At 46.4% G+C, this 60,948-nt stretch overlaps 2 protein-coding genes across 3 annotated transcripts; both read right to left on the reverse strand.

Annotated features, from left to right (window-relative positions):
* Positions 1-3,227: 3,227 nt before the first annotated feature.
* Positions 3,228-17,656, reverse strand: LOC118643661 (cytochrome P450 4F3). The gene is given in 11 exon segments (XM_036281972.1): positions 3,228-3,318; positions 3,320-3,379; positions 12,051-12,066; positions 12,069-12,132; positions 12,315-12,368; positions 12,463-12,607; positions 15,609-15,738; positions 15,928-15,994; positions 16,795-16,874; positions 16,877-17,061; positions 17,586-17,656. Coding segments are annotated over 11 exon segments (963 nt in total).
* A 26,714-nt stretch (positions 17,657-44,370) lies between these two features.
* LOC118643660 (cytochrome P450 4F3-like) lies at positions 44,371-60,538 on the reverse strand. 2 transcript variants are annotated; one of them, XM_036281970.1, is made up of 13 exons: positions 60,477-60,538; positions 59,766-59,990; positions 54,704-54,848; positions 53,050-53,103; positions 52,829-52,956; positions 49,766-49,887; positions 48,787-49,057; positions 48,365-48,431; positions 48,045-48,174; positions 45,277-45,410; positions 45,132-45,196; positions 44,886-44,968; positions 44,371-44,713 (listed from the first exon to the last, which is right to left on the reverse strand). In XM_036281970.1, the coding sequence occupies exons 2-13, from the start codon at positions 59,961-59,963 to the stop codon at positions 44,536-44,538; spliced, it is 1,575 nt and encodes a 524-aa protein (XP_036137863.1). In that variant the 5' UTR covers positions 59,964-59,990; positions 60,477-60,538; the 3' UTR covers positions 44,371-44,535. The 2 variants fall into 2 exon arrangements, with proteins under 2 accessions (XP_036137863.1, XP_036137864.1); XM_036281971.1 differs by having other exon boundaries at positions 59,766-60,146; positions 60,477-60,506.
* Between the last annotated feature and the right edge of the window lie 410 nt (positions 60,539-60,948).

Below are 60,948 nucleotides of genomic sequence, written 5' to 3' on the forward strand. Positions count from 1 at the left end.
AAACAGAATACAGAGCTCAGAAATAAAACAATGCCTATATTGTCAATTAACATATGACAAAAGAGGAAAGGACATACAATGGGGTAAAGACAATTTATTCAATAAATGGTGTTGGGTGAATTGCAGATACATGCAAAGAATGAAACTAGACCTCCTTCTTATACCATATACAAGAAAAAACTCAAAATGAATTAAAGACTGCCCTGGCTGGTTTGGCTCAGCAGTTAGAGCATCATCGCACCCCACCACCACCACCACCACCAAAGGGTCGGGGGTGCGATTCCCAGTCAAGGGCATGTACCTGGGTTGCATCAAACTAAAAATGTTTTGCACAGCAAAGCAAACCATCAACAAAATGAAAAGACAACTAAAAGGTTGGCTGAAGGAGGAACACACCTGGGTTCAAGCAAGAGAACTTTATGGGGAAGTTACCTGCCGGGCTGACTCCTAAGGCGGGGTCAGTGCCGGTATCTCTAACAGGCAGGATTATATAGGGGATTTATGAGTGAGGGGCTGGCAGCCCTTAGAGAGAGAGGACAATGTGATTTGGCTACTTGTGTAGTTATAACCGCAAGGAGACCGAGGGGGTTCTCCACTCCCAGGGTGATTCAACCTGGATATCTGAGGTAGTGATCTGGAACATCCTGTTTCTCAGAATTATTTTCATATATCAAGGGAGGAGGGAGTTGGAGACCCTGGTTGCAACCCAATCAACAACCCACTGAATGGAAGAAGATATTTGCTAATGATACATCTGATAAAGGGTTAATATACAAAATTTATAAAGAACTTATGCAACTCAACACACACACACACACGCACGCACACACGCACACACACACCAAACAATCCAATTTAAAAATAAGCAGATAAAAAAAAAAAAAAAATTTAAAAAAAGCCCTGGCCAGTTTGGCTCAGCGGTTAGAGCGTCGGCCTGCGGTCTGGAGAGACCCGGGTTCGGTTCCCGCTAAGGGCATGTACTTCGGTTGCAGTTTGTCCCCGGCCCTGGTTGGTCGTGCGGGTGGCAGCCACTCGATGTGTCCCTTCACGTCGATGTTTCTCTCTCTCTCTCCCTCCCACTCTATCTGTACAAAAAATGGAAAAATATCCTCGGGTGAGGATAAAAAAAAAAAAAAAAATTTAAAAATAAGCAGAAAACCTAAACAGACATTTCTCCAAAGAGGACATACAAATGACCAATAGACATGTGAAAAGATGCTCAACCTCACTAATCATCAGAGAAATTAAAACAACAATGAGATTATCACCTCACACCTGTCAGAATGGCTATCATCAATAAGTCAACAAACAACAATGCTGGTGAGGATGTGGAGAAAAGGGAACCATCATGCACTGTTGGTAAGAATACAGACTGGTAAGAATACAGATTGGTGCAGCCACTATGGAAAATTGTGGAGGTTCCTCAAAAAATTAAAAATGGAACTGCCTTATGAGCCAGTGATTCCACTTCTGGGTATATATCCAAAGAAACCCAAAACACTAATTCAAAAGAATATATGCACTCCTATGTTCAATGCAGCATTACTTACAATAGCCAAGATATGGAAGCCACACAAGGCCATCAATAGACTAGTGGATAAAAACATTGTGATACATACATACAATGAAATATTACTTGACCATAAAAAAGAATAAAATTTTACCATTTGCAACATCATGGATGAACCTAGAAGGTATTATGCTGAGTGAAATAAGTCAGACAAAGACAAATACCATATGATTTCACTTTTATGTGGAATCTAAATAACAAAATAAACAAACACACAAAATTGAAACAGACTCATAGAGCCCTGGCCGATTTGGCTCAGCGGTTGGAGCGTCGGCCTGCTGACCAGAGAGTCCCGGGTTCGGTTCCCACTAGGGGCACATACCAGAAAAAAAAAAAAAAGAAAAAAATAAAGAAACAGACTCATAGATGTAGAAAACAAACTGACAGTTGCCCAAGGGAGGGGGGTTAGGGGGTTGGATGAAGGGATTAAATACAAATAGGTAGTTATAGTCATAGGGATGTAATATACAGCATAGGGAATATATATTGTAATAACCATGTATGATGTCAGGTATGGGTACTTGAAATATCAGTGGGATCCCTTTGCAAAGTATACGATTGCCTAACCGATAGCCGTACATCTGAAACTAATACAAAATAATATTGAATGTCAATTGTAAGTAAAAAATAAAATAAACAGCCAGGCTTTCTGAGAGGAAGAGCAATAATGGCAACATTTATTGAGCATTTACTGGGTGCCAAGCACAGGTAGTCCACCCTGAGGTGCACACTGTGTCTCCTTTGCATAGTTGAGGAAACCAGGGCACAGTAAAGGGAATTGACTTGCCCAGGCCACACAGCAGAGCTGAGACTTAAACCCAAGCAGTCTGACTCAGGAACCCCTACTCTTGGGGGCGATTTTTGTTTCTAATGATCTGGCTTTTATTTTCAAGAGTCAAGGGGTGGCCCTCCCCCCACTCCACCCCAAGGAGAACTTGGAGGTGAAAGGTCAGGGCTAGGCCTGGGGCACTCCAAACACACTTGTGTGAGGGCCTGGTACACAGTGCGGGCTCAACCAGCATCTGCTGGACAGGCTGCCTGGGCAGCATCAACGGGCCCACAAAAGGAAAGAGAGGGGCTTCCTAAAGGCAGGTCAGGGGGTCACCTGAGAGACAGACTGGGAGGGGCAGATGGGGGGGGGGGGAAGGGAGGAGGGCTTTTGACAAGAGCAGGAAGGGAACTTGAGTCCTGGAGAGGATACCAGGTCTCCTCCCGTGTTCTGGGCTGGCCATGGATCTCTGCTTTGGGAGGCATCCACAGCTCGGAGGAATGAATCTGCCTCTATGGGTTCTCCTTCATGACTTAGAGCCTCAACTGTTCCCCTTAAGTCCATCTTTAACCCTGGTCCTCCTCCTGCTCAAATACCTCCCATGGCTCTCACCTCCCCCAAAGATAAAATCCATAATTGCTCTCTGGGAGAACCTTCCATCAGCGTGGGGCCCTGTGGTCAGCTGGAGAGACAGTCAGGGTCTAGGGCTCAGAGACACTAGGGTCCCTTCCAACCAGGTACTCCCAGCCCCCTGGATCTCAGCAGGCCTCAGGCGCCGCCTGATGGCTCCTGGGGAGGCTGTGGCAGAGGAAACAGCACTTTTATTCTTGGGAATCTACAAAGGCAGGTGTGTCGGGTCAGCGCGGACACAGGCCAGGCAGTGGAGGGTCATTGAGGGCCCGAGTTCAGCGGCTCCACCCGCAGCCAGAGTCCGCCCTCCGCGCGCGCGCGCAGGATCAGCTTCAGCTTCCTGCGGCTCCATTGTGAGCGCCAGGACCACCTTCATCTCCACCATGGCGAATGTCTGCCCAATGCAGTTCCTGTGGGCGAGAGGGAGTGAAGACTCAGACTTCGCCTGGGACCTAGCCCAGGACCGCCATCCACGCGCAGGGATGGAGAGCGGGGCATACCCTTGGCTCCAGCCTGGAACCCAGGAGGACGGGGCACTGAGTACATTGGGGTCCCTCCCTTGGGCCCACCCAACCACGTTCCCCAGACCCTTACCCAAACCTCCGGGGGAGGAAAGGGAAGGAGAGCCAAAACTCTGACCATCTTTAATTTTCCTCCTTCCCTGCCCTCACTATAAGGCCTGGGGTCTGAGTCCTGTTATAGACGGCTTTAGCCCCATAAAACTTAACTGGAGTTTGACCTTCACTGGGAATTCAAAAAGTAACATCCTTCCGAAAAAGGGAGGACAGAGACGGCCTCAAGGCCAGAGTGTCCTGCATGCTCTGTAAATAAACTGATAGGGAGAAACTGAAGCTCCCTTTACCCCATAAAACTGTAACTGTTAAGAATATATGTACTGCACCTGGTTAACCGCTGACATCCATCTCTGTCACAAGCTTGCTAGCTAGTATTTGTTTAACCCTGATCATAAAAGGGCTGAAAGTCTGCTGCTGGGGGCTACAGTTCTCCTCTGCGTAGGTTGGCTGCAGTCCCTGCGCAGGTATTAAAGCTCCTAATATTCAAAATTACTTTGTGTCTGAGTGAGGTTGATTCTCCTGGGTTACAACATTTGGAGGCCCCAGCGAGATCACTGCGAGGTCCCCCTCCCTTTGGGGTAGACCTCCTCGGACTAGGCGAAGGAAGCCTCCATATCCTTCGCCTCAAATTGGCTTTTGATTTGACTACGAGCTTTTCGGATCCGTCCCGGGATGTCTGGAGGTAAGGGAAACACCATCCCTTTCCATCTGTTTTCGGTTGTTCGTTTCCTCGAGGGCTGCATCGGGTGATTGTCAGGCAGGATGCTGCAGAACTGCCTCACCCTGGTGGGGACAGGACACTGTTTTCTGACTTTTGGCTTCTGTTTCAGATCCGCTTGCGGATTCGGTTGGTGAATGAATGTGAACGTTCACTGTCTGTTATTGTTTGTCCTTGTGTTGTTGTTGTTGTGTGCCGGCTACTTTTCTTTCCTACAGAATGGGGCAAGCCGACTCGAAGGACGCTCCAATGAATGCTGAGTAACTTCTCTGATTTCTTTAAGTGTTCTTGTGATTATGTGAACACAGTAGACCCAGGCTTCCTCAAGACCCTGTGTGAATTAGAATGGCCATCGTTTGGCATAGACTGGCCACCTGAGGGGTCACTTGAGCTCTCCCTATTGTTTGCTGTCAGAGCTATGACATATAAGGTCCCACACTCTGACCAACAAATATATATAGATGTGTGGATAGATATAGCCCATGACAAACTGCACTATCTAAGAAAGTGCCTAGCACCCTCAAATATAGAGGGGAAAGAAATGAAAGCCAAAATCGGGGGCGCACTATTATGCTAGCCGCCCCAAGACCAAAAGAGGAATTGCCTCCCGAGCAGCCCTCAAAGGGCTCGGAAAAACCCCCAAGAGTCCACCGCCAGAGCCACGCCCTAAGGACAGGCTCTATCCGGTGTTGCCAGAGGATCCTGAGGACCCAATCGAGGGGCTACTGGACCCTCCCCCTTATCCACAGGGACCTCCTGAAGCCCCTTGATCGGCTCCTCCCTCGAATTTAGATAGTCTCCCGCATACCCGCGGAGGAACCCCTTACAGTGAAAGGGAAGAAATCCCAGACTCCTGGGTTCCAATGTTGCCTCTCTGTGAGGTGCCCCCGCAGCCAGGGGCACCTCCAGGACAGCGTTATACCTATGTCCCTTTTTCAACAATTGGAAACACCAAAACCCCTCCTTTTCGGAGAAGCCCCAAGAGTTAATCTCCTTGATGGAGACTATTTTCCATACCCATCAACCAACACGGGACAATTGTCAACAGATTTTGCAGGCGTTATTTATGTCACAAGAGAGAGAGAGATTATGTAGGGAAGTGGTGAAAGGCCTTTTAGGGGAAGGGAAAGGGGACACCCGAGCGCACCGCCAAGAAAGAGGAACAACTCCCCACACTTCCCCCTAACTGGGATCCCAACTCCAACGCAGGGCAGGAAGCCTTACGCCATTATCGCCAGTCTCCTGCTTAGGGGTCTAAGGGCAGCAGCTAAGAAGCCCATAAACTTTAATAAGATACATGAGGTTTTACAGGGCAGGGATGAATCTCCGGCAGCCTTCCTAGAAAGACTTTTAGAAGCCTACCTGAACTATTCTCCCTTAGACCCAGAAGCCAATGAAAATAAACGTATTGTTAACATAGCTTTGTCTCCCAGTCGGCCCCAGACATCAGAAAGAAATTACAAAAGATAGAAGAATTTGAAGGAAAGAATCTTAGTGAGTTGTCAAAAATTGCTCTAAAGTCTTCCAGAACAGGGATGATCCCATAATGGGCCAGACAAAGCAGCTAACTAAAATTCTACTAGCCACCCAGGGTGGAAAAATAACTCCACAAGGTCGCTATACGAACGGACCCCAAGGAAACCAAAAAGAAAAGAAAGGAAGGCCTCCTCTTAACAAGGACCAATGTGCCTATTGTAGGGAAAAGGGACATTGGAAGAATGAGTGCCCCAAGGGGATCATGAAGAAGGAGAGAGAACAGGCTAGTAACTCCCCTGGCATCCTCTTCGAGGACCAAGAATGAAGAGGCCGAGGCTCCTACAAACTTGGCCATCAGGAGCCTACGGTAACTTTGACAATTGGGGGCCAACCGATCGATTTTCTAGTCAACACAGGGGCCACTTACTTGGTACTTAAAAAGCCCCATGGACCCCTTTTTTCTGAACGAACCTCCATTGTAGGAGCTCTCGGGAAGCCCAAATCCTATCCCTGGACACAGGCACAAATCACTGACCTAGGTAAGGGGACTATAACACACTCCTTCCTAGTCATGCCAGACTGTCCCTACCCTCTCCTTGGAAGGAACCTGCTTCAGAAGCTACAGGCTACTATATCCTTTGCAAATGGAGAATCCACCCTAACTATAGGGGAGACACCACAGACAATTGTGGTGTCAGTTCCCATATCAGAGGAATACATACTATATGAAGGGGACCCTGAGAGAAACAAATAACCAGAACCTATTAAGGAAATTGCAGGATGAAATTGCAGGTATATGGGCCGAGACTGACCACCCAGGCTTAGCTGCACACCAACCACAAATAATTGTTCAACTCTTGAGTGCAGCTACCCCCATATGGATCCGGCAATATCCGATTCCCCAAAAGGCTAAGGTTGGGATTGCTAAGCATATCAGAAGACTATTAATAGAGGCAGGTATTCTCCAGTCCTGCCAGTCAGCCTGGAACACGCCCTTGTTACCTGTGAACAAGCCAGGGACAGGAGATTACCACCCTGTCCAGGACTTACGTGAGGTAAATGTTCAGATAGAAACCATACATCCTACTGTGCCTAATCCTTATACCCTTTTGAGCCTCATATCACCCTCCAGGACCTTCTACATGGTCCTGGACCTGAAAGATGCCTTCTTCTCCCTGCCTTTATCACCTTTGAGCCAACCCATCTTCGCCTTTGAATGGACGGATCCTGAGGGGGGATTTTTCTGGACAGTTGACATGGACCCACCTGCCACAAGGATTTAAGAACTCCCCAACGCTGTTTGATGAAGCTCTCAGCAGAGACCTCCTCAGCTTCCGAAAAAGCCATCCACAGGTAACCCTTCTATATATGTAGATGACCTTCTTCTCGCAGCCTCTTCCTTGCAGGAATGCCTAGAAGCAACACGAGCCATCCTAGAGGAGCTGCAGAAACTGGGTTACCAAGTGTCAGCCAAAAAGGCTCAACTATGCACACAGGAGACAACCTACCTAGGATACTAACTAAAGGAAGGTACGAGGTCCCTCTTGAACAGCAGGATTGAAGCCATCCTCCGGATCCCGACTCCAGTCACCAAGAGACAGGTGCAGGAATTCCTAGGGCCTATTGGATATTGCCAACTATGTATTTTAGGCTTTGTGGAAATAGCAAAACCACTATATTCCAGCACTGGGGGAAGGGGCACTGAACTTATCTGGACTGAGACAGATCAAAAGGCATTTGAGGAATTCAAAAGGGCCCTAACCTCCGCTCCAGCCCTAGCTTTACCAGACATTACCCAGCCTTTCCAGCTCTTTGTAGCTGAAACAAGGGGAATTGCAAAAGGAGTCCTAACCCAAACCCTAGGGCCATGGAAAAGGCCAGTGGCCTATTTCTCTAAGAGACTTGATCCTGTCGCTTCTGCCTGGCCAAACTCTATGAGAGCCATTGCAGCCACAGCGCTCTTAGTCAAAGAAGCTCAGAAGTTAACTTTAGGACAGGACCTGCAGACTATGGGGGCCACACACAGAAGCCCTCTGAAGGGGCCCGCCGGACCGGTGGATCTCAAACACGAGGATCACTCAGTATCAGGTTCTACTCCTAAACCCACCACACATAACTTTCTCCAAGACCTCAGTCCTGAACCCAGCCACCCTCATGCCAGATGATGACCCCGAGGAGCCACTGCACGACTGTTCTGAGAGCCCAGACACCCTTACGGGGTCCAGACGGGACCTCACTGACATCCCGCTCCTTGAGGCTGAATTTGAACTATTCACAGACGGCAGCAGCTATCTGAAAGAAGGGGCCAGACCAGTGGGGGCAGCAATCACCACTCGGACAGACATTATTTGGGCACAGGCCCTACCATGAGGAACTTCTGCCCAACGGGCTGAACTGATTGCCCTGACACAAGCTTTAAGATGGGCAAGAGGAAAGACAGCAAACATCTATACTGACAACCGCTACGCTTTTGCAACGGCTCATATTCATGGTTCCCTCTACCAAAAGAGGGGTCTCCTTACCTCCTCTGGCAAGGAAATCAAAAATAAGGAAGAAATCCTAGCCCTATTAGAAGCCATCTGGCTCCCAAAGAGGGTAGCAATCATGCATTGCAAAGGACACCAGAAAGGGAACGACCCCATCACAAAGGGAAACTCCCTAGCTGACCAAGCAGCAAGAGACATAGCCACAAGACCAGTAGGGCCCCTGGACATACTTCCTCTGCCACCACAAAGGGAACTACCAAAACAACCCAACTATACTCCAGAAGAGGTTGAATTAGAGAATAGGCTAATTGTACAAAAGGGCCCCACGGCTGGCTACAACTACAAGACCAACGCCTGCTGCTACCGAAGGCACTTGGATTAGACCTACTGCGCTCCCTGCACGGGAGCACCCATCTTGGAACTTCAAAATTAATGACCCTCCTAAATAGACATTTCTACATTCCAGACTTAAAACTGATGGCTCATTCGGCTGTTGCTAGATGCTTGGCCTGCGCCAAAGTAAACGCAGGCCCACCCGAACCCCCAGCCTCGGGAACCCGTGAACACGGACGAGAACCTGGAGAACATTGGGAATTAGACTTCACTGACATGGCACCACGAAAATTTAACTACAAATATTTACTTGTTTTTATTGATACTTATTCGGGATGAACTGAAGCATTCCCCATAAAAGAGGAATCTGCTCATATCGTCATCAGACATCTACTCTCTGGGATCATCTCTCAATTTGGCCTTTTCTTAGCATTGGGGTCCGACAATGGTCTGGCATAAATTGCCAAAATATCTCAATTACTAGCAAAAACCTTAGGAATAGATTGGAAATTACATTGTATTTACAGGCCTCAGAGCTCAGGACAAGTAGAAAGGATCAACAGGACTCTAAATGAAACTTTAACTAAGCTACACTTAGAGACAGGCGAGAATTGGGTGACTCTCTTGCTCTTTGCACTATTGTGTACCCACTGCTCACCTTATCTAAAGAAACTCACCCCATTTGAAATTATATTCAGGCGACCCCCGCCCATTTTACCTAAGCTTAGTTCTGAACAGCTTGCTGAATTTCATAACCCAGATCTCTTAAAGTCCTTACAGTCTATTCAACTCCTTCGAGACGAGACGAGACAGCTCCTTCAACGACCTGAAGGACAATCTCTGCCATCCCCGACTCAGAAGTACAACCCAGGGGACTGGGTTTAGCTAAAGAGGCACCACCCTGAGAACCTTGAAGCCTGGTGGGACGGACCATACTTAGTCATTCTATCTATTCCAACTGCTGTAAAGGTTTCAGGGAAAAGGTATTGGATTCACCATACTCAGGTTAAACAAGTTACCCCTGACCAAGGTTCTGAAAAATGGATGACAGTATGGCAGGAGGACCCCCTAAAATTAAAATTAATCAGGCCTTCTGTTTCCTCCTCTTCCACTACCCTTTCCTAACAAGCTCCCAGGGTAACCCATTCAGTAAGTCCAAATGGGTAATCATGAGAACTATAGATGAAACTGTCATCTCCTCCAATGAGACATACAAGGAGCATCCTACCCTCTCCTTTGACCTAGCTTGCCTGTTTGGAAATGACATCTGAATAAGCCTAGAAATAAAGAATAGAGTAGGACTATTCCTATCTGGCCTAGGCACGGCCGGAACAATGTGTAGCCCCCTCTACATTGCGCAACTCCCCTGGAAAACGCCACATTATGCTTGTCCCGAATCCCCTCCCCCTAAGTCTGTCCTATGAAACAGCGGCCGACTATTACTGCAGATCCTGGGTATGTGAAACTTTAGCTTTAGGCTGGAGTCCGGGGAGAAGAAAAAACCCTCTAATACGCCTCCACAGGCATACCACTCCCAGATCTGGAAGATGTAACAATCCTGAAAAATGTAACCCGACCACCATAACTATTCTAAGTCGCTTCGACTCTAGCTGGATTGCAGGAACAACTTGGGGACGAAGGCTTTATTTATCAGGTGAAGACCTTGGGACTTTGTTCACCATTCAGAAAATTTATCAGCGGCTGACGATCTCTGCCAAACCTATAGGCCCAAATCCAGTTCTCAACTTCAACCTTCAAAAACCCACAACCCCCACCCCAAATCAAGATACCTCTAACTCTCTTACTATATGACCCAGCCTTCCCAAACAGGCTCCAAGACCTCCACCCAGACCCGAGGCTCCCGACAGCTCTATATTTAGGACTCTAGACTCAGTTTTCTCCCTAGTGAACAAAACATCTCCAAATACCACAGCTGACTGTGGCTTTGTCTCTGTTCCACTCCCCCATATTATGTGGGGATCGCTGCTAACATTGCTTTTGGAGACTCTTCAGATCAACGCAGGAATCTCTCTCTCTGGGCAAAGACCAACCTGAACCTAACCCAGGCCATCTGTGGACCCCATCTTCGACTCACCCTCGGAGACCTTCAGGGCCCTGGAACCTGCATTACCGTGAGTCCGGACCTTGTCGATCCTCACCCTACCAAAACAACTGTCCTACTCCGATTGTCCTCAACTGAGACAATGACGACAACCCTCCCTGGGTCATAATAACACCTGAAGGGACTTGCTTTGCATGCACCTCTGGACTTACACGCTGCTTAACAACCTCATTAAACCTTCCAGAAATTTGCATCTTAACCTATATCATCCCACAGGTCTACTTATATGCAGGACCTTCAGGGACTGAACATTTCCTGGCCCCTGAGGAACATTCTTGATTACATAAGATGAGCCCCCGTTTTTTTCCCCTCTTAGCAGGGTTTGCTATTGCTGGTTCTGCTGCAACTAGTGCGCAGCACTCATCACCAGGCAGACGGATATTAAGTGGCTCTCTGCCCCATTCACTAAGGACATCCAGCTTCTCCAAGACCAGGTAGAAGAACTAGAAAAGGCCTTAGATTCCCTTGCTGAGGTAGCACTTCAGAACCGAAGGGGACTAAATCTTCTCTTCCTCCAGCAAGGTGGCTTATGTGCAGCACTAGGAAAAGCTTGCTGTTTTTATGCCAATAGATCAGGAGTCATCACAGAGAGTATTCAGGTTCTTAGAAAGCGCTTCGCAAAACGGGCAAAAAATGAAGAGGCCCTATTAACTGGTTCAAAGGCCTCTAATAATTGGTCCTCTGGCTCACTACTCTTCTCTCTGCTCTAGCAGGCCCCTTCATACTCCTATTTCTAGGACTGACATGTGGACTTATAATTATAAACAAATTAATAGCTTTCATAAGAGAGCGGGTCCAATCTGTCAAATTATTAGTCCTAGCCTCTCATTACCAAAGGTTACCAGTAGATGAACAACAGAAATCAAAGATTTGATCTGTACATAAGACCAGTGGGGGATTTTATAGATGGCATTAGCCCCATTAAAATTAACTGGAGATTGACCTTCACTGGGAATTCAAAAAGTAACATCCTTCAGAAAAAGGAAGGACAAAGATGACCTCCAGGCCAGAGTGTCCTGCATGCTCTGCAAATAAAATGATAGGAAGAAACTGCAGCTTGCTTAAAACCCCATAAAACTGTAACTGTTAAGAATATATGTACTGCACCTTGCTAACCGCTGACATCCATCTCTGTCACAAGCTTGCTAGCTAGTATTTGTTTAACCCTGATCATAAAAGGGCTGAAAGTCTGCTGCTGGGGGCTACAGTTCTCCTCTGCGTAGGTTGGCTGCAGTCCCTGTGCAGGTAATAAAGCTCCTAATATTCCAAATTTCTTTGTGTCTGAGTGAGGTTGACTCTCCTGGGTTACAACAAGTCCTAGATCCCTGCCCTCTTCACCCTGTTCCTGCCTCAGATACATGCTGCCCTTACCTAGGCCCTGCAGAGAGGGAATAAAAGCCAGAGGTGACTTCTTCTTGACGTTTTCTGGGTTGAAGCAGAATGGGTCATAGACCTGGGGGTGAGGCCAAGACAGGGCTGCTAAGGATGGGGGTGTCTCCCAGGACAGCCCACCTTGGAGTGGTAGATATGTGTCAAATGATGGGCAATGAGATCTGATTTACTAGGTCAGAACCCTGTTCCCACTCCTAGATCCCCCAAGGGGTAGACAAGGATGAGGGAAGGGGGAGGCAGTACCTCAGGGTCTGGCCACACCAATGGGTTGTGATGGATCCCAAAAATACTGATAATGTAGGTAACACCTGTGAGAGAAGAGGGGCCAGTCAGGAAGGGGTCCTTGCTGCCTGATGGCCCCTCTTTCTGCCCTGGATGACTCCTCCCCCATCATTGCCAGAACCTTTGGGATGACCTGGCCATCAGGGAGCATAACGTCCCGGGTACAGCAGCGGGAGATGATCGTGACTGGGGGGTGCAAGCCCAGACTCTCCTTGATGCACATGGTCAGGAAGGGCAACTGGGCCAGGTCGTCCCTAAGGAACCCCCACAACAGTTATCCAGGGAGCAAATCCAAAGACCACCCCTCCAATTCCATGAGATCTTTTCTCTATATAACAAAATAAATTCCAGATGGATCAAATATCTCCAAACTCATTAAGTTGTGTTCATTAAACTTTTTGTATGTCAATAATACCTCAATAAAGTGGTTTAAAAGAAAAAGAAATCAACATCACAGAAGTACTAGAGAAAATTTAGTTGGGTATTTTTAGAAGATTTTCTGAGCAAAACACAACACAAGAACAACCATAAAATGGTTCACAAATTTGCATAAAAAAGAAAATATTCCTTATAGCAAAAGAGCAAAATCAAAAGGTAAAGGAGTAAGAAAGAAAAAAAATAGATCTAATATTTTACTTTACTTTTGTTTATCACGGTACTAGATTTGTAGCTAATGCAATTAGACAAGAGGGGGAAGGAGAGTATAGGTAAAGTAATTTGAAATTTAGGGGTAAATGTGCCATTAGATAGTGATTTCATACTTAGAAAACACAAGAGAATCCACTGGAAAACTTGTATAAATATTGAAGACCCAGTAAGGAGGCTAAATTCTTTTTCTTTTCTTTCTTTCTTTTTTTGACAATGGTTTAGTTTTTATTTTATATTCATAAGCTTAACTCTGCAATCCAACTAGACTTGGAAAGAGTAAAGAAAATATGGAACTCAATGAACTGCGGCAAAAGCATGAATATTATAGAACATTCCAAGCAGATGGGGCTGAAGGGGTGGCTCTTTTGAGCTACAGAAGGAATGGTCTGGTAGTTCAGGTAAAACACAAGTCAAATTTATGAGAGTTGTCCACAGTCAGCAATGGTGACCTTTTTGCTGGTCTTGCCATTCCTGGACCCAAAGCGCTCCATGGTTGTCACAACATCATGCCGTCTTTCACCTGGCTGAAGACCCCGTGCTTGCCATCCCACCACTCTGTCTTGGAGTGCAGATGAAACTGGGAACCATTTGTGTTGGGTCCAGCATTTGCCATGGACAAGATGCCAGGACCCATGTGCTTCAGGATGAAATTCTCATCATCAAATTTCTCTCCATAGATGGACTTGCCGCCAGTGCCATTATGGCGTGTGAAGTCCCAACCTAGCACATAAATTCTGGAATAATTCTGTGAAAGGAGGAACCTTTATAACTAAATCGTTTCTCCCCAATGCTCAGAACACAAAAGTTTTCTGCCATCTTTGGAACTTTGTCCGCAAACAGCTTGAAGGTGACGCGGCGCAAGGGATGGCCATCGACGGCGATGTCAAAGTACATGATGGTGCTCGCTATTGCTAGGCTTGAGCGGTTCCAGTACGACGGTGTCTGAACGCTTAAATTCTTTTTCTTCAATCCCTTTCTTTTTATGTGGTGATTTAAATTTTTTTTTAATCCTCATCTAAGGATATTCTTCCATTTATCTTTAGAAAGAGTGGGAGGGGGAGAGAGAGAGAAACATTGACGTGAGAGGGACGCATCGACTGGTTGCCTCCCGCATGACCCTGACCAGGGCTAGGGTTGAACTGCAACCGAAGTACATGCCCTTGACCTGAATCAAACCTGTGACTCTTTGGTCCGAGGGCCAATGTTCTAACTTCTGAGCCAAACCAGTCAGAGCATGATTTAAATTTTTAATAGCTGATTCAAAATTGGAAAACTGCAAAACATCACCCCTGAAAAGACACACAGGAAATCATTAATGGAAGTTAGTCCTAGGGTGAGGATTCAGAAGGAAGTTTATTTTTATTATAAACTCTTTTGTACTCTTTAACTAAGTACATAATTATGTTTGAAGTCTTGGTTGAAAAAGCATAAACATTTTTCTTCCCCTCACAGGACTGCTGAGCTGAGCAAAGGCTTGGAGTAGAGAACATTACCTCCAAAATGCCTGTCCAGCCTAATGCCTCCTCACCAACCCCCAGCACCTGGCCTGGCTAAGGCCTCAGAATCTCTTCCCTCTGCTCCCATTCCACAGCTTGTCCCCTCCAGTATGTCCCCACACCAGCCCTAGAAAGATCTCTCTAGCACCCAGATCTGACCTGTTCTCCTCTCTCTCTCTCCCCTTGCCTCCCTCCCTCTCTTTCTTCCTCTTTCCCTCTCCTTTCTCTTGCCTTCCTTCCTGCTCCATTCTCCATCTCCCTCTGCCCTTCTCCTCCCACACCTTCACTTTGCCCAGGCTGTCTCTTTTTACCTATTTGTACCCCAAATCCATGCAAATATCTACTGATCAGCATTCAGGGTCTCAGCTGACACACTCTTTTCACCCTCAGCCTTGCCCATCTTACTGTCAACCTCAGCCCTGCCCATGAAGACAGGGAGTATCCTGAGCTGGGACTACCCCCCACCAGGCTGGGAACTCTGGAAGGCTAAGGCTTGCTCTGGGTTGTTCCTGGGTGTCCAGGACACAGAATGGAGCTGGGAAGAATTAGAGATGGCACAAAATTGGAGATGGGAGGGCAGTGTGGCAAAGTTTGTTGAATAGGGACTGGATGGATGAAGATTCAGGTGTTCCAGGACAAGAGCAGAGTGACTTTATTCCTTGGGTGTCCCCTGGGAATCCTGGACTGAACAATATGCAAGGAATTAGGAGGCAGGAGATGAGAAAATATTCAGGTAATGAAGATATTTTTTAAAATATGATTGCAGAGAGAAAAGGAAGGGATTGAGGGGGAAGTTCAGATACTGAGTATGTGCTGAGTGGCATCATCTGCCCTTACACATTGTCACTAATTCTCTCAGCAGCCCAGATCTTTCAGTCCCAAAATCCTGTAACCTTTTTTTTTCTGATATCCAGGCTGGATACTTGAAAGCAAGACTCCCCAAATCACATCAGCTCTGGGGGCCACTAGGATACTAGATCCTGCCTCTGGGCTCTGCTTCCATTCCCACTAAATGGGATGACAAAATGACAGAATCAACAAAAAGATCTTCCCTCTTCCCCACATCGGGAGCAGAGCCAACGAGACGGGCTCAGGAAGAGACCTCACTCACCATTCAATCTCTACAGGTTCCTGGTCCCTCAGGAGCTGTTGCACCTCCTGCCGGCAGCGTTCCTGGTATTCTGGGTGCTTTGCGAGGTTGTACAGGACCCAGGAGAGGCCGCTGGCTGTGGTGTCATGGCCTGAGAGGCAGTCAGACAGGCTTGGGTCTCTGGCTGCTTCAGCACCAGAGGGTGGGCAGCACTCTTATGTTAAGGTCCTTTGGGAGGGTGGGGAAGATTGGGTGGGATGGAGTGGTCCAGAGCCACCCACTAAGTCCATGGGATAGGTAGACCCCTCCCTCCTCTGTAGTCCCACACTGAGACTCTCACCCTCCAACATGAAGGTGTCAGCTTCAGCTCGAATGTCCTCATCTGGTAATTTCTTCCCATCTTCATCCTGAAGAGAAAGCAAAAGTCCCCAAATCACACCAGCTCTGAGGGCCCCTGCAACAATTTCCAAAGCTCCATCATCCATGCAGGAATCTAAGCCCGCATTGTACTCCTAGGCCTCCTTTTCTCTTCAGCACCAGAGGCCTCGGTCCACAGGCCTCATGGCTTCCTGGTAACAAGGGATTTCTGATGTTAAAAGTTACTGAAAACCTGGATTACAGATTATTGAATTGCCTTGGGAGTTAGAAATTGAGCATTGCTCCAGAACCAGTGAGTCACAGTCTAGGATGGTAAATCCAGAGATTCTATCTTCCCTGGAGATCTCTCTCTCCCCTCCCCCCTCCCCCCCCCATAACAAAGAAAGGGCAGATGTGTCAGCTGTCCTATATAAGTTCCAAGATTCAAAATGTGCAGGTATCTCTCCTGTGATGCAAGCGTGACTGCACATACAGGTAAAAGCATCATGTAGCCCTCAGAAGGATTTGGGAATGGAGAACCAGAGCTGAAGTTCTACTCTGGCTACTATTACTGCTATGAGTAATAAATGGGCTACTCTAATCCATGGTTCTGGTATATATACAGCCATATCCATGGTAGACTAACTTATTAACTTGGAAGTAGAATAAAATCTTGGGCCCTTCACAGTTTCAGACTATACGGTCATCTCTAAAACGTATCCCTGACTCATCCCTTTCATCTTCAAGCACCCTCCATGGCTCCCCAGTGCCCTCTGCGTCAAATCCAAGTTCTTCAATCTGACATTTGAATCATTTGGATGTCTTCAATTCAGATGCCAAAGAAGCCCACCTTGGTCAGCAGGAGCACATCAATGAAGTCCAAAGTCTTGGTCTTAGCCTTGGCTTTGAGGAAGTCCGCAGCACCTGATCAGGAAGAGTGCAGCGCCGCTCCTGGATGACAGCATCTGTGAAGTTGTGCACCAGGTGGCAGGCCCTATGGAAGTGCTGTCCATCAGAGGTGAGTTAGTACAGGAAGTCCAAGTACCAGAAGAGCTGAAAGTGCCGTTTTGTCACGAGGGCACTGAGCTCCAAGATGGCAGCAATATATTCACTGGGACTCCTGCATGATGAGGGCAGGTAGAGAAGCAACAACTTAGCTCACTTGAACCCTGAGGTGGACCTCCCACCAGAAGCCAAGAGCTGCCTCCCATTAGGGAACTAAGTAGCCAGGAACAGATGGCCCTACAAATACATGGTAGGATGATCCAGGGCACATGCCTCTCCAGACTTCCTTCTCTCTCTAAGCTGCCTCCAAACCCCAGGCACCCAGAGCACAGCTTAGACATCATGCTTCTCTTCTCTCCTCCTACCAAGTATCTGCTCCTCTCCTTCCCAAAACTTTCTTCACAACTCAGACTTCATCCTCTCCTAATTGGTTAATGGGCCCAGCCCCCTCCCTAGTCTCCTTGCATCCAATGTCAACACCATCCAGTGTCTATACAACAGTTGGTCCTCTCTAGAGTCAAATGTCCAAGCTCAGTTTTGATCACAACCCTCATCTGCTCTGGTCGGTCCCCCCTCCACCTACTCCCTTGGGTCTATGGCACATGTTCCTAGGCTCTGAACAGACTCACTCCTGGCCAATTGCTGTCAAAACTGAAGACACATTTCTGCAGACTATCCAGGGTCATGAGGCTGATGTGTTCAAACATGTTCAGATAGCCCTGGCTGGTTTGGCTCAGCAGTTAGAGCATCGGCCTGCAGTCTGGAGAGACCCAGGTTCGGTTCCCTCTAAGGGCAAGTCCCTCGGTTGCAGTTTGTCCCCGGCCCTGGTTGGGTCGTGTGGGTGGCAACCACTCGATGTGTCCCTTTCACGTCGATCTTTCTTTCTCTTTCTCTCCCTCTCACTCTATCTGAACAAAATATCGAAAAATGTCCTTGGGTGAGGATAAAAAAACAAATAAAGAAACATGTTCAGATGGGTGCTGTCCTCTGAGGCCAGGCGCTGCCACTTGACCTGGACAGAGAAGGAGACAGAGCTGGGGCTTCACTGAGCCCTTTTCCAACCCCAACCACATGGACAGAGTCCCTCAGACCCTGCGTCTTGGTCCTCTGCCCCAGACACTCATCCCCAGGGAGGACCAGGCTTGAGGGGGAGTATAAGCTATTCATCTTAGGACATGAAGACCCCACGGCTGGGAGTCAGGAGACCTGGGTCCAAGATTCAGCTCTGCATCTTATACTTGGTGTGCCTTAATCAACTCATTGTCCTCCTCTGGGCTCCACCTATCAACTCTTTTTTTTTTTTTAAATCCTCACCCAAGGATATTTTTCCATTTTTGTCCAGAAAGAGTGGGAGGGAGAGAGAGAGCGAGAATCTTCAATGTTAGAGGGACACATCGAGTGGTTGCCTCCTGCACAACCCCTGTCAGGGGCAGGGATGAATTGTAGCCAAAGTACATGCCCTTGACCAGAATCGAACTCATGACTCATTGGTCTGTGGGCTGACACTCTAGCCTCTGAGCCAAACCTGCCAGGGCCACCTGTCAAATCTTGAGTAACAGTTAAGGTGACCTGCTTTGGTGTCAGTTAAATCAGGTTGGAATCCCATTTATTAGTTTCCTTGCTAGATGTGTGAAAGTGGGCAAGCTTCCTAACAGATATGAGACTCAATTTCATCATCTGTCAAGGGGAAAAAATAATCTACCTCTCAGAGGAATAAAAATTAAATTAGACAACATATGTAATGGAATTGGTGCATTATTTCTGGCATATAGTAAGTGCTTGATAAATGTAAGCTTTCATCATCCTTATTGTTATAAATTGATTAGGAAAATAGCCCTTGTGTTAGGAGAGGTAATCCTCCGTGGTCCCTGAGCACCCTCAGGGATGAGGTAATGTCTCCCCTAGACAAATATCAGGCTTGTTTCCAATTGCTATAAAAATGACAGAGTCCCTAAACTTAGTGCCCCCGCCCCATAATGCAATCTTTTTCTATCACTTGTTAACAAAATCAAAACGCACAAATCATGTACTTAATTGCATGTTTATATCTGGGATTCATTTGATCTATTTGATCCCAGATATAAACATTTGGCAGCAATAACTAGGACACTGGTGGTGCAGTTGTGTTGCTTTCATGAATGTAAAAACAATAATAGTGAGCCCTGGCTGGTTTGGCTCAGTGGTTAGAGCATCAGCCTGCGGTCCTGAGAGACCCAGGTTCGGTTCCCGCTAAGGGCACATACCTCGGTTGCAGTTTGTCCCCGGCCCTGGTTGGGTCATAGGGGTGGCAACCACTCGATGTGTCCCTTTCATGTTGATGTTTCTCTCTCTTCCTCTCTTTCCCTCCCACTCTATCTGAACAAACTATTGAAAATGTCCTCGGGTGAGGATTAAAAAAAACAAAAACAATAAAAGTGAAACAGTAGTACTATTTTAAGGAAAATGAAGTTAGGGTTGCAACCAAATAAAGGTGATTTCTGTATATAAAAAAAAGCAATAACTGAGAACCCTATGCCTGCCAAGGCTGGGCAATCAGAGTGGCAGTGACTAGATGAGGAACTGGGACAAACCAGGCAAATTAAAGTGAATCCTGCAACTTTTTCTGGAACTGTTGGGAATACGCTCACTTTTCCATGGGGGTTGAGCTTCTGGGATTCATCTTTACCAGCATGACAGTGAAGAGATCACAGAGGAAAACAGAACTAAAAAATGAAGACAGAGTCCTGAGGACATTGTTTGACACCTGAATCCAGCTATGCCTGAACACAACACTCGCGGACTTAACGGTCAATTGATTCCCTTTCTTTGATTAGACCACACAGGGTTGTTTCCACCACTAAGAACTGGAAGAAACCTCGGCAGTGGGAAGCCAGAGTGATCCAGAATGTTGGTGTCATAGCCAAGCTCTCTGTCAAATGCTGCCTTTCCCTTGCTCAGCTTGATCTATCTGGGGGGTGAGAAAGGTAGAGAGCAAGGGAAGAGATCCAGGCTGGGGTGGGCTTTCCTTGAGGAGATTCCTAGATGAGCTGCAATATAGGGTAGAAGAACTCATCCATCAGAGGTGAATATCATAGAAATAGTAAGCCCTAGCTGCTCTGGGCCTTGCGGGAGGAGAGAGGTGGCAGGTCTGGGATGTCAAGGCCTGGGATATTAGCAATGCCCACCGCATTGCTCTACCCTCTGCTTTAAAAACTTTCTACTCGCCCTGGCCGGTTTGGCTCAGCGGTTAGAGCGTCGGCCTGCAGTCCAGAGAGACCCGGGTTCAGTCCTCGCTAAGGGCACGTACCTCGGTTGCAGTTTGTCCCCGGCCTTGGTTGGTTGTGCGGGTGGCGGCTACTCGATGTGTCCCTTTCACGTTGATGTTTCTCTCTCTCTCTCTCTCTCTCTCTCTCTCTCTCTCTCTCTTCCTCTCTTTCCCTCCCACTCTATCTGAACAAAAAATGGGAAAATGTCCTCGGGTAAGGATAAAAAACAACTACTTTCTGCTCATTGTTCCAGACCCAGTTCCAGTAACTCTTCCTCCACGAGGCCTTCCATCCTCCATTTGGCCAATTCCTGACCACACCAGGTTGGGGATCCTTCTGTCCCAATTCATCTCCTCAAGATTGAGAGCTCCCCCAGGACGGAACCTTGGATTGAAGCCTACTGGGGCCCCAGTGGTGCCCAGGACACCAGGGCAGAAGGAAGACAGCATTAGAGGGAGGAAGCAGTGCGATGCAGGTTTGAATACATGAGAAAAGAGGAAGATGCTAAGAGGGCAGTGGGAAGAGGGCCAGGTCCTGCAGGGGCCACACAAAAGCTTGACAGGGAGAGGCAAGAAGCCTCAGATGTGTCATGGCACCCACCACCTCAAGCTCTGTGTGAGTACCTGAGGCATTGGTGAGAGCCTGGACCGTGTCAGGGTGACAGAAAATGTCGAGGGTTTGATGGGGCCTAGCCAGAATGTAAATCCCTGGGGATAGGTGGTCACCAGCTGAATTATCGTCCTCAAACCCTGCTCAGTGGGGGTGACCTGAAAGAAAGGCAGGGTCGTCACTCCCCAAAAGGAGACACAGCAGGTCCCCCTGCAGCATCTGCAATGGAACTGTCTGGATTTTGCATGGATGGAGAAAACCTGCTTCTTCCTTCTTCTTTCTTCTCAGGGCGGGTGGGTCCTGGAGGCCTCCCCGAGTCGTCCAGGTACACTCAGGGCACAGGGAGAGAGCATGTTCTCTGCCCACAAAGAGGCTTTGACTCAGAAAGATGGATTTTTCTCTTCCTGAAAGTGCTTCCAGGCCTGGGGCTGGGGACCACAGAAGGAGGTCCCCATGGAGAGGTTTGTGGCAGCAGCGCTTGTCCCTAGGTCTTGGTCACATAGACTTTCATGTCCTGGCTGTTCCACACGGCCTTCAGTTCCTCAAACAGTCTGCAGACCTGGGGCCTTCTAGCCCCAGCAGACCCCAAGAGACAGCTGTGAACTCTGCTCATCAATCGGGAGGGCAGCTCCCACCTATGAGTCCCTCCTGCTGACCAGGCTCCGTGTATAGTGTGTCCTGTCTATCTATCGTACCTACCTACCTACCTATCACCTATCTATCTTACCTTCCTATCATAGTTCATCCTGTCTGTCTATCTTCTTTTTTTTTTTATCCTCACCTAAGGACATTTTTCCATTTTTTATTCAGATAGAGTGGGAGGGAGAGGAAGAGAAAGAGAGAAACATCGACGTGAAAGGGACACATTGAGTGGCTGCCACCCATACAACCCAACTAGGGCCGGGGACAAACTGCAACCGAGGCACACGCCCTTAGCGGGAACCGAACCCGGGTGTCTCTGGACTACAGGCCAACACTCTAACTGTTGAGCCAACCTGGCCAGGGCTGTCTATCTATTTTCTATCTATCATAGTACATCAAGTCCATCAGTTTATCTGTCTATCTATCTGTCTATCTATCTGTCTATCTACCTATCTATCTATCATCTATCTATCTAATAGTAGATTCCGTCTATGTATCTATTGATCATCTGTCTGCCTACCTATGATATTTCATCCTGTCTATCTTTCTTTAACCTATGGACACACTCACCAATCATGCTATTTTACAAATAAAGAAACCGAGGCCATGTTCCCCCAAAGGGGAAGGAGGGCAGGTCACCTCCTGGTGAGGCATCCTCTTCAGTCCCTCAGGATGCCCTACCCTGACAGATATCCCAGGTGCTCCAGACAGCTGAATATAAGTTGTTTTCACCCTAGTGACCTACTGCCTCCCTGCTCCCCAAGGATCCTGAGGGGAGAATTCACAGCACTTGATGAGATTGGTCCAGAGAGGGAGAGTGACTCAGCTGAGGTCATGCAGCAAGAGGGAGTGGAGGAGAAAAAGTGACCAAGGCCAGTGCCCATGGCTGAGCCAACAGAGGGCGAGTTGGAACAGCTGTAACTTTCATCCCAAGACCCAGAACCTCAGGCAACATTCATGCTGAGCTTGGAGATGTCCCATTTTAAACTTTGCCATAATGAACAGTGAAATAACAGGAAGTTCTTCCCCAAACTGTAGTTCTCATCCCTGGTGGGAAAGGAAAGTTGTGCTCATCCCTCAGCTGGTGTGGGCGAAGGGAGGAGCTAGATATTCATCCCTTTGGCCTTGAGGGAGGTGATGACAAATTCACCACTTAGGGGCTCACTCAAGACATTTTTCCATTTATCCTCAGAGTGTGAGGGAGGGAGGTAGAGAGAGAGACAGAGAAAAAGAAAGGTTGAGGAGAAAGAGAAACATCAATGTGAGAGAGACACATCGATTGGTTTCCTCCCACACAACCCTGACCAGGGCTGGGGACCAAACTGCAACCGTGCCCTTGACTAGAATCGAACCCGCAACTCTGGTTCTCGGGCCGATGCTCTAACACCTGATCAAAACCAGCCAGGGCAGGGTTCAAACATTTATTAAGTGCCTGATATATGCCAGCCCCTGGGCTAGAAGCTGCAGATAGAGCGTCTGCTCCCCAGAGCTACCATCAAGTTGGAGAGCCAGATAATAAGTAGTTAGACAATTAGCTGTATAATTTAAAAGGAGCAGGACCACCCAGCCAGTGTGGCTCAGTGGATTGAGCATCCTCAATGGACTGAGAGGTTCTGGTTTGATTCCCGGTCAGGAATATGCCTGGGTTGTGGGCTCAATCCCCAGTAGGGGGCGTGCAGGAGGCAGCTGATCAATGTTTCTTACATCGATGTTTCTATCTCTCTTTCCCTTCCTTTCTCTCTAAAAAAAATCAATTAAAAAAAGTATTTAGAAATAAATAAAAGGAGCAGGGCCAAGTCAAAGGTCAAAGTCGGGTATGGGCGGGGAGCTGAAGAAGGCCTCTGAAAGGAGAAATGAGTGGCCAACTTTAACCAGGTTGTGCAACTGGCTTGTTGAGACATCTTAGAAGGGAAAATAAGATAAGAGGAAGGTATGCCAGGAAGATGAGGGGTTGAGGGGTTGTGCCCTTGTGGGTAGAAGTGAGCAGACAAGGAAATGGGCCAGACACAGGGAGCAAACCTTGAACAGCACCCCTGAGGTGGTCTCTAGGCTAGCTGTGGACACCAGGCATCCTAGGGGACACAGCTCTGTGCAACGCACCCTCGAGCCCCTCACAGGTGCTTCCCTGCTAATGTGGGAAACCGGGCAGGAAATGCACCCAAAGAGGCTGGGGAGAGGACAAGGACGTGGGAAAGGCTGAGATGGCAGAGTGGAGAAATGAGTGAGAAGAGAGTGGCTCCCCTTGACTCCCAACGCTTCTCTGCTGTCCTAGACCCCAGCCCAACCCCTGGGCCCCATTTCCAACCCCTTGGGGAGTCCATCCACCCTAATACCTAAGACTCATTTTGCTGCCCACACTCACCAGGCCCAAGTGACCAAAAAACCACTTTGGGAGCTGCAGGAAGCATCAGAGGCGGTGAGCATTGTCATAGAAGGTGTGGGCCCAGGCCAGGAAGCGAGCCAGGAGCCAGGAGGCCCCAACCAGCAGCAGGAGTAGTCACGGGGAGGCCGCCAGTGGCCCCAGTCCCTGCCAGGACAGGCTCAGCTGCAGCATCTTGCAAGGCAGACAGAGGGTGAGCTCCTGAGGCCAAAGACAGGGCTGGTAATGGTGAGCTCAGAGGCAGAGACCAGCTTACAAACAGAGGGAGAGGGCCAAGGGTGTGAGGCATAGGGACACAGAGGGGCAGGTGAGTGCTGGGGACAGGACAGGGAGGGCTCAAAGATTGGCAAATGGGGGCTCAGGAGGAGAGACCCAGGGAAATACAGAGGGAGAGGGAGAGAAAGAGACAGAGACAGAGACAGAAACAGAGAGTTAAATTACCCACTATTATCCTCTCAGCTCCCAAGCCAGCTTTACTCCCTGGAGCCACCCCTGCCTTGAGCAACACCTGTCCTCCCCTCTCTGACCCTGAGACCAGCACCTTCTGTCTGGAGCAGCTGGTCCCATACAACCCGTCTTTTCTCCTCCAGGGAAGTCTTTGCATCTGATTTCTGATCTAGGGGTTGGGAGGGGTTAGGCTAAACCAACCAATCCCCAAACATTGGCTTTGTAAGAACGAGGCAGAATGAGGCGGTGCAGGGTCTCCAGAAGTGCAGGTTTATTGGGAATTAGCCTGCCAGACTACCTCTAAGGAGAGAGTAGCAACCGGCTTGTACAGACTAGGGATTTTTAAACTCATGGCTCGGGTGGGGGGGGGAGGTGGTCGTTCAGCCGAGGAGACATGGTCATCTTTGATTGGTCGGGCCTGGGGTCTCCCCAGTTCTTGATTGGTTCGGGAGCTGGGGTCTCCTGGAACTTGTTTTTCTTGTCGAGTGACCATTTTCAGTTTTGGGTGGGTTAGGGTGATTCCATCATTGCGTTCTGCCTGACTGGAGTGATGGGTTTTGGTTTTCTGGAATGAGAGGCTTAGGGAAAGGTTAAACGATAAGAGTGATGGGTTTTGGTTTCTTGGAATGAGAGGTTTAGGGCAGTAAAATGGAACTTAAGAGCTAACAGAACCCAGTTCAGAGTCTGAGTCTGGTTTGTCTCGTTGGTCTACAACACCTCATGAGCCCATTTTTACAGAAAAGGAATCAGAGACTCACAGGAGTGAGGCAGCTTGCTCCAGCCTCACAGCAAATTAGGTCAATATGACAGTAAAGCTTGTTACATAGTAGGTGCTCATTAAATATCTGAGGATGAACGTGAGCTTTGTAGCCATTAGCTCTAAGACTTGGCGACTCAAAGTGTGGTCCTCAGACCTCCACCATCAGTATCACCTGAGAGCTTGCAGGGAATTCAGAATCTAGTGCCCTAGCCCAGAAATACTGACTGAGAACTGCATCCCCTCCGGGGAGGGGTGTACAGTCCTTCAAGTTCTAAGACATGTGGCTTTAAGGCCCCAAGTCTGGGTTCTGCAAAGGATACAGGGAAGGAGCACCTTCACCTCTCTGATTCACAGATGTGGGTTTTTTTGTTTTTTTTTTTTTTTTTTCAGTTATAAAATAAGGGGGGAAATCTAGACCACCCTGGGGTTGTTTATGAAGCCATATGTTTATTGAATATTTATTATGTGCTGGGCACTATTTTAGGCAGTGGGGATGCAGCAGTGTGCACAACAGACTTTGTCCCTGCTGTCAAAGGGCTCACATCTGTGGATAGATGGGTGATGATCAAATAAATTATCAGAAAGTATCAGACAGTGATCAGTGATGTGCCTGGGGGAGGGATTCTACCTTAGGCCAGGGTGAGCAGAAACCTGAAGAAAGAGGGAGGGCCTCCGGGGGTGGTCATGGAATGGGACACCCAGGCTGAACAAGAAGGCAATTGGCTCTTGTTACTTTGACACTGGGGCTGAGAGCATTAACCTCTGAAATCACACATTAGATCCTTAGGACGGCAAAGGTGAGTAGCAGAATCTGGCCCCCAAATTGAAGCTATAAGTGGGTGTTAAACTTTCAAGAGCCACAACCAAGAACTCAAAGTCCAGCAGGGCTCCGCAGCCATCAGGAGGGCAGAGTCTATTGGTCTGGAGCTCCCCAGATTCATGGATCAGGTGATAGAAAGGGAAAGGATGCCTCGGGTGGGGACTTGACTCTGAGCCTGATGGGGCTGGAGCTTCCAAATCACACAAGCCTGGTTTATGAAATGTTCCCAGCCAATATGGAGGTAGGGGAGTCACACATGGAAAGGTGGAGGCTGGTCCTTCTCCAGGGCCCTATTACCCCCACCTAGAACCAGACAGTGGGCAGGTGTGTGTCAGATCAGTGGTGGCAGTCCCTCTGAGCCTCAGTCTTCATATCTGCAAAATGGGCCTGATAAAACCTCAGCATTGCAAGCATTCTATCAGACCCAGGCAGAAAGAGAAGGGTCAAGTACATTCCAAAGTGACATGTGAGCCCTGGCCGGTTTAGCTCAGCAGTTAGAGCGTCGGCCTGCGGTCCGGAGAGACCCGGGTTCGGTTCCCGCTAAGGGCACGTACCTCGGTTGCAGTTTGTCCCCGGCCCTGGTTGGGTCGTGAGGGTGGCAATTACTCGATGTGTCCCTTTCATGTCGATGTTTCTCTCTCTCTCTCTCCCCCCCTCTCTCCCCACTCTATCTGAACAAAATATTAAAAAAAACACACACACAAAAAAAAACACAAAAAAACAAAGTGACATGTGAAGGAAATCTTTTGTGGCAACATGGGTATGTAAAGGACAAACACATGACCTTGCCCCCTGGATTTTAAGGGAATGGCAAGAACTATCTGCTAATAGATAACCACTGCATTGTATAGATAACCATTGCTTTGTGTACACCGAAACTGCTTGCTCCCTCAGGCATAGCAGCTAACTGCAAATATCTGCTTCTGTACGTGCTTGCTTGCTCGCACACCCTTAACCCAAATTCCTTAACAGTGGCTAAGACAACTATATAAGCCACCCACCCCTGAGCTCGGGGCTGCTCTCTCCTCTGCGTAGGATGGGACAGTCGCCGCGCGGCTAATAAACTCTCTTAATTTGAACCCAGTTTGGAGTCTGAGTCTGATCTGTCTCGTTGGTCTACAACAGGTAGATGTTTTACAGGATAGTGAGAAGCTAGGAAATTTTCTAAACAAAAGGAATAGGAAAACTGAGACAAGAAAATTAAACAAGGCCAAACAGTTTGGGAGCTTGCTGCCAGCTCGTAAATAAGACATTATCTTCCCCAAACTAAGGACACTTGAGAGCACATAGCCAAATATCTCTCCTCAGTAACGAATGCAGGAGAGGAGGGGACTCGATGTCCCTTCTCTCTCTGACCAGATAATGCATGGGGTAAATCACCCTGGGACAGCTAAGGCAGGAGGAGGGGAGAAAAGAAGGGAAAATGTTAAAGGCCTGTCTCACTAAACAAAAAAGTCGGCTGTTTTGGGAAAGCAAAACAAAAGGAGGGCAGTTTCATTTCACTCCCTAAACAGTGAAGCCAGCAGTCTCAGGGCTTGTCAAGATAAAATTACCAGGTGCTTCTTATAAATTCTGGGGAAACCATAACAAAGCAAAAGGGGAAATCTTGAGAGTTAATCTGGACAGGCTATCTAGCAGAGGAATTTAAAAATCTATAGACAGAGGGTATAGAACCCCTTGAACCCCCACCAGACTCTCTTTCCAAACTATTCGGGAAAGTCCATCAGAGCTGCAGCTCAAATGTATTTAGTAAATTTGTTTGCTTTGCTTCTTTAACAAATTTGCTTGCTTTAATCTTTTTTTTTTTTTTTTTTATCCTCACCTGAGGATATTTTTCCATTTTTTGTACAGATAGAGTGGGAGGGAGAGAGAGGAAGGGAGAGAGAGAGAAACATCGACATGAAAGCGACACATCGAGTGGTTGCCACCCTCACGACCAACTAGGGCCGGGGACAAACTGCAACCGAAGTACCTGCCCTTAGCGGGAACTGAACCCGGGTCTCTCCGGACCGCAGGCCGACGCTCTAACTGCTGAGCCAAACCGGCCAGGGCTTGCTTTAATCTTTTAATAAATTTGCTTTATCACAACACAATCATCTGGAGTCATTTATTTGAATTCATTCCTAGGAGAAGACAAGAACTGGGGAGGGCAGCCCTCCCCCTCTGACTCAGGGGGCTATCCCATAACACCTTTCCTGGTGTGTGTGGGTGCCTGTTGCTTTGGGTGCCTTGATGTGGATGATCTGAGTGAGATTGCTACCAGTTAACCGTTTGCTGCACGGTTGTCCTTGATTTTTTCCCACAGATCACGGTGAGTTCAGGCCTTAGGGGATTTTTTTTTTTTTTTTTTCTGTTCTGCCATCGGGGTTTAGGGGTTCGGCATAACAAAAATTAGCAAGATGTACTAGGCCTGTGCCAGGGGGGCAGAAACTTGAAAGTACTAAAACCAATGAGCGCCTGGGTTCCACGGCCAAGCTCCCACGCTCTAAAGATCAGAGGCAAATTCCTCCCTCCGGTTCCAGTCGTGGATGTCCTTACATGAGGAAGGTCCTTGCAGAGCAGTCTGGGGTTAAACCCTAAGATGTGCAGGGGCCTCATAGGAACTCCCATTTCACTTGTAATGAACTGTCTGGCTCATCTAGGGGACGCACATGGCAGGATTGGTCACCCAGCACCCTGAGCCCTTCCTGTTTTAGACCGCTGGGGGAGCAACTGAGGCGCGGAAGAAGGAGCAGATGGCCAGGGAAGTGATGGGCCCTGAATGCCTTTTCCACAAGCAGCACACTTTAACCCTCTCCATAAAATCATTAGCTTCTCTGCCTCTGGAGCATGGCCGGGAGAAAAATAAGCTGAAATCATCAGTCAGTTGTCAGTCTGCTGCACGTCTCTGCCCCTCGCGACTTCTGGCAGCTCTGTCTGCATCTGTATTTCCCTCGTAGGAAATGCAGAGACTGCTGTGCTTATGGGGTAGCAAGGGAGAGGATCAACTGGGGACCCCTCAGGTTTCAGAGATATCAAAAACCCAGAGGAAGGTCCTCCCTTAGGCTGCCTTTACAAAATTTGTCAGGAAAGACACTGGCTAAGACCTTAAGGCTTTTTGAAAAGGCTAATAGGCAGGGGCAGCTTGGAATGTTGACTTTGTCCTGCTAAGCCTTACCCAAATTTAGGGGGTGTCAGTAAATTACCTACTTAGTCATAGACAAAGAAAGTGTTACCCATTCTATTCAGGCATCTGTTATGCATGGCTCTGCAGGACCCACGAGACAGGGGGAGTAAAGAATGGTAGATTTTCAGACATTCCAGTGGACAGATATATTGGATAGCAAACTTTTTCAGAGAGTGAAAATATTGCAAGAACCCTAGAAGGGTCCCGCTGGCGGGACTAGAAATACTGCAATTCTTACTCCAACGAGGCCTTTGGCAGAAAAATGGGTCAGTAACTGGTAGCATTGCTGCCTAAAAAGAACAGTAGTGCACCTAGAAGGTATGAAACCCACCCCACTCCCACAATACAGGGAAGGAGAGGTTGGGGGCAAAAAAGATTTTAAGTCAAATGAGAATAGAGAAGAAAGGGGGCTCAGGAGCATGGAGTCGAGTCCGAGTCTAACCTAAGTGGGGTTAATTCCATTCCCAGGACACCCTGGTCATTGGTAAGGACCACCCCAAAGCACAGGGCACACATGTCCCTGGATAAATGCAGCCCTGAATGCATTCGAATTACACAGTAAGACTAGCTAATTCTGAAAACCTAGGTCTGAGAAGGGATGCCTTCTCCTGGAGATGTTAACACAGCAGATGGAATGGGGATGCCCATTCTCTCCTATGATCTCCTTTATTCTCTTTCAAATGGAAATCCAAAATTTGTCTCTGGGATACATCCTAAAGAACTGGGAAATATTTGACTCTCAGATCTTAAAAAGAAAAAGATTCATATTTTTAAAATCTTTTGACCAGTTTTTTTTAAATGTATTTTTATTGATTTTTTTTTAGAGAGAAAAAAATGAGAGAGATAGAAATATCGATGTGAGAGAGCATGTGCCCTGACTGAGAATCAAACCGCCTCCTACATGCCCCCCACTGGGGATTTGGCCCACAACCTGGGCATGTGCTCTGACTGGAATCGAACTAGTGACCTCCAGGTGCATGGGTCAACGCTCAACCACTGAGCCACACCAGCCGGGCAAAAGTGAATCTATTAAATGCTCCAAATTCTCCTAGAAGGCTAGTGCTGCAACAGCGCCCTTGTGCAGACTGCAAAAGCTTCAAGGGCGGGCACTCCTCCTGCCCTTGTAAAAGAAAGAATGTAGTACTTTTTTCTTTTCCAGCCTCCTTAAAGGTTGTCAAGGACACTAGATAATTAAACAGCTCACTTTTAAACACGCAAAAGGAATATAATATTCACCAGGAATCCAAATGGGTGATTTAAGATTAATTAATGTCCTTTAGCGTAATTAAGAAATAATAAATAGATATAACTAAAATAAAGGGTTTTTAATAAAGCTTTCAGTTATAATTGTATATAACTAAATATAGTTTTCCAAAGTCTCTGGTGACTTGGAACTTTGGAGTTTTGCTGGATTAAATGATGAAAATTACTAAATATCTGAATATTTTAAAATAACAATACTGAAATATTAATTGATCTGATTTTGCCTACTTTTGGGTTCTTATTGCAGAGAAGATTCAGAATGGGTTTGAATCTATTAATAAATATATCTTGTATTTTATCTAAAATATGTCTCTTGAAAATGTGAGTGTATTTGCCAGAAAAAAAACCAAAAACCTGTTTCTGGAAGTTATAAAACATATTTAATTACTTACTTGTCACTAAAAAAATCAAGGTTTCTAAGAGTTCAGAATTCTAATTAATTAGAAAATTGGGTGGTTTTGGTAATATAAAAAATTAAAAGTAGGTTGTTCTAAAGTTAATGATTTCTAAATGAATTTAAAAAACAAACTAAAAAGGGATAGGAAAGTCACAAAAGTTTTGTGCATCACAGAGGGACTGTACAAAGTTAAAGAAAGACTGTGTAGAAAAAAGAAACATATAGGTAAGCTAAATAATAAATTTAATTAGATTAATGAATCTAAATATTGAAAGTAAACTAGTACAGAATTTGTTTGGTCTTTTTCCAGGGAAACTTTTTTCCCTATATTTGCCTAAAAAGCAAAGGTTCTGTGTGTTATTATAATAATTATGTGTCATGTTAAGTTTTGTCATTTACAGACAGTTATTGTTTTATTGGGATACATTTGCAAATGTGTTATATCTTTGAAAAGGTTCATGAAAAGGACTCTGACTTACTCTAAATTACAGGTTTCAAAGCAGGTCATCTCGTTAAAGTAGATACAGATTTATAGAACTCTAAGGAATATCTGGATTTATAGAAATACTGGTGAATTACCAAGAGAATCAAAAATTGGTTATGGAAATAAATTAATTAAAAATTATTGTTTTGGGCTCTGGCCGGATTGGCTCAGTGATTAGAGCGTCGGCCTCTGTGGTCCAGAGAGACCTGGGTTTGGTTCCCGCTAAGGGCAAGTACCTAGGTTGCAGTTTGTCCCCAGCCCTGGTTGGGTAGTGTGGGTGGTGACCACTCGATGTGTCCCTTTCACGTTGATGTTTCTCTCTCTCTCTCTCTCTCTCTCTCTCTCTCTCTCTCTCTCTCTCTCTCTTTCTCTCTCTCTCCCCCTTCCTCCCACTCTATCTGAACAAAAAAATGGAAAAATGTTCTCGGGTGAGGATAATAAAAAAAAAAATGTTACGCCCTGGCCAGTTTGGCTCAGCGGTTAGAGCGTCGGCCTGCGGTCCGGAGAGACCCGGGTTCGGTTCCCGCTAAGGGCACTTACTTCGGTTGCAGTTTGTCCCAGGCCCTGGTTGGTCGTGCGGGTGGCAGCTACTCGATGTGTCCCTTCACGTCGATGTTTCTTTCTCTCTCTCCTTCCTCTCTCTCCCTCCCACTCTATCTGTACAAAAAATGGAAAAATATCCTCGGGTGAGGATTAAAAAATAAAAATAAATAAATAAATAAAAATAAAAAATAAAAATGTTACTAATTTTTAATCTTTTTGCTTTCCAGACATAAGAAAACATTTTTTAAGTATTTCGGTAAATTATACTTTCATAAGCAATATTGAGACATTTATATTTTTCTCCCTACCTAATCCCTCTGAAATTTGGAAACTCTCAATAAGTGAATATTATTAATCTCATGGTGCCCTGGCCCGTTTGGCTCAGCGATTAGAGCGTTGGCCCGCAGTCCAGAGAGACCTGGGTTCAGTTCCCGCTAGGGGCATGTGCCTCAGTTGCAGTTTGTCCCCTGCCCTGGTTGGGGTCATGTTCCTTTCTCATCGATGTTTTTCTCTTTCTCTCTTCCTCTCTCTCCCTCCCACTCTATCTGAACAAAAAAATGGAAAAAATGTCCTCAGGTGAGGATAAAAAATATCTATATATTAATCTCATGGCAATATGTTTATTTGCATAATACAAAAAAGAATCTAATTTCTTCATAACAGGACATAAAACCAGTTTCCAATTGTGGTTATATTAGCTAAGACTTGACTGGAGAGAGACATGCCCAGACTGTAGATATCACCAGATAGCTTTGAGGAATGAAGATTGACTTTAAAGCCAATAAAACTCCCTTGGAGAAATGACTTGGTAGATTGCTATTCACTCATGACAGTCTTTCCAGATAAGGAGCAAAGGTTACTTTCCTGGAAGATAGCAAAGAAAAAACCTCAAGACATGTTGGGGACCTCAAGAACTTGAGAAATCCACCCAAACCTATGGGTATTACAGGCAAAGCCAAATGGCAACTCTGTGGCTTGGCTTCTGTGCCCTGAAGGTCTGTCTTAAATTAATCTAAAGATTCCTTGTGAGCCTGGCCAGTTTGGCTCAGGGGTTGGGCATTGACCTATACCCCCAGTTCAATTCGTGGTCCGGGTACATGCCCAGGTTTTGGGCTTGACCCCCAGTAGGGGACAGGCAGGAGACAACCAATAGATGTTTTCTTCATTATCAATGTTTCTATCTCTCTCTCCCTCTCTTCCTGTCTCTGAAAAAAAAAATTTTTTTTTATCCTCACCTGAGGACATTTTTCCATTTTTTGTTCAGATAGAGTGGGAGGGAGGGAGGGAGGGAGGGAGAGAGAGAGAGAGAGAGAGAGAGAGAGACATCAACGTGAAAGGGACACATCGAGTGGCTGCCACCCACACAACCCAACCAGGGCCGGGGACAAACTGCAACCGAGGTACATGCCCTTAGCGGGAACCGAACCCGGGTCTCTCTGGACCACAGGCCAACGCTCTAACCGCTGAGCCAAACCGGCCAGGGCTCTGAAATAAATTTTTTTAAAAAGATTTTACCCGGCTCGTGTGGCTTAATGGATTGAGTGTCATCACATGGACTGAGAGGTCCTGGTTCGATTCCCGGTCAGGGCACATGCCTGGGTTGTGGGCTCTATCCCTAGTAGGGGGTGTGCAGGAGGCAGCTGGTCAATATTACTCTCTCATTGATGTTTCTAATTCTCTCTCTCTCCCCCTTACACTCTCTCTAAAAAAATCAATAAAAACATTATTTATTTATTTATTTATTTATTTATTTATTTTTATTCTCACCTGAGGACATTTTTTCTTTTTTTTTCTTTTTTCTTTTTTAATCCTCACCCGAGGACATTTTTTCCATTTTTTGTACAGACAGAGTGGGAGGGAGAGAGAGGAAGAGAGAGAGAGGGAAACATCGATGTGAAAGGGACACATCGAGTGGCTGCCACCCGCATGACCAACCAGGGCCGGGGACAAACTGCAACCGAGGTACATGTCCTTAGCGGGAACCGAACCCGGGTCTCTCCGGACCGCAGGCGGACGCTCTAACTGCTGAGCCAAACTGGCCAGGGCCATTTTTTCATTTTTTGTTCAGATAAAGTGGGAGGGAGAGAGAGAGAGAGAAACATCAATGTAAAAGGGACACATCGAGTGGTCGCCACCCACACAACCCAACCAGGGCTGGGGACAAACTGCAACCTAGGTACTTGCCCTTAGCGGGAACCAAACCCGGGTCTCTCTGGACCGCAGACCGACACTCTAACCGCTGAGCCCAACTGGCCAGGGCAATAAAAACATATTTAAAAAAAAAAAAAAAGATTCCTTGTGAGTGAAATTCCAGCAAAGCAAATTTAATTTATTTACTTTTAAATATGTTTTTATTGATTTTTTAGAGAGAGAGGAAGAAAGAGAGAGATAGAAACACTGACATGAGAGAGAAACATTAATTTGCTGCCTCCTGCACAGCCCCTACTGGGGATTGAGCCTACAACCCAGGCATATGCCCTGACCAGGAATCAAACTGGGACCTCAGTCCATAGGATGACGCTCAATCCACTGAGCCACACAAGCTGCACAGATTTCAAAGAGTCTATATGATCAATTGCTCTTCTTGTTGTGTTTATGCAAATAATCAGGTCAAATTAAAACTAGACTTAATAAAGTCTCTAATAATAATGATAATAGCCTGGCCAGTGTGGCTCAGTGGTTGAGTGTTGACCCATGCACTAAGAAGTTGCTGGTTCGATTCCTGATCGAGAGCACATGCCCAGGTTGTGGGTCAAATCCTCAATGGGGGGCACGCAGAAGGTGACCAATAAATGTTCTCTCTCATCGATATTTCTTTCTCTCTCTCCCTCTCCCTTCCTCTCTCTCTAAAACTCAATAAAGAAAAATATTAAAAAAACAACAACAATAATAGCCCTCGCTGGTTGTCTCAGCGATTGGAGTGTTGGCCCACAGACCAAAGAGTCACGGATTTGATTCCTGTCAAGGGCACATACCTGGGTTGCGGTTCATCCCCGGCTGTAGGGGTTGTGTGGGAGGCAACCAATTGATGTGTTTCTCTCACATCGCTGTTTCTCTCTCTCTCTCTCCCTCCCTCCCATTCTATCTGAAGATAAATTTTAAAATGTCCTTGGGTGAGGATTTATTTATTTTTATTTATTTATTTTTTCCTTTATTGATTATAAAGAGAGAGAAAGTGAGAGGGAGAGATAGAAACACCAATGAGAGAGAACATCGATTGGCTGCCTCCTGCATGTCCGTGGGGATCAGGCCCACAACCTGGGCATGTGTCCTGACTGGAAATCAAACCGGCAACCTCTTGGTTCATGGGTCGATGCTCAACCATTGAGCCACACCAGCTGGATCTTGGGTGAGAATTTAAAAAAAAGAAGAAGAATATTTTTTTAAAAAATGATAATAGCACTGGCCAGTTTGTTCAGCGGTTACAGGGTTGGCCTGTGGACCAAAGAGTTGCGGGTTCGATTCTGGTCAAGAGCACATACCTTGGCTGTGGTTCAGTCCCGGTCCTGATCAGGGTTGTGTGGGAGGCAACCAATCGATGTGTCTCTTTCTTGATGTTTCTCTCTCTCTCTCTCTCTCTCTCTCTCTCTCTCTCTCTCTCTCTCTCTCCCTCCCACTCTATCTGAAGATAAATGGAAAGATATCCTCAGGTAAGGATTTAAAAAAATTATAAAGATAATAACTTTAGGGAGAAAAATTGTGTTTCGGTGAAAGTTATAATGCCCAATTATAGATATTGGACTCTGGTGCAACTTATTGTCTTCAAAGTTTAAAGATTTTTTTTTTCCACCTGTAAACTGAACTGGTTCCTTAATTCTTCTAGTTGTCTTCAATCCTCTAAGCGAATGTTTCATTTTTTTTCTCCCATTCTCTTATTTGGAATTGTTGAGAACTACTAGTACAGAATTTATCTAAGCATCTGATGACATCACCAGAGATATTTAAAGTGCAGATAAAGAGGATCTGTCAGATTGTCACTGCTTGCTTTCATTCTAGCAGAAGAAACTTTCAGCCTTCTCAAATGACACTCTGACAGACTCAGAAACGAGTTTATAATTTGCTATGATCATTGGCCTTTAGTTTTTTCTCCTAATTTTATAGGCATACTCCTTTTTAAATATCTGATTACTTGTTTACACAATACAAGTCTCACTTTGAAAGCTCATCTGTATCACCATCTCCTGAAGTAAGACTCCATGTCAAAATGATGACACTTTGGGCCATGGCTGGTTATGCTCAGTGGTTAGAGCATCAGCCCGCAAGTTGCAGGTTCAATTCCCGGTCAAGGGCACATACCTGGGTTGCACGTTTGATCCCCAACCCTAGTTGGGATTGTGTGGGAGGCAACCAATCAATGTGTCTCTCTCACATCAACGTTTCTCTCTCTCTTTTTCTCTGTCTTTCCCTCCCTTCCACTCTATCTAAAAAATTCAATGGAGAAATATCCTCAGGTGAGGATTAACAAAAAAGAAAAATGACACTTCAGGAATGCCAGCCCATCCCTACTTTATTTTTTCTATGTTTTTTTTTTTTTATCCTCACCCGAGGGCATTTTTCCATTTTTTATTCAGATAGAGTGGGAGGGAGAGAGAGAGAGAAACATCGACGTGAAAGGGACACATCGAGTGGCTGCCACCCGCACAACCCAACCAGGGCCGGGGACAAACTGCAACCGAAGTACATGCCCTTAGCGGGAACCGAACCTGGGTTTCTCTGGACCACAGGCCAACGCTCTAACCACTGAGCCAAACCAGCCAGGGCAGCCCATTCCTACTTTAGAAGAATCAATCAATGGCTACTCTGTTCCAGTCTCAAATTCCATTCTCTTGTCTCCCTTATCTCAAACAGGAAGAGAGACTTCCAAACCCTGCTGTAGGTAGGGACCATGACCAATTGTCAGCAGGTAGCAGTTACTGAAGACAAACCATCTTTCTTTATTAACCCTAAAAGATTTTAGGGATGGAAGTCTCTGAGGTGGGAGATGTTACAGGGTAGTGAGAAGCTAGGAAAATTTCTAAGCAAAAAAAATGGGTAACTGGGACAAGAAAATTAAACAAGGCTAACCAGTTTGGGAGCTTGCAGCCAGCTTGCAAATAAGACATTATCTTCCCCAAACCAAGGACACTTGAGAGCAAATGGCTAAATACCTCTCCTCACTAAAAAATGCAGGAGAGGAGGGGGGATCTTTTTTTAAAAAATTTTTTCTTTATTGATTTTATTTTACTTTATTTTATTTCTTATCCTCGCCCGAGGACATTTTTTGATATTTTGTTCAGATAGAGTGGGAGGGAGAGAAAGAGAGAGAAACATCAACGTGAAAGGGACACATCGAGTGGCTGCCACCCACACAACCCAACCAGGGCCGGGGACAAACTGCAACAGAGGTACGTGCCCTTAGCGGGAACTGAACTGGGGTCTCTCAGGACCAAAGGCTGATGCTCTAACCGCTGAGCCAAACCGGCCAGGGTAGGAGGGGGGATCTTAATGCCCCTTCTCTCTCTGACCAGAGAATACATGCATAAATCACCCTGGAACAGCTAAGGCAAGAGGAGGGGAGAAAAGAAGGAGAAGTGTTAAAAGCCTGTCTCACTAGACAAGTCAGCTGTTTTGGGAAAGAAAAAAAGCAGCGTGCAGTTTTATTTCACTCCCTTAACAGTGAAGCCAGCAGTCTAGCTTGTCAAAATAAAATTATCAGGTGCCTATCATAAATTCTTAGAAAGCCATAACCAAAATGAAAGGGGGGAATCTTGAGTGTTAATCTGTATAGGATATCTAGCAGAGGAATTTAAAAATCTAGCCTCACGGGTTTGGCTCAGCGGTTAGAGAGTCGGCCTGCAGTCCAGAGAGACCTGGGTTTGGTTCCCACTAAGGGCACATACCTCGGTTGCAGTCCCTGGCCCTGGTTGGGGTCGTGTGGTGGCAGCCAGTGGATGTGTCTCTCTCACATTGATGTTTCTCTCTCTCTCTTCCTCCCTCTCTCTCGCTCTATCTGAAGATGAATGCAAAAATGTCCTCGAGTGAGGATAAAAACAAAAATCTATACACAGAGGGTATATAACCCCTTGAACCCCCTCCAGGCTCATCTGGTGGGAAAGCCCATCTGAGCCCCAGCTCAGATGTATTTAGTAGATTTGTTTGCCTTGCTTCTTGAATAAATTTGATTGCTTTAATTTTTTAATAAATTTGTTTTATCACTATGCAATCACTTGTTTGAATTCATTCATAGGAGAAGACAAGCACCGAGGAGGGGACTGTCCTCTCCCTCCAACTCAGGATGTTGTCTGATAACACCACTCTGGTGTCTGTGAGAGGTGCCTGAAACAGATGCATGGACCCTGAGGCATTATGCTAAGTGAAATAAGAAAGACAGAGACAGACAAGTACCATGTGTTCTGATTTATCTATGATGTCACTTATATATTATAAAATGTTATAATGGAATCTAAAAAACAAACAAACAGTAACTAAGATTGGTGGCTGTCAGAGGTGGGGAGTACAGTGTGGAAAAAATGAGTAAGGGGAGTCAAAAGGTACAAACTTCCAGATATAAAATAAATAAGTCCTGGGGATGTAATGTACAGCATGGTGACTATAGTTAATAATACTGTATTGCATATTTGAAAGTTGCTAAGACAGTAAATCTTAAAATTCCATGACTTGTGTGGTGATGGATATGAACTAGACTTACTGTGATCATTTCAAAATGTATACAAATATCTAATCATTATGTTGTATACCTGAAGCTAATAAACTATTCTATCCCTGATATCTCAATAAAAAAGTGAAAAGTGAGTAATGGTCCCATCTCCATATAAAACCTCTGTGTGTGCACGTGTTTGCATATACATTTAAAAAAATTCCAGAAAATTCTCATATCACCATGGAATTGGAGTCTTTTTTTTTTTTTTTTTTTTATCTTCACCCGGGGACATTTTTCCATTTTTTGTTCAGATAGAGTGGGAAGGACAGACAGGACGAGAGAGAGAGACAGGAGAGAGAGAGAGAGAGAGAGAGAGAGAGAGAAACATCGATGTGAAAGGGACACATCAAGTGGCTGCCTCCCACACAACCCAACCAGGGCTGGGGACAAACCACAACCGAGGCATGTGCCCTTAGCGGGAACCGAACCCGGGTCTCTCTGGACCACAGGCCAATGTTCTAACCGCTGAGCCAAACTGGCCAGGGCAGAATTGGAGTCTTTAGCTTTTTAAATAGCTATGCCTTTAATTCTTTCCCACCCACCTACACACACCTAGCTGGTATAAGTTTCATCACTAAAACAAAATTTTAAAAAGAAATAAGAATTTGGCACAGTGGGGAACATAGTTGGTACACAAAGCAGAGAGCAGTTCCTGTTTTGTGTCACCATGAAGACACACCTCCCAGAAACTGTCCTGAGATCCCTCCAGAACTAGTGTCTAGGCATCGGCTGGCTGAACTTTCACCTTTCCATTCCCCAAAGTGGAAAGGATTATGTTATTTTTTAATTTTTTTAATCCTCACCCGAGGACATTTTTCCATATTTTATTCAGATATAGTGGGAGGGAGAGAGAGAGAAACATCAACGTGAAAGGGACACAAGTGGTTGCCATTCGCATGACCCAACCAGGACCAGGGACAAACTGCAACCGAGGTACGTGCCCTTAGCGGGAACCGAACCCGGGTCTCTCTGGACAGCAGGCTGACGCTCTAACCGCTGAGCCAAACCGGCCAGGGCTGGAAAGGATTATGGATGAAAAGGGGCCACATACTAAACCTAAAAAGCTCAGGGGAGGCCTGCATGATGGGCCTTACAAACTCAGAGACTGAAAGAAATCACATAGGATGATCTGAACATAAAAATTCTTAACTAAAAGCAGGTCATAGCGGATAGTCACATCCTAGACCTGTAGCTTCCTTGACAAAGGTCAATCTTTACTTTAAATAAGCCTGTCTATTGTCTTTTTGCATCTAAGATAACACCTTTGAAATGTCAGAGTAATTTTTTCTAGACCCCTCAGGGCACAACCTCCCACCAGAGCAGGAGACCACAGAACCCCTCATTGTTATCTTGTTCCCCAAATACCATCTCAATGTGCGATAAATGTTAATTATTCTGTACCCACCAGTGTAAAAGAAGTATGTGTTTCTCTGTTTTACTTTTTATTCAATCCCAGAGATTTCCAGCTTTGCTTCCTCCCGCCCCCTTAATCTACCACCAATGGATTTCATATAACTCTCTTTACACTCCTGCCTTTGATTCTAATGCATAAAATAAGCTGTAAAACTGCCATTTTTCCAGAGCATTTTCTCAATCCATTGAGATTTTACTTCCTGGCAAATGTCATCAGTTGGGCTCAAATAAACTCATAAAAAGTCTCTACAGGCTTAGACATATATTGCATCAACAAGTTCTGAATTCGGCAAACCAAGTTCAAATCCCAGAGCTACCACTTGCTGTGAAACCTTGGGCAAATTGCTTGTCCTCTCTGAGCCTCATGTCCTCCTTGGTAAAATGAAGAGGTGGATGTATACCTCCCAGGCAGTTCACACCTCAACAACAAACTGTAATTGGACACCTACTCTGATGAACAAGACAGATGGTGTCTCTGGATTGTGGTGCTCATGTCTGATGGGGGAAGCCAGCAGTATATTAGACAAAGTTAGATATGGATGGTAATGAAGAAAATTAACAAACTGAGATGTGCTAGAAAGTGACCAAGGGTCTGGTCTGGTCTGGATGGGGCAATCCAGGAGGGTCGCCCAGAGGAGGTAACCTTTAAGCAGAAATCTGAATGACATAGAGGAGTGAGCAGTAAATAAAGATCACCACACCCCCAGCCCCAAAGCCACACCAGGACTGTAAAGACCCAGCACAGGGTGTAGCAATCAAATGGTTTAAAAAGTGTGTCATTTTTACTTCCTTCCTCAGACATACTGAAATAAACAGGTAAGCAGAGATAGTGAGGCAATTTTGGTCAGCATCTGAAAGAATCCGAAACCAGCTCTACTGGAAACAGGGTGGTGATAAAATCTGGCCTGGCACTCAAGCAGAAACTGTGTTTCACTTACCATAATAAAGACTAAGCATGCCCCAGCCAGTTTGGCTCAGCAGTTAGAGTTTTGGCCCGCGGTCCAGAGAGACCCAGATTCGGTTCCCGCTAAGGGCACATACTCTCACAAAAAAAAAAAAAAATTACATTTTAAAATGTCAGCATCACCTGACAGTCTCATATAGTGAGCCTGGAATGTTTCCATGGGTGATCTGATGTGCCTAGGGCTGAGACACCTTGAAAATCATGTCCTTTATAGGTTAAGATGTATCTCTGAAGCCAAGCTGACCAAATCACCCCACTCTATCACTCACTAACTGAGTGACCTTGAGCAAGTGAGTTAATCTCTTGGGTCTATAAGATTGGTGTGAGGATGAAATCAGTGTTTACTCGGGGAACTGAAGGGTCACCTTCTCCCTTCTCAGTAGTCTATTTCTATTAAGAGAATCAAACCTACAGTGTCTGAGGAGTCCTACATGTTCTAAGACAGGCTTGGAACCACATCCATATATTGCATGAATGTATATTTATCTATTGCTATAAAAGTGACATTTCATTAACAGTAACTCAGTGTATAATTGAGAATGACATCTTCAGCCACCAATGTGCATGAAGAGAATTCTTGCAAACTGAGACAAACTTTTAAATTATTTTCTAAGATAATGTGCTTTTTGAAAAATATAAAGAATGGCTTGAATATTAAACACTTAAGAATTGATTATTTTATGTCATGAAAAAATGATATGCCCTGGTCATGTGGCTCAGTTGGTTAAGCATTATCCATGCATCATAAGATTGCTGATTCAATCCTGGTCAGGGCACATGCCCAGGTTGCGGGTTCAGTCTCTGGTTGGGGTGCATATGGGAGGCAACTGATCAATGTTTCTCTCTCTCTCTCTCATAATATTAACAGTGATTATTTTGACATGTTTGGACTATTGCTATGGATATAATTTTTATTTCTTACTTTTTCTATTTGTATTTTCTTTCATGAAGATATATCATTATGGGAATAAGAAAAATATTTTAAATAAAAATTCCATAAAGGCAAAGGAAAACTGTGATATTTCAGCTTTGATTATATTAAATATCTGCTCATTCCATGTTGCAGTGTTATTTTATTTTACAGCCAGTAAGGTTGCGGGCTTCCAATCTGGGTCCCTGAAATGCTCTGACACCTTAGCAAGGCTACCCCCTATGCCAGAGAGGAGCAAGTCCTGGGGCGTCCACTGTCTCAGGTGCTGAAGAAAGCACGCGCCCCACCTCCCTCTGTCTTCCTCTCACTATTTCAGACCCGTGAGACCTCCATTTTCTGAAACATCTTGGCGAAAATAAAGTCCAGGTCTTACTTCTCTAGGGAAAAAAGAAAAGTGTTTTTTTGTTTTTTGTTTTCCCCCCAGTTCCTAGCTTCAGGCCAGCTTTGCATTAAAGACCCTTGTAATTTTTCAGATGTAATCACAGATATTTTAAATATACTGAATCTTCTAATAATAGAGTTCTTTAACAGCAAGTAGCCACATTTCCCAAAACTTAAATTTAACTTTTATGACTTTAAAACAATTCAAATTTTGGAATGTGATGCAAAAAGAAGAAAAAGGGAGGAAATTAATTCTCACTAAGGACTGAAACTTACCAGATAATGACTCTGTCATGTTGCATGTGCTTACTTATTCAATCTCCACACGGAGCAATGAAGTGGCAATTATTATATAGTAAAGGAGTAGAGGCTTAGAGAGAAATGATGTTCCCCATGCCAAACAGCTAGTAAATAGCAGACTGGGATTGTGACTTTGGGAGCACAACACCAGGGGGTGGTAGATCCAGGGTCATCTGACCCTGACTGCTTCTAGTTACCTGCTTTATCTTCTTTAAAGAGTCATCTTAACCTCATGATCCAAGATGGAGATCCACCTGCCCCATCAATGTTACAAGAAGCAGGAAGGAGAAAGGGGGACTGGGAAGAGACAGTGTTCCAGATTTCTCATAAGGAAGGTTTCCAGAATGACCGCATAACCTTTGACTTTTCCATATGGGATAGGACATAGCCATTTAACCAATCTAGCTTCAAGAAAAGCTTTCAAAATTAATCTGCATTTCATCCTGCCATCTGCCTAGCTAAAAACAGGGGATTCTAAGAGGGTAGAAGTGGATATCAGGATACACAATTAGCTGTCTCTGACACAGTCCACCCTGTTGACTATCAAAACATCCAATGTGTGTTTTTTTTCCTATACAAGGAACACACAACATTCCCAAGGGAGTCAACCCCACCCACCTGCTCCCTCCATTTGTCTCAAAGTCCAACATCTCTGGGTGATGTGCAGTCCTCTCCCTTTAGCCCTGATGTGGGCCTTTGTGGTCTAGAACCCTCTATACTTAAAGACAATTATCACCCTTAATACATCTAAGAGTGAATTAATAACTGGATTATGACCATTTAAAATCCCAATTGAGACTTTCTGCTTCCATTAATGGCAAGCTAGGTTATTTGCATTAAACTTTTAGCTGTTTAAAAACAACTCTTAATGTTGGATACTTTTCCAATTTCTTAAATGAATAAATGACATGAAAAGATGACAAAGAGTTATTAAGACACTACTCAATGAAAATAGAAACCTAGAGATAAAATGAACGTGAATTATACTTTTTGTTCTGAAAGCATTTCTCAAGTTAGGAAAGTGTGAAACTCTGTTTTGGTGACCTCCTGGTGGGGGAAGAAAATCAAACCCCAGGATTACATAAGCAGGGAGGATTGTAAGAACTCTCCTCACATAGTGGAGACTTCAAAAAGCTACACCTCTTAGGGTGAGAGCAAACTGAAATGAAAGAACCAGCAAGTGTGATTTCAGGTTGATTTTTTTTTTTTAATTTTCACCAGAGGGTATTTTACCATTTATCTTCAGATAGAGTGGGAGGGGGAGAGAGAGAGACAGAGAAAGAGAGAGAGAGAGACATTTACAGGTTGTCTCCTGACCAGGGCCAGGATGAACCACAACCGAGGTATAGAGACTTGACTGGAATCAAACCTGAGACTCTGGTCTGCAGGCCATTCGCAGAGCCAAACCAGTCAGGGCAGATTTCAGTTTGAATTAAACTGCCTAACCTGGGCATAGCAAGCCTTGGACTTCATTTAATATAATTCTTAACCAGCAGAGCTCCCAGGACTCCTCTTACAGAAATCTGCCTTCTCCAAATTCTACAAATATTATTTCAAATATGATAGTCATCATCCAGGAAAAGATAAGTAGTCACACAAGAACACTGATCCTATGTGTGAAAACCAACAGAAACAACAATGTAACAGATACAGTTATTGCAATGATCAGGCACAAACTATAAGGCAACCAGGCTTGTTATGTTTAAGTAAACATTGTAACATAGTAACCATAGAAACACTGGGAAAGATCCTGAGGTGAGAAAAGATTAGGCATATTAGGAGGTCAGAACTGAAGTCAGAGTGGCCAGAATTTAGTTTCACTATAGGTTCTCCTGTGCAACTCAGAGCCTCAAATCCATCCTTAAACCTGGTTCCTCTTCTGCTCAAACACCTCCCATGGTTCCCCATTACCCACACTATAAAGACCATGCTTGAGCTCTGGGGGAACCTGTGATTAGCGTGGGGGCCCTAAGGTCTGCTGGGGACACAAGACCCCCTCCACCCAGCCACATCCACTCCCTGGGTCCCCTTAGGCCCTAAGCGCTGACACTGAGACAGAGGTGACAACAGTTTCTTTTCCTGGGAACCTTCAAAGGAAGGTGTGTAGGGTCAGGGTGGATTCCAAGCCAGGCAGCGGAGGGTCACTGACGGCCTGCGCTGAGCGGCTCCACCCGCAGCCAGAGTCCGCCCTCCGCGCGCAGGATCAGCTCCGGCTTCCTGCGCGGCTCCACGGTGTCCGGCAGGACTCGGAAGCGCAGCAGCGTGAGCGCCAGGACCACCTTCATCTCCGCCATGGCGAATGTCTGCCCAATGCAGTTCCTGTGGGCAGGAGGGGGTGGAGGCTCGTACTAAGTCCAGGACCCTAATTTCCACCTGCCTGCGGGGATAAGGAAGGGGGCTAATTGCACTGGGAACCCCAAGTGGGCTAGTAATAGCCCCTGAGCAGCACCACCCATAAGCCATGCCCACCTCAGACACCCGCTGGCCTCACCTGGGCCCCACTGAGAAGGGAATAAACGCCAGAGGTGACCTCTTCTGAGGTGTTTCTGGATCAAAGCGGAAGGGATTGTATACCTGGAGGTGAAGAGAGGCAGGCCTGCTGGATGGGATTTCTCAGGACACCCAGACACCCCCAGAAAAGACATGTGGATACAATGGACGGGGAGTGTCTGATTTCCCGAGGTAAGATCCCTCCCCATCACCAGGTCCCAGGATGGAAAGGGGGGAGGAGCAGCACCTCAGGGTCCCGCCAGACTGACGGGTTGTGATGAACCCCAAAGATGCTGATGGCACAGATGTTTCCTATGGGGGAGGAAGGGGCAGTCAGGGCAAGGTTTCCGCTGATAAGACGACCACCCTTCTCTCCCTGTCATTGCCAGCACCTTTGGGGATGACCCTGCCATCAGGAAGCAAGACATCCTGAGTACAGCAGCGGGAGATGACCGTGACTGGGGGGTGCAAGCGCAGACTCTCCTTGATGCACATGGTCAGGAAGGGCAACTGGGCCAGGTCGTCCCTAAGGAACCCCCACAACAGTTATCCAGGGAGCAAATCCAGAAACATCCCCAGTCCTCCTTCTACCCCTGGAGGTCCTCTCCACACCTCATTCCTATAACAAAATAAATTCCAGATGAACCAAAAATTTGAGCATTAGAAAGTCAAAATCACAAAAGTTGCTAAAGAAAATGTAGGCTGGTGTTTTCAGAACCATTTCTGAGCAAAACACAACACTCACAGGGTATTCTTAAAAGCATTTGTATATTTGCATAAAAGTTTTTTAAATTATATAATTTCCTTAGAGCAAATTTTATATATATGATGGACTTAGAAGATTATTTGAATAAGTAAGACCCACTCCATACTCTAAGGTGGGATGACCTAATGTGAAAGTATCAGATATATTAACTGATATATCAGTTAATCAACATATTCAATGCAATCTGAGAAACATCTACTTGTAGTCTTCTTGGAACTTGATTGTTATTCAACTTGAAAGAATTAAAGTTCATTAAGATATAGGTCAATTTAAAAAAATAAAAGATCAAAGAAAGAAAAATCAATCTACCAGATATTAAAACCCATCACAAAAGCAGAGCAATAAAAAAACAGTGTGGTATTGTTGCAAGAACAAGAAAACACCCGTGGAACAGAATAGAGAGCTCGGAGACTACAAGAGAATAGGTGAAAGTTTAGCACCTGGTAAAGGAGGTCCCACAAGCCCCTGGGCGATGGATGGATAGTTTGGTAGAAGGTTCTCAGACAACCAATGATGTGGAAATAAAACAAACGAGATTCTTATCTACTCCCTATGCAAGGGGATGAGTGTATTAACTAACCTTATTGTACTCATTATGCAACATACACGTTTATCAAATCATCACATTGTATACCTTGAACTTACACAGTATTATGTTCACTATATCGCCATAAAGCTGGGAGAAAAACATTTCTCCATCTCACAGAACTGCTGTGCTGAGAAAAGCCTTGAAGTTGACAGCACTACCTCCAAAGTGTTTGTCCAGTCTAATATCTCTTTTCCGTCCTCCAGCCCTTGGCCCAGAATCTGACCCCAGCCCCCCAGGGCCCAGCTCATCCCCTCCAGTTTCCCCTGTAGTTGCAAAGAGATGTTTCTTATGCCCATATCTGACCTCTCTGCTGCTCAAACATCTCCCATGGCTTCCCATTGCCCTACATTAGTCATGGTTCTCCCTTCAAGAAAGAGCCTGCTTCCCTGGCCAGTTTGGCTCAGAGGTTGGAGCATCAGCCTGTGGACCAGAGAGTCCCGGGTTCGGTTCTCACAAGGGGCATGTACTAAAAATGAAAGAAGAAAGAAAGAAAGAAAGAAAGAAAGAAAGAAAGAAAGAAAGAAAGAAAGAAAGAAAGAAAGAAAGAAGCTGCTGTACAGCTGCAAGGAGAACAATCAGCTGACAGCTTCCAGCTGTAGGGTCTCTGGGCCCTGCTGCAGCATTCATGCCAAGGCTGCACTTACTCGGGCAGCCCCTAACCAATGACTGAGCACATGGCCACTGCCTGACCATTTCTGCCCAGTGTGAGACCCTAGTGGCAGCATCCCTGACCGTTTTTACCTTTTATCCAATATCCAAAGAATTTTATCCAAAGAATTGAAATGATACCCTTAGAATCTCTTAACATGGTTTCCAAAGCACTCCAAGGAGAGCTTTCATTTCCAGTTCAGCCTTATCTGGAGCCCCTCTCTTTCTTCAAACTGGAAATGTCACAAGCATCCGGCTACCTTTACTTCCTCCCAAACATGCCAGGCTCACTCCTGCATGCCTCTGTCCTGGCCTTTGCACAAGCTATTCCCTGGCCAGGAGCATTGTTCACTCAGTGTGGTGAATACATATTTACTGTTTCACTACCCAGTTTCACCTCCTTTCCTCTCAGCCCCAGCCTTGCCCAGGTAGGACTCAAATGGAACAAGACACTGAATTGGGAAAAGGCAGTGTGGACAGGTTTACTGAATGAGAAGATGGATGATTTCTTTACCTCTAAAGATTTCCTGGGAATCCCTGGAATATACTATTAGGTGGGAACAAGAGAAAAGAGCAAAAATTAGGGGAGTGAGGGTCTTTGGGGGAAAATTACAACTTCATGCAGAAATGCAAGGGAGGGGCCCTGGCTAGGTTGGCTCGGTGGTTGGAGCGTTGGCCTGTGGACCAGAGAGTCCCGAGTTTGGTTTCCGCTAGGGGCACGTACCAAAAAAAAAAAAAAAAAAAAAAAAATGCAAGAGAGGGAGGGGGGAGAAGTTGATTTACTGAAAGCCTGCTGGGCGGCATCCGTTTTACACATGTTGTTGCAATTCTCTAAGTAGCCTGTGGGGGAGACATTCACACACACACACACACACACACACCCAATTTACAGAGGAGAAACGTGGCATTCCCAAAAGGAAACTGATTTTATTAAAGTCACATAGCAAGTTAGTAGGGCAATAAATGTGAACACTCAGATTTTTCTGTCCTAAAAGCTGTCAAACTTTCCCTTGCTATCCAGACTGGATACCAAACCCTGCCTCTGGGCTCTGCTTCCATTCCCACTAAATGGGATGACAGAATGACAGAATCAACAAAAAGATCTTCACATCGGGAGCAGAGCCAAAGAGACCGCCTCAGGAAGAGACCTCACTCACCATTCAATCTCTACAGGTTCCCGGTCCCTCAGGAGCTGTTGCACCTCCTGCCGGCAGCGTTCCTGGTATTCTGGGTGCTTTGCGAGGTTGTACAGGACCCAGGAGAGGCCGCTGGCTGTGGTGTCATGGCCTGAGAGGCAGTCAGACAGGCTTGGGTGTCTGGGCTGCTTGAATACCAGAAGATGGGCAGTGCTCTTCTATTAAGACCCTTAGGGAGGGTAGGGAGGGTGGGGTGGAATGGGGTGGCCCAGGGCCTACCTGCCAAGTACCTGGGATGGAGAGACCTCACCACTTCTGTAATCCCACACTGGGACCCTTACCCTCAAACATAAAGGTATCAGCCTCAGCTCGGATGTCCTCATCTGACAGTTCCTTCCCATTTTCATCCTTGAGAAAGGGCAAGATAACTTGAATCACACCAGCTCTGAGGATGCCTGAGTCTAACCTGAAACAGTCCCTGAAGCTATATCATCCAAGCAGGATCTTTCCCTCCTCATCTCCAAAGCTCACCCCACATGCTTCCTCCATTGTCTCCTGTCTCCTGCCTCTCGCCTCCTGTTGACTCCTTCCAGACAGCCTTCTACACAGTCATGTCTACAGTTTATCTCTGACCCATTCCTCCATTCCTCAAGCACCCTCCATGGCTCCCCAGTGCTCTCTGCTTCAAGTTCAAGTTCTTTGATCTGATATTTGAAATTAATGTCCATTTTATCTCTTGAATTCAGATCCTGGAGAAGCCCACCTTGGCCAGAAGGAGCACATCAATGAAGTCCAAAGTCTTAGCTTTAGCCTTGGCTTTGAGGAAGTCATGGGAACCCTGGCTAATAAGGGTGCGACGCCGGTCTTGGATGATGCTGTCTGTGAAGTTGTGCACCAGGTCACAAGCCCTGCGGAAGCGCCACCCATCGGGGGTGAGGTAGTACAGGAAATCCATGCGCAAGAATATCTGCTGGGCTCGTTTTGTCACCAGGGCACTGAGCTCCAAGATGGCAGCAATATATTCGCTGGGATACCTGCAGGACCAAGCCAGTGAAAGCATCTCCTTAACACACATGAAATCCTTGGAGGCCCTCCCAGCCAGAACCCAAGACCATGTTCAATCCAGAAAAGGATGCCGTCCAAACATGCTTATATCTCTATGAGCTGCCTCATGTCCTAGACCCTAGGACAAAGCTTAGGAATCATGCTCATCTCCTCTCTCTCCTATGCAATATCTGCCCCTACCCATTCTGCCTCAATTTCTCTCAAATATGCCCGATTTTTTCCACCAAGCTCAGTCCTCTTCATGGTCTCCTTGCATCCTGTGTCTACACAACATCAACCATCTCTAGACTCAGATGTCTAAGCTCAGCTTTGACCACAACGCTCATCTGTACAAACACCTTCCATGGCTCCCTGAAAACCTCAGGATAAAATTCATAACTCTTTGCTTAGCTTTTGAATGTCACTAAGATCCAGCTCCTGCCAAGCCCTCCAACCTCATTAGCAGGATATCTCCTCACTGTTACACACCCTCTGCTCATTATAGCCTCCTGGCCTTTATCAAACACTTTTACCCACCTGAAAAAATTGCTCATTTTCTTTCCCCAACCTTATCCTTGAATGTCCAGCTCTGACCCACCTCCTACAGGAAGGCCGTTATGATTGTCCTGGTCAGCCCTCCCTCCATCTACTCCCTTGGGTCCATGGCTCATGTTCCCAGGCTCTGGGCAGAGACTCACTCCTGGCAATTGCTGTCAAAACTGAAGACACATTTCTGCAGACTGTCCAGGGTCATGAGACTGATGTGTTCAAACATGTCCAGACGGGTGCCGCCCTCTGAGGCCAGGCGCTGCCACTTGGCCTGGACAGAGAAGGAGACAGAGCTGGGGCTTCACTGAGCCCTTCCCCAACCCCAACCACTTGGATGGAGTCCCTCAGACCCTGCCTTTTGGTCCTCTGCCCCAGGCACTTATCCCCAGGGAGGACCAAGCTTGAGTGGAAATGACCCCATGTCTGGGAGTCAGGAGACTTGGGTTCAAGGTCATTGTCCTCCTCTGGGCTCCACCTGTCAAATCTTCAGTAAAGTTAAGATAACCTGTTTTGGCCCTGGCCGGTTTGGCTCAGCGGTTAGAGCGCCCACCTGCGGTCCGGAGAGACCCAGGTTCGGTTCCCGCTGAGGGCATGTGCCTTGGTTGCAGTTTGTCCCTGGCCCTGGTTGGTCGTGCGGGTGGCAGCCACTCGATGTGTCCCTTTCACGTCGATGTTTCTCTCTCTCTCTCTCTTCCTCTCTCTCCCTCCTACTCTATCTGAACAAAAAATGGAAAAATGTCCTCAGGTGAGAATAAAAAAAAAAAAAAAAAAATATAACCTGTTTTGGTATCAGACAAACCAGGTTAAAATTCTTTTTTTTTTTTTAATCCTCACCCGAGGACATTTTTCCATTTTTTGTTCAGATAGAGTAGGAGGGAGAGAGAGGAAGAGAGAGAGAGAGAGAAACATTGACATGAAAGGGACGCATCGAGTGGCTGCCTCTCGCATGACCCAACCAGGGCCAGGGACAAACTGCAACCGAGGTACATGCCCTCAGTGAGAACCGAACCTGGGTCTCTCTGGACCGCAGGCTGACGCTCTAACTGCTGAGCCAAATCGGCCAGGGCCAGGTTAAAATTCTTGATCACCACTCATAGCTCACTTACTAGTTAAGTGAACTCAGCCAAGCTCCCTAACCTCTCTGACTTTCTGCTTCATCATCTGTAAAATGTCCATAATAATCATCTCTACTTCATAGCGTTGTTAAAATTACATTATACAACATGTGCCATGGAATTGGCACATCATGTTTGGTATACAGTAAGTGCTAAGTAACTGTTAGCTATCGTCATCATCGTCATCATTATCATAGTGGTAGGTGACTTCAAAAATGTTCCCAGCCCTGGCCAGTTTGGCTCAGCAGTTAGAGCGTCAGCCCGTGGTCCAGAGAGACCCGGGTTCGGTTCTCACTAAGGGCATGTACATCGGCTGCAGTTTGTCCCCGGCCCTGGTTGGGTGGTGCAGGAGGCAGCCACTCGATGTGTCCCTTTCACGTCAATGTTTTCCTCTCTTTGTCTCTTCCTCTCTCTCTCTCCCACACTAGCTGAACAAAAAATGGAAAAATGTCCTTGGGTGAGGATAAAAAAAAAATTTTTTTTTCCCGTTTCTTTGTCTCTCCTATATGCTCTTTTTGATGAGACAGTGCAATTTTTCCATTAGGAGGCAGAACCTCTTTATCCACCTCTTGAATCTGAGCTGGATGTGGGACTTGCTTCAGCCAACAGAAAAAATGGAAATGATGGTGTGCTAATTCTAAAACCAGGCTTCAAGAGATACTACATGTTTCTGCTCCTTCTCTTGGAATGTACTCTCCACTATGCAAGTGAGGCCAGGCTAGCTTACCAGAAAAAAAGACAAATGCAGGAGTCCATTCGTATGATCAAAGCCATCCTAGACCAGCCAATAGCTAGTCAAGCCCCAAACATGTGACAGAGCTGAGCCTGAATCAGCAGAGCTGTCTACTGAGCCCAGCCCTGACCACAGACATTGTGTGATTCCAGCCAAGACAAGAACTACTCAACTGATCCATCACCTCATTAGCAACAACAAATACTAATTAATGCTTTCAAGTCCATGAGTTTTTGTTTTTTGTTTTTTTTAATATAATTTTTTTGTTTTATCCTTACCTGAGGACATTTTTCCATTTTTTGTTCAGATAGAGTGGGAGGGAGGGAGAGAGAGAGAGAGAGAGAGAGAGAGAGACATTGATGTGAAAGGGACACATTGAGTGGCTGCCACCCACACGACCCAACCAGGGCCAAGAACAAACTACAACCGAGGTACATGCCCTTAGCGGGAACTGAACCTGGATCTCTCTGGACCCCAGGCCGATGCTCTAACCACTGAGCCAAACGGGCCAGGGCCAAGTCCATGAGTTTTAAGGTGGTGACTTATGCAGAAAAAGTTACTATTGAGGCTTGAATTTAGAGGCTTCAGTGAGCAGACTAGAAATTAAAGCCTTCTGAGCACTAGTGCCAGGAACATGATTCCATTACATCACCTTGACCACCTTTAAAAAGGGATTATTGCCCTGGCCAGTTTGGCTCAGCAGTTAATGTTGGCCCGTGGACCAGTCACAGGTTTGATTCTGGCCAAGGGCATGTACCTTGGTTGTGGTTCAGTCCCTGGCTGTCTCTTTCACATCAATGTTTCTCTCTCTCTCTGCACCCCAGGCCAATGTTTCTTTCTCTCTTTCTCTCTCTCCCTCCCTCCCTTCTACTCTACCTGAAGATAAGTGAAAAAAAAAAATCCTCGGATGAGGATTAAAAAAAGGGGGGAGCAATTTGTTTTTAAAAATCCTCACCCAAGTACTTTTTTTTTTCTTCATTTATCTTCAGATAAAGAACAGGAGGGAGAGAGGGAGGAAGAGAGAGAGAGAAACATCGACGTGAGAGAGACACATCAACTGGCTGCCACCCACACAACCCCAACCGGGGCCAGGGACAAACTGCAACTGAGTTATGTGCCCTTAGCAGGAACCAAACCTGGATCTCTCTGGTCCGCGGGCCAACACTCTAACCGCTGAGCCACATCAGCCAGGGCAGGGGGGTGGATTATTACCTCAATTGTACAGATGAGGAAACTGAGGCTTTCAGATGGAATGCAATGGCCCCAAAGCCATCCAACAGAGCTAAGACGCCAAACCATATGTATCTGAAGCCAATCCTTATTTCCCAAGGCTCCTGCTGGGTCCCTGGGTTTAAGGAACTCACATGCATGATGTCTGTGCTCTTATTGAAAATCTTCACATAGGGCTTCAAGATGTCAAAGTGGAAGGCAGGTGTCAACATGCGGCGGTGGTGGCTCCACTTGTCACCAGCACTCAGCAGAAGCCCATCCCCTAATACAGGCAACCACAGGGAGTGGACAAGGACAGTGCCTTCCCCTGGTCCCCCAAGGGTGTCCCCAACCCTCTTCACCCTCAGTTACTCACCCAGCCAGGGCTTCATGAAGTTGTAAAAAAACATATCCTTGGGCGCAATGGTGGCTGACATGAATGAGAACCATCAGGGCCATGGAGGGGGGAGGAGAGGAACTTTTGGTGTAGGGAAGGAGGCTCCCACCCAGGGGTCTGCATTCCCCCTCCAAGCCCAGCATAGCAGAAATGGGACAAGGGCAGAGGAAACAGTGAGGAGAGGGGAGGTATGGGGGGACCAGACCAGGCTGCAACAGAGCAGGGCAAAGGCAGAGCCCAAAGACACACTCCTACATGCTTAGACACACCCCAACATGGCACAACATGCTTCAGCACACCTTGACATGACTCCTATGTGATTTGACATTATGCACACCAGAGCACAGCCCAGTGCTCTACAGAATGCCTTTACAGGGACCTAGGACACCCCATCTGCCCCAGCACTCTCTGACATCTCCTGGGACATCTGATATGGTCCCAACGTGCATGGCATGCCCTGGCATAACACAGCATGCTCTGACATGGATGCAAAGACAATCTGACATGACCTCAGTGTGTCCCACAAACAAACGGGCCCCAGGCAGGACTTAAATAGGGTCCCATTAATGTCTCAGACATGGCTCAGGTGTGACCCTGACTTTCTCAGTACTCTCCTCCACCGTACACCCAGCATTAAGTGCTTAGGTCAGGGGCTCCTCTGTCCTTACAGAGACCAGAGGATGCTGCCCTCCTAGATACTGAGCTCCACTCACCATAAAGAGCTGCCACTGCTCCCTCTAGACCAGCCACCCAGGGCCTACCAGACACAATACTCAACCTGGGGTCATCCTTCTTCCCATCCCAAATCACCTTCTAGCTTACGGTCCTTCCCATTAGAGGCAGCCAGGGCAGCTGAAAACAGAACTAAGAAGAAAGCTTCAGCATGCTCTGTGGCCTTGAGAAGTCACTACACTTTTCTGAGCCTCGGTTTCCTCACCCAGGAAATGCCCACCTAGCAAGGATGCTGGTAGATGGACATCTGGTATCTGCCTGTCCAGTGTTTATCTCCTTTTCCTGGAACCAACACCCCATCTGTCCTCCACGCTTAGTCCAAATAGTTAAGAGGGTGGCCATGCCAACCCATCTTCTACTCCAGAGCTAAGAATATGACCCTGAGCCTTGGCAATCCATTCACAATTATTAGACGAGAAATTGGTCTCTGTAACCCAGGTCAGGCCAATTTAAGTAGTACTGCCATTTTTCCTGGGTCTGTAGGGAATGAGCTCACATTTCCATGGCGATTGAGCTCTGGGACTCATTTTCACCACATGAAAGTGAAGCTTGCACAGACGAATACAGAACTATGAGATGAAGACAGATTTCCAATGGTATTATTTGAACACCTGGATCCAGCCATGCCTGCAGACAACCCTCTCTGAGCTTTTCAGTCAATAGATCCCCTTTCTTTACTTAGACCAACAGTGTTGAGTTTCTGCCACTCAAAACTGAAAGAGACTTTGGCAACTAGAGAGAGCCAGGGACCTTCTCAGAGTCACTCAGCAGGTTAGTGTCACAGTCATGGTCTCTGTCATTGTTGTCCATTCCCTTGCTCAACCTGGTCTGTCCAGGGGTGGGAAGGGCTGGGAGCAGAGGCAAGAGAGAGGCTGGGTTTGAGAGCTCCTGGGATAAATACCTGGGGCCTGGAGCAGGGGGGCAACAAACTTAGGGTGGACAAGCCGCAGGACAGGGTAGAAGGGCCCAACCCACCAGAGGTGGATGTCACGAAAGTGGTGGCCCAGCTCCTCTATCAGCCGCAAGCCCTCCTCATTGCTCTTCACCTGGGAATGAGTGGGGGTGAGGCAAGGCCTGGCAGGGAGCCTCAGATGCTACAACTGCCACTGTACCCCTACCCACCACACCACACTCACCCCCTTAACTTCTTCTGTCTGGAATATTGGTCTCCACCTGTTTACACCTCACTAAATCAGCTTCTCTTTGTTGGTCTCTGTCTTTTTTTTTTATGTCTATCTACTTATATGCCTCTTTCGTATCCTCACTATCTTTATTTCTGTTTTTCGTTAGGAGATAGATAAGTATATGGTTAGATAGATAGATAGATAGATAGATAGATAGATAGATAGATAGATAATAGATGGATCGATAGTGGATGGAAGGAAAGGAATAGCCCACTCAGAGGACCAGAGGTGAGAGAGCCAGCACCTGGCTATGAGCAGCAAGAAGGAGTTCCATATACATGTAATCTATCAAGCAGGGCAACAAAAGTGGGTAAAGCCCAGCTGGTATGGCTCAATTGGTTGAGCATTGTCCCATGCACCTGGAAGTCACCAGTTCAGTTCCTGGTCAGGACACATGCCCACATTGCAGGCTCAATCCCCAGTGGGGGGCATGCAGGAGGTGCCAATGGATGTTTCTCTCTCACTTATGTTTCTATCTTTATCTCCTTTTCCCTTCCTCTCTCTGAAATCAATAAAAACATTTTTAAAAAGAAAAAACGAGTCAGTAGAGGCAGGGGATTGATTCTGATGGTACTAGGGGGCCATGAAGTACATGGAGATGAGAAACAGATAGAGACTTGGAGAGATGAACAGAGAAATAAGGGCAGAGAAAGAGTAAGGGAGAGACAGAGAGAAGAACACATGCAGAGACTGGTAAACAGAGGGAGTAAGAGAAATAAGAACATACACAGATGCACACATATCTGTCTTCTGTTTATACATATATATGCATGTATATATCTATATATATGTATGTATGTACCTATCTATTTATATCTATCTATCCATTTATCCATCATCTATCTATCTATCATCTATCTCTATATATCTATCAATCTATCTATGATCTATCTATATCTATGACCTATCTATATTTATCAGTCTATCAATCTATTCATCTATCATCTATCTATTCATAATCTGCTTATCTATCTATTCATCTATCATCTAATTATCTATTCACCCATCCATCCATCATTTTTTTTCTATTATCTAGCTATGTATTATATATGTACCCATCATTTCTCATAGTGCATCCTGTCTATCTATCTATCTATCTATCTGTCTGTCTGTCTGTCTGTCTGTCTATCTATCTCTCTCTCTCTCCTGAAGCTATGGACACACCTATTAATCATACCATTTACAAATGAGAAACTGAAGTCATGTATCCCAAAAGGGGAAGGAGGGTGGATCACCTTCTGGTGAGGCATCCTCTCCAGTTCTTCAGAATGCTCTATCAGAGCCTGACAAATATCTCAGGTGCTCCAAGCAGGTGAAATAAGTGGTTTTCACTTTGTGACCTGCTCCCTGCTCTCCAAGGACCCTGAGGCACTTGATGAGATTGCTCATCAAGAAAAGAAGACACATCAAGAGGGACTGGAGGAGGGAAGAGTGCCCAAGGCCATCCTCAGCTCCAAGCCCTTGGAGGGGGTGTCAGAACTATTAACTTTATAACATTCTCACTGCCTCCAGGGCTCACTGAGATCATTTCAAGACCCAGAATCTCAACCAAACTTCCTGATGAGCTTGGGACCTCCTGTTTTGTAATGAGCTTAGAACATTCTGTTCTGTGATAAGCTGGTCAGAGGGAAGGGAGGAGAGGAGCTGGTCACTTATCCCTTTGGCCTTGGATGACCAAGAAAGTTGACTGCAAGTTCACCCAGGCCTAGAACATGGCTTCCAAAATGACATCATCAAATCTTTATTAATTGCCTATTGCATATCAGCTCCTGGCATGGGCACTATAGATATTATGTCTATCCCCCAGTACCACTATCTAATGGGACAAATGAATAGTAAACAAATAATTTGATAATTAACTATTTAAATGTGAGCAAGGCCAAGTCAGAGGTCAAGGTGAGGGGTCAAGCATGGTTTCTAAAGGAAGTTACATTTGAGCTGAAAGTGGGAGGATAAGGAGGAATTGACCAGATAACCACAGGAAGAGTAGTGTTTCCAGTCAAAAGACCAGTATAAGCAAAGGCCCTGGGGTAGGAAGGGCTTGGTTCACTGAGGAGATAAAGCAGGAACTTTGAGTGTCTGAGGTGTGAGTGGGGCTGGTAAGGGCAGGCAACATTTATCTTTATCTTCAGAGTGATGGGCAGTCATCAGTTTTTAGCCCAGAAGAAATATGATCTAAACTCAATTTCAGAAAAATCTCTCCAAAGCTAAAGAGAGAGAGAGGATTATAGGGAACAAAAGCTGAAATGAGGAGACCAGAGAGGGAGCTGGGAGAGGCTTCCATAGAAAGATGATGGTGAATGGTGCCAGGAGTGGCAGGATGATTCAGAGAGGGGACAGACTGAGGAGAGGTTATGGAGCCAGCACAGATAGATGCGATGAAGGACCAGATGTGTAGGTAAGAGAAGAGAAAAGCCAGGGGACCCTAAAGCATGGGAGGTGGACAACTGTATGATGAACTAGACTTAGGGTGGGGGTTAGGATTGGGGATGGAGCTGTGATCTCAGATTCTGACTTGGTGGAACAAGATATTTATGAGACTCCCCTCACTCATAATGAGGAGGGGAGGAAGAGGCTGGACACACAACCTCAGACTCAGGAGAATTGTGAACTTGGAATTTACTTATGCAGGGGACTAATGGTCTACTCAAGAGTTGGAGCCCTGGGTAAGGAGATGGCCTTGGGAGAGAGAAGGGGGGTTAAGACACTGGGAGAATCCCCACATGGAAAGGTGGGGTGATGGAGGAGCCGAGACTGGAGTCAGAGGAGTCACAGGGAGGTAGAGAAAGACTAGGGCAGGAACTTGTCCTGGAACCAAGAGAAAAAAGAGGTTTAAGATGACAGAGCTGTCAGCAAGGTCAGAGAGTTGCTCGGAGGTGAAGGAGATGGGATTTGGGACCTGGGGTTCATGTTCATCTCACAGGAGCATGGTAGGGGTGGGTCAGACAGGGAAATGGAGGCAACAAGTGAAGACAAGTCTTTGTCCATGAGGAGAAAGCAGAGCAACCAGACAAGAGGTTTCGTGCAGCTTGGGGTGCACTGGAGGTGGGCAGGTGGGGATTTAGCTGTCACTCTGTGGTCCTATTTCATGACCTTCTATAGCATCATTATGGATAACAGATCAGAGGATGAGGTGATTGAGCTCAAACAGGCAAAGGTTGTCCTTCAAGGCCAAGAAGGAAACCTCGATTGGCAAGAGACTTCAGCCCATGTGTAAAGGATGGAGCCAGAGCTAAATGTATCCAAGGAAATGAGGTCAGAAGAAGGCTGTTGGGCTGGGCCATAGAAGGGCCTGGACATCCTGGTATGGTGTAAGATGGGAAAGGAAGAAGAAAGAAGCTGGAAGAAAGAGAGGGTTCTGGTCAGAGAACCCACAGGTCAGTGACTTTGGAGGTAGTGCCTTTATAGGTGACGACAAAGTCCAAAGTATGATTGTGGCAATAGGGGGTGGATGCCAGATGAGCAAAGGGCCTCTGGGGATAAAGCTGGAAATGAGGAAAGGGAGCCAAGAGCCTCCTCTCGGGAAATTTCGCCATGAGGGCAGAGGCGAAAGGTAAAGTGGTCAACTTTGATCTAAGTTGGGCAGTGGGGCCACTGATATATCTGGAGAGTGGAAGGTAAGATATAAAACAAGAAAAGGGGAGAAGAAGAGACTGACTACACCTCTCCTTCGGCCCAGCTGTGCTTCCTGTGGGGCAAGGGATGGCGGAGGTCACAGTTAAATCCTTTGGAGAAGCAGAGGTCCAGAGAGGAGCGGACACTGGCCTGAGGCCAACAGAGATAGGCCAGGCAGGGAGCGGACCTTGAGGGGGTCTCAAGTCCAGTCTTGGAGACTGTGGGCATACCAAGAGACCTGGCTCTGTGCAGCCCACCCTGAGAAACCCTCAGAGGTGGACTGATGGGGAAAGACAGGTAGGAATGTGATTCAAAGTGGGCTTGGGGTGAGGAAGGGTAAGAACATAAACGGTTTGGGGACATGGAGTGCACAAAGGAGAGGAACACACCTAGTAGGGGTGAGGAAAGAGGGTTCCCTCACTTCTCTGCTGTCCCAGCCCCACCTCTGAGCCCCATTCCCACCCTCTGGGGAGTCCTTCTGAAATGGGTAGAATAAAATGTCCCTAAAAATTGCTCCGAGAAAATGTCCTGGCCAGTTTGGCTCAGTGGTTTGGAGCATCGGCCTGCGAACCAGAGAGTCCCAGGTTCGGTTCCTGCTAGAGGCACATACAAAAATGAAAATAAAAAAATTGCTCTGATTCAAGCCCAACCAGAACTATGGCAGTTATCAATAGGTAGCTATAAAACAATGGTTCTGGAATTACTCTGACTTCTTTTAAGTTTGTTTTTCAGATCTAAAGCCAAGCTACCAACCACAGAGACAAATTCAATACCTGGTCAGGAAAGTCCCTTCCTGCACCCCATAATAAGTGCTGCACAATCCCAGAATGCTTTGTTTCAGTGACATATACTTGGATATCAGTGTTCATATACCTGGACATCAGTGTTTCAGAAAAGGGAAAGCCTGCTAACCTATTCCCTGATTGGTTAACCCCAGTGATTTCTGTGTCCTCAAGCCCTAAAATACTCTAAGCCCCACATTTGGGGCACAGAACCTGAAACCCTATCTGAGCATTCTCTTCCTCTGCAAAGCCTCGATAAATCTGCCTTTGCTTTTATTTGTGTCCCTTGTCTAAATTCTTTTAGATGGGAAGACAAGAAACCAAACTTGTGAGTAACAAATCTAGCCTGATACCCCAGACTTGTCTTGATGCCCACACTCACCTGGCCCAGATGACCCCAAAACCAGTTCCGCTTTGGGGGCTGCGGGAAACATCGGAGGCGGTGAGCATTGTCATAGAAGGTGTAGGCCCGGGCCAGGAAGCGAGCCAGGAGCCAGGAGCCCCCAACCAGCAGCAGGAGTAGCCACGGGGAGGCCGCCAGTGGCCCCAGTCCCTGCCAGGACAGGCTCAGCTGCAGCATCTTGCAAGGCAGACAGAGGGTGAGCTCCTGAGGCCAAAGACAGGGCTGGTAATGGTGAGCTCAGAGGCAGAGACCAGCTTACAAACAGAGGGAGAGGGCCAAGGGTGTGAGGCATAGGGACACAGAGGGGCAGGTGAGTGCTGGGGACAGGACAGGGAGGGCTCAGAGATTGGCAAATGGGGGCTGAGGAGGGGAGACCCAGGGAAATACAGGGAATACAGAGAAAGAGGGAGAGAGAGACAGAGACAGAGAGAGGGAGACACAGAGTGGAAGAAAGACAGAGGGAGACAGGGAGAGAGAGACAAGGAGACAAGAGAAAGAGAAAAGACTGATGAAGAACCGCCCAAAATGAATCAGCAGAAGGTTGCCAGGGCAGCTCCAGTTACAAGGAAACCACCATCCCCATTCCCAAGCCACTCCCACCCCGACAGCTTGCTCCTGGGAGCCATCATTGCTGTGGCCCTCCCCACCCCAGGCCAAGGACCCTCAGCCCCCTCAGCCTCAGCCTAGTACCTTCTGCCTGGAGCACCTTCTCCCACACAATCTCTTCCCCTCCTCCTGAAAAGTCTTTGTCCCTGGCGACCTCTGAACTGGAGGAGGCTGGACTTGGCTGAGTCAGCCAATCCCTGCTTGCCTGGCTGCTTCCTCTCTGGTGGCAGTCACCCAAAGCATGAAGGCAGAGAGGAACAAGTTCAATGTCACAGGGTGTGGGTACTGGAACCTCTGGACTCAGGACCCCTAGTGGGATTAGGGGGGTAGGTTGGAGGGTAGGCAAAGGTGACTCTCAGCTCCCAAGTTTACTTCTTCCCCTACCCTGACAAGGCTAGGGTTCAGCAGGTAAAAGTTTGAACTTGATTATTTAGTTGCCAAGTGGGCCTCGTCCCAGACATTTCCCGGGCTCCTGCAGGGCACACGGTCCTATCTCCAAACAGCTCAGGACCTGAGCTGAGATGTGCCTGCTGGGAATAGGAACAAAGAAACCAGC

Source organism: Molossus molossus, unplaced genomic scaffold (genome assembly GCF_014108415.1).
Source record: "Molossus molossus isolate mMolMol1 unplaced genomic scaffold, mMolMol1.p scaffold_m16_p_4, whole genome shotgun sequence".
NCBI classification, from domain to species: domain Eukaryota; kingdom Metazoa; phylum Chordata; class Mammalia; order Chiroptera; family Molossidae; genus Molossus; species Molossus molossus.

Bases quoted from the DNA above. Each gene is read 5' to 3' on its own strand.
- LOC118643660 (XM_036281970.1), bottom strand. From the start codon at position 59,963: ATGCTGCAGCTGAGCCTGTCCTGGCAGGGACTGGGGCCACTGGCGGCC. The intron at 52,957-53,049 runs GTGAGTAACTGA...TGCCTGTATTAG, and splicing joins CTTCATGAAGCCCTGGCTGG to GGGATGGGCTTCTGCTGAGT. The intron at 48,432-48,786 runs GTGGGCTTCTCC...CCCTTTCTCAAG, and splicing joins ATGTGCTCCTTCTGGCCAAG to GATGAAAATGGGAAGGAACT.